The sequence below is a fragment of the Pongo pygmaeus genome, chromosome 6, assembly GCF_028885625.2.
Source record: "Pongo pygmaeus isolate AG05252 chromosome 6, NHGRI_mPonPyg2-v2.0_pri, whole genome shotgun sequence".
Classification (NCBI taxonomy): domain Eukaryota; kingdom Metazoa; phylum Chordata; class Mammalia; order Primates; family Hominidae; genus Pongo; species Pongo pygmaeus.
The window spans coordinates 129,047,629-129,108,504 of record NC_072379.2 but is presented as its reverse complement, the minus strand read 5'-3'; the positions used below and the strand labels follow the sequence as shown (position 1 = coordinate 129,108,504).

Sequence of the window (60,876 nt, the reverse complement as noted above, 5' to 3'; positions counted from 1 at the left end):
GGTTTTATTATGGGAGGACCCTGAATTCTGCTAAAATGTAGGCATAGTTTCTACAATCCTTTACTGCTCAGGAGTCATGTGACCAGAGGTCACAAGATCTGTGACTTCCCCAATGCTCCTATAGATAACATCACTATTGTAGAACTTAAGATTGGTCTTTTGAGGTGTTTTTCAGGCTTTTGCATTCTGGCAACCGACTGACCCCACAGACTCCTGACTCGTGACTCAGCGAGTCCTGTGGTCCCCCCACCCAGAGGCAGACTCAACACTCAAGGACCATTCTTCACACCCCTGTGATTTCATCCCCAGCCAATCAGTAGTACCTATTCCCTAAGCCCCTGTCCACCAAATTGTCCATAAAAACCCTGGCCTCTGAGTTCTTGGAGAGACTGATTTGAGTGATAACTCCAGTCCTGCCTCTTGGCTGCCTTGCATTAATTAAACTCTTTCTTTACTGCAATCCCACAGTCTCAGGGAATTGGTTTTGTCTGTACAGTGTGCAGGAAGAACCTGTCAGGCAATTACAAGGCCTCACCACCACACAGTGTGAAACCTCTCCAGGTTACTTCTGCTTCTAACTCTGCTCAGCCTCTGACTCTTGGCTCTGTTTTCCATTAATAGTCCTCTGCTCTCTCAGGACTTGGTTTGGTATTTGGTATGTGGTGTCCCAAGTTTTTATCAGTCGCTCTTCATTAAGAATTTGGACAATAGGCCAGGTGCAGTGGCTCACACCTGCAATCCCAGCACTTTGGGAGATCAAGGCAAGAGGGCTGCCTGAGGCCCAGAGTTTTTGTTTTGTTTTTTTGAGACAGAGTCTCACTCTGTCGCCCAGGCTGGAGTGCAGTAGTGCGATCTCAGCTCACTGAAACCTCTGCATCCCAGGTTTAAGTGATTCTCCTGCCTCAGCCTCCAGAGTAGCTGGGATCACAGGCATATGCTACCACAACTGGCTAATTTTTATGTTTTTAGTAGAGATGGGATTTCGCCACATTGGCCAGGCTGTTCTCAAACTCCTGGCCTCAAGTGATCCACCTGCCTCAGCCTCCCAAAATGTTAGGTTTACAGGCATGAGCCACCACACCTGGACTCCCTGAGGCCCAGAGTTTGACATTAGCCTGGGCGACAAAGCAAGACCCCATCTCTAAAAATAAAAAATAAATTTTTTAATGGATAATGTTCTGTCATGGTAAAACAAAACAAAAAAAATATTTGTGGTCAGACAAGACCAAGGCCCAGCTCCCCATTTACCAACTGTATGACCTGGGGTATGTTATTTAATTACCCCAAGCCTTACTTTTATCACCTGTAAAATTGAAATATCTATCTTGCAGGATTGTGAAGGATAAATAATCTTTATAAATTGCTCGCCTTGTGCCTGGCATATGACAAGCAATCTCTAAATCAGCAGTCCCCAACCTTTTTGGCACCAGGGACAGGTTTTATGGAAGACAATTTTTCCATGGATTTGAGGGGTGGGGGGCTGGGCGGGTGGTTTGGGGATGAAACCCCAGATCATCAGGCATTAGATCATCACGCATTAGATTCACCTCATATCATCAGGGATTAGATTCTCAGAAGGAGCACGCAGCTGAGATCCCTCGCACGTGCAGTCCATAACAGGGTTCGCGCTCCTATGAGAACCTAATGCCATTGCTGATCTGACGGGAGGTGGAGGCAGAGCTCAGGCAGTAATGCTGGCTTGCCTGCCACTCACCTCCTGCTGTGCAGCCTAGTTCCTAACAGGCCACGGACCAGTACCGTTCCATGGTCTGGGTGTTGGGTACCCCTGCTCTAAATGTTTCCAATATTGTTATTATTGTTGCTGCTGTTATTGGTAAGATTTAACCTACTGGCTCATCTCTCCTCCCACCAAAGCCACACCACCCCATCCTGGAGGGCAGATACTGGTTTGGACTGTGAACTTTCTCTACATCCCATAGTTCCCTGCATCCCAGTTCGTGATAAGAATTGTGATACCTGGCTGGGCACAGTGGCTCATGCCTATAATCCCAACACTTTGGGAGGCCAAGGCGGGAGGGATCACCTGAGGTCAGGAGTTCGAGACCAGCCTGACCAACATGGAGAAGCCCCATCTCTACTAAAAATACAAAATTAGCTAGGCATGGTGGTGCACGCCTGTGATCCCAGCTACTCGCAAGGCTGAGGCAGGAGAATCGCTTGAACCCAGGAGACGGAGGTTGCGGTAAGCCAAGATCATGCCATTGCATTCCAGCCTGGGCAACAAGAGGGAAACTCCGTCTAAAAAAAAAAAAAAAAAGAATCGTGATACTTAACATAGCTGGACATCGCCACAGAGGTCATTCTGATGCTCAGCTGCATGGATGGGCCACAGAGAGGAGGCCAGCCTGAGAATCTTATGCCTCCCTCAAGCAAGCCACCCAAACAGGTTACAGGCTTTGACCATGAAAGCCAGAGAAGGCCTAGTTTATCCCAACCAGCAAGGAAGGACTGAAGAGGGGACTGTTATGCAACCCAGGGACCCCATCCTAAGAACCCACACGAGACTGCACAAAAGCAACAACCAGCTGTGACTAGTGTTAGCAGCCCTAGTTTCTTTTTTTTTTTTTTTCTTTTTTTGAGACCGAGTCTCACTCTGTCCAGCCCAGGCTGGAGTGCAATGGTGTAATCTCAGCTCACTGCAACCTCCGCCTCCCAGGTTCAAGTGATTCTCCTGCCTCAGCCTCCCTAATAGCTGGGATTACAGGCATGTGCCACCACGCCCAGCTAATGTTGTATTTTTAGTAGAGATGGGGTTTCACCACGCTGGCCAGGCTGGTTTCAAACCCCTGACCTCAGGTGATCCACCCACCTTAGCCTCCCAAAGTGCTGGGATTACAGGCATGAGCCACCGTGCCCAGCCGGCAGCTCTAGTTTCATGAGCCAGCTCCCACCTGACCAGTTGTGCACCTTGTTCACTGATCCAGTCCCAAAGCACCTGGCTATGCTTTTGCTTTTCATCTTACCATGTTTCTGCCTTGTCCCTTTGATTTGGTGCAATTCTCTCCTTGGCTTTGGATATCCTCCCAGCTATGTTTAGCCTGTTTTTGGTTTCACGTACTCACAGATTATCCTGGCTAACCCCACACTATAGGATTTATAATACCCCCATACTTAACTCAATCCTGATTCCCTTTTCCTAAAGACAGCCATCTTCAGCCCCCCAACTCTTCCAGTCCTATGAATAAGACAAGGAAAAGTGACTTTTTGGGTAATAGTGTCATTGGTTTCTATTCTATCTACAGGCAAAACATTTGGGTGCATGGGCCCTTACTCTGTTATTTGGAAAATCGCCATTGTCCATATCTTCCAATAGATCCTGGTGAGGTTGTATCTGCTTAGACATCATTTATGACTGTGGGGGAAGTGGTGATTAACTTACCTTGAAATCATACCTTCTATCTTCAGATAATGATTAAGGTCATAGCAATTAAGAGCCCAAACTCTGAAGCAAGATGACTTGGGTCTAAATCCTTCCTCTGCAACTTACTGCTATATTTTAAACTTGGTTCTTTTGTTGTTGCTGTTTGGAGGGAGGGTACTACTTAGGATAATTTAAGCACCTTGATCATATCAAGCTGGAAATAGAATTATTCACTAAATTGTGGATACTGGCCTCTGCCCTGATTCCTCTACCTCTGATTCCCCAGCTCCCCAACCACCACTTTACATTCAGGAATCTCTTTGTATAATATATTGATTCAACTGCATTATTTATCTATCATGTTGTCTGGCACTGTGCTAGGCTACAGAGATACAAAGATGACAAATAATGGACTCTACCTTAAAGGGTGGATAAGCATATGTTGGGGACAGAGACTTGCAAACAAATGCATTCATCAAAATGTTAAAGATGGCCAGGCGCAGTGGATCATGCCTGTTAATCCCAGCACTTCGGGAGGCTGAGGTGGGTGGATCATGAGGTCAGGAATTCGAGACCAGCCTGGCCAACATTGTGAAACCCCGTCTCTACTAAAAATACAAAAATTAGCCAGGAATGGTGGCATGCACCTGTAATCCCACCTACTCAGGAGTCTGAGGCAGGAGAATCGCTTGAACCTGGGAGGCGAAGATTACGGTAAGCCAAGATCGCGCTACTGCACTCCAGCCTAGGTGACAGAGCAAGACTCCATCTCAAAAAAAAGATAAAGATGCTGAGAAAGAACTTTTCAGGGCACACTGGAGGATGAGGGAGGGCAAAGTGAGTTCTGCCTGAGAGAACAAAGTGGAGGAGGGTGTCAAGGAGCAAGGAAAGTTTTTGTGGAAAAGGTCGATGCTTGAACTACTGAATCTCAAAGTTGTTCTGCTGTAACCATAATAGGTCTGTTGCCTGATAAGCTTGCATTCACCCAACAGGTTCTTCCTGCTTGCTGCCTAGACAAAATCAATTCACTAAGACCACGGCATTGCAGTAAAGAGTTTGACATAAGGCTGGCCATGCAGAAGAACTGGAGTTATCACTCAAATCAGTCTCTGCAAAGGCTCGGGGGCTAGGGTTTTTATAGGTAAATTGGTGGGCAAGGGTCTAGGGAATGGGTACTGCCAAGTGAGTGGGGATGAAATCACAGGGGTGTGGAAAATGGTCCTCATGCACCCAGTCTGCTTCTTTATGGGGCCACAGGACCAACTGAGTCATGCGCCACAGGTCTGGGTGGGGTCAGTCTGAAAGACATCTCAAAAAACCAACTTTAGGTTCTACAATGGTGATGTTATCTATGGGAGCAACTGGGGATAACACAAACCTTGTCATCTCTGACCACATGACTCCTGAGCAGTAAGGGTTTACAGAAACTATGCTTACATCTTCTCAGAATTCAGGATCCTCTCATAATCCTAATTTTGTGGTCTTTCATTAGTTTTACAAAGGTGGTTTAGTTTGGAGAAAGGGGATTGTCATCCTTGCTTTAAGGTTAAACTGTAAATTCCTCCCAAAGTTAGCTTGGCCTATGCCCAGGAATGGCCAAGGACAGCTTAAAGGTCAGAAGCAAGATGGAGTCAACTATGTCAGATTTCTCTTACTGTCATGATTTTGCAAAGGCAGTTTCATGCACAACAAGTCAATACACTGAGACCCCAGGTTGCAGCAGAGAAAGGTTTAATCATAGGTCTGCCAAATGAGGACATGACAGGAAACCTCAAATCCATCTCCCTGAGGATTTGGGGGCTGGGTTTTTCAGGATTACGGAGTGGGCCAAAGTGTGGAGATCCCTGAGGGGTCAAAGAGTGCAGCGTGAAGTCATGGACAGGGAGATGGGTTCTTCAAACTGGTTAGCATTAGCTGTTTCCTTAGAATCTGGCATCTGAAAAACATCTTAAGCAGTTCTTAAACAAAAGACTTACAATTCTAATGTCAAAAATCCCATCTGTAGGAACAATGGGGATACAAATGGTCAGGATCTAGTGACTTTGGGTTACAAGGAAGTGGGTCAAAGTGCAGCCTGATTAGTGCTTATTTATAAATGTATTTCTGTCTAGAATTCTTGTTAACTCTGTGAGGACAGCTTCACTGCTTCTCACCTGTGCCTTCAGAACTGTTCTAATCCTTTTTTTTTTTTTTTGAGACGGAGTCTCACTCTGTCCCCCAGGCAGGAGTGCAGTGGTGCGATCTCGTCTCAATGCAAGGTCCGCCTCCTGGGTTCACGCCATTCTCCTGCCTCGGCCTTCCAAGTAGCTGGGATTACAGGCACCTGCCACCATGCCTAGCCCAGCTAATTTTCTGTATTTTTTTAGTAGAGAGGGGGTTTCACGATTTTAGCCAGAATGGTCTCGATCTCCTGACCTCGTGATCCACCCCCCTCGGCCTCCCAAAGCGCTGGGATTACAGGCGTGAGCCACTGCGCCCGGCCCAGACCTGTTCTAATCCTGAGGCAATCTGAATAAGACAAAGCCTCCACAAATAGGCTGAGAAATGTTACCCTGTTTCGTGGATTCTAGTGGCCTAGTCCCAGTGGTTGGGACTCCCTCATTGCCTCCCAAGGATCTTTGTTATATTCAGTTGAGGAATCTGCTCTTACCAGGAATGACTCATGGGCCCAAAGTCACAGCTCTCTGGTCTCTGTCCCCATCCCCTACCTGTCTCCCATGAAAGGCTCAGTCCTTAGTCTTAACCATACATAGTACCCAAGTCCTTACCCAAGACTTCTTTTTTTTTTTTCAATAGAGACAAGGTTTCACCATTTTGCCCAGGCTGGTCTCAAATTCCTGGGCTCAACTGATCCTCCTGCCAGCCTCGCAAGGTGCTGGGATTACAGGCGTGAACCACTGCACCCAGCTTCCCTCAAGACTTAGGCCCTGCTTTGAACTGCAGCCGCATGATAAGGGTTCCTGCTGCTTCATCTTGTCCTTGCCAGACCTCTCCTCTGGGATCTGGGCCTTGTTTTCTATCACAGCTGGGGTCCTGCTATCCATCCTATTTCCCATTTCTATTCTGGGAAGATGATCTCCAGATTGACCACCCATTTACTTCGGCCTGCTTACATTCCCCACACCTGGGGGCCCCACTTAACTAGAAAACCTAGCCCCAACTATGCCTGGATTGTGCCTAACTTGTGACAAAGATTCTCTCTTTGGCCAAACTTTAATCAGGCTCCTCTGAGCCCTCTTCTCAAATAGGCCTCAATCTTGACTCCATCCTGTCTTTGACCTGCCCAACCCAATTTTGGCAAGAATCCTACTGGATAAGTTTATCGAGGGTCTCCCCATCCTTAATAACTAATCAAATTCTTCATCCTCTACTTTTTTTTTTTTTTTAAACAGAGTCTCACTCTATTGCCCAGGCTGGAGTGCAGTGGCACAATCTCGGCTCACTGCAACCTCTGCCTCCTGGGTTCAAGCTTTTCTTGTGCCTCAGCCTCCCAAGTAGCTGGGACTCCAGGCATGTGCCACCACACCCGGCTAATTTTTGTATTTTTAGTAGAGGTGGGGTTTCACCACATTGGCCAGGCTGGTCTCAAATTCCTGACCTCAGGTGATCGCCCGCCTTGGCCTCCCAAAGTGCTGGGATTACAGGCGTGAGCCACCACGCCTGGCCTCATTCTCCACTTTTGATGTGTAAGTCCTTGGCCTGCCTTTAGCATGAATCCTGTTAGGTCACTTTAGCAGGAATCCCTCTATGTTTAATGTCTCTCTTTAGTAATTTCCCATCCTGTGACGTCCTCCTCCTGCTCCTGGCTATAAATCCCCACTTGTCCTTGTTGTATTCAGAGTGGAGCTCAAGTTCTACTCTCTACTGCAATAGTCTTGAATGAAGTCCTCCTGACCATTTTGACAAGTGTCAGAATAATTTTTCCTTTAACATTTGCCATGCACTTTGTGGACGACAACCATGGGTAGCCCACTGCCCAACTGCCTTCTGGGTCATGCTGCCTCTCCTCCCTACTCCAGGAATCAGATCTTATTCCAGCCTCTTGAGCTCCTCTTCCACACCAGTCCCTAGCTGACATGTGTGGCAATACAGTTCTTGTAGGGTCAAACCTAGGGAGGATGGGGCAATTCTATTCCAACCGACTTCACACAGTTCATTCAGTCAGTCAGATAAGCAAAACATCTGAATACATTTAAGTGGTTTCTCAACATAAATAATATATTTTCAAAGAGCTTTCTTATTCATATTACAGATATAAACAAAATACATACACTCAAGGCATAAAATATCTGTCTTGTGCTATTTCAAATAAAAAAATCATAGTGGATACAGATCTTCGGTGTTCCAATGGTGCCAAAAACACATTTGATGGCCTTTTTTCTGAACAAAGAATTGTGTGAGATTTTACCTCTTGGGTTCCAAGTATGTTTTTGTTTGTTGATAGAGAGACTTTGTTGTAAAAGTCTCCTCACCTAGAGCTCTGGTGATTTTTCATGTTTTATTCATCTCTTTCATTTGGCTTCAAGTGAGGAAAGAAAGTGATAAAATTCAAAATTTACTAAATTTCGTGTTAATGTCAGATATGGAACTTTCCTCTTGACTGTCTCCTTTCATTGGCGGTGTTACTGAAGGCTTCTGTCGGGAATGGTGCACCAACCATTCATTGGTTCTCAATGCTTTGCAGTGCAGGCAGTGCCTTTCGTTCATTTGGTAACTTCCCAGATTCCTTTGCCTCTGAGCCGTTTTTCTCCTCTTAATACTGTCTGGTGATGGGTGTTCACTTTCACTCTCCTTCCACGAGGAGGCTTCTGAGTTAGACTCTTCACTGCCACACTCTGTAGTATCACTGTCATGTTGGTTCTGGTTCACCTCATTGAACTGAGACTGGCACCTGGCTCGTCTTTGTTCAAGATAGGCATTGACCAAAGCCACTTCTGAGTTGGTTACAGGGGTAAGTTGGTTCTGCTTTGGTTTCTTCATTGTTTGTGAGGGATCCCAGGCACTGTCTTTGCTTTGCCGCTTACAGGAAGTCTCTTTGCTTGCTAACGACCAATGAAACATATCTAGTTAGTAATATTGTTGGTTACTATAAATTCCTATTACTTAAGAAGCCTGTGCATGTGTGAGCTCACTCTTAGTGGCCAGTTGTCAAGCCATTGCTTTTCTCCAGTCACCTGCAACTGTTGGCAGCTGACTACATTTTCCAGTACCATATCCCAATTCCTGCAGACCAGAGCGCTTAGATAGATGCTTGACATATCACTCTTGAAGTTTTGTGGATGCCAAACATAAGATCAAAGGAAAAGATCTCTGAACTTTTCCAGGGAAGAACCCTTTTTTTCCTTTGAAAATTGAAGTCTTAAAGATTCAAGCACGTATATGAATGTGATTTGGGGAGCAGGAACTAAGAAGCGTCTTTCCTTTATGTAGTGGTGTGCGGAAGTTGGCTTGTATCCGCTCAGAAGAGCTGATAAACTTTCAGGAATTTTGCGAGATGGTTAAACATAGCCATTATTAAAAATTAAATTATACCAACTTACAATAAATACAGTTACTGAAAATAGAGGTAATACTCAAAACCCATCACTTCCTAATTATCTTACTACATTTGTTTATGCTGTGGGCTCTTCTGGTTTTTTATGTCCGTTGTATTTGGATGTTGGAAACTCTATACTGTTTTTTTTGTTTGTTGTTGTTTTTTTTTTTTTTTTTGAGATGGAGTCTCACTCTGTTGCCCAGGCTGGAGTGCAGTGGCACAATCTCGGCTCACTGCAACCTCTGTCTCCCAGGTTCAAGCGATCCTCCTGCCTCAGCCCCCCTAGCAGCTGGGATTATAGGCACGTACCACCACGCACAGCTAATTTTTTTGTATTTTTAGTAGAGACAGGGTTTTGCCATGTTGGCCAGGCTGGTCTCGAACTCCTGACCTCAGGAGATCCACCCTCCTTGGCCACCCAAAGTGCTGAGATTACAGGCGTGAGCCGTCACGCCCGGCGGAAATTCTATGTTAAGGGTGCACTACTGCACATCTCCTCCCAACTCCATGTTCAATGACATGATGTGGGTAGCTTAAAATCAGCTTTGGTGGAAGTATTTATACCATGAAAATCAGCAAACACTAAACATCAGGGCTTGATGTATGGCTTTGTTGATTGTCTAGGCTTAACAAAATGATGGAGAATATGTTACTAATACAGATTACATATTACATTTCAGTATCATCCCTGTAGCCACTACATTGTGACTAACCCTGCAAAATGAGGAAATATTCTTCCAGTATTTTAGAACTATTATCCATTCCAGCAAAGAAGTCACTCACATCACTGACAACAAAGTTAAGTCCCAACATACATCTATCTTCTGCTTCACTTTCATCTCACTCCTTAACTTAGAGGAAAATAACATTCACGCTGGAACTATACTTGTTCATCAATTGCAGCCATGGTTGGCTAAGGTGCAAGGGTCTGGCAAAAATCAAGGAGAGCGTTTTGTGAGAATCAGTTGTCTATATGAAATTGGCCATAAGGAGTATTGTATATTTTATTATTTATAAATGGTGTGATATATATTTATTTTTATTTATTTATTTATTAAATTTTTAGAGTCAGGGACTCACTCTGCCGCCCAGGCTGGAGTGCAGTGGCACGATTATGGCTCACTGGCAGCCTCGAACTCCTGGGCTCAAGTGATTCTGTTGCCTCAGCCTCCTGAGTAGCTGAGACCGCAGGTGCGAACAATCATGCCAGCTAATTTTCTTTTTTTAAAAGACAGGGTTTTGCTATGTTCTCCAGGCTGATCTTGAACTCCTGGCCTCAAGCAGTTCTCCTGCTTCAGCCTCCGGAGGTACCGAGATGACATGCAACCTTTATATCAGTAAAATTTTTAGTAGGCATATGTACACACAGGAGTTTTGGAGAACCAGTTGTTAAACATTTACCAGTGCACCACTGCTTATAGGTTATTGAAAAAGATGTCATAGACAGTTCATAATCCTGTAATAGCACTAACCATGAGGATGTGGGAAGGGCAAGCAATGTGAAGGGAGAGAGCTAAGGAGTGAAAAAAGAACTTGAGTTCTACGTCCCAGTAATTCATAGCTTCTTGCTAAGCAGCTAAACTGTCCCTCTGCACTAGGGAGTCCAAAAGCAAAAACTCACCCAACCCCAATGGGCCTCCTCTAGTGTGCAAAGTCTTACAATGCTGTTGGCTGTTCATCTTTGTTGTTTGCTTTCCACACTCAGCACAAATTTCTTTTTTTGTCTTTCTTTCATTTTTCTTTTTTTCTTTTTCTTTTTTCTTTTTTTTTTTTTTTTGATACTGGGTCTCACTATGTTCTCAAGCTGTGGTCTTGAACTGCTTAGCTCAAGCAATCCTCCTGCCTCAGCCTCCTGAGTAGCTGGGACCACAGGCGTGCAACACCACACATATTCTTCCCCTCATAGTCCAACACAAAATATGCACTGGTTCTCACCTTTCCTTACTGAAGTACTTGTCCCACTGCCTTCATCCTTTTTATCCTCAGAGATCTGTTTCAGAAACATAGGTTAGTAAGAGTGATCTCAGTTGTTTTTTGATAATATGTACTTGTTATAAAACACTATTGCTGAGGCCCATTGACAATGTCTGGTTTTATTTTTTTATTATTTTATTTATTTATTTTTGGAGAGTCTCACTCTGTTGCCCAGGCTGGAGTGCAGTGGCATGATCTCAGCTCACTGCAACCTCTATCTTCCAGGTTCAAGTGATTCTCCTGCTTCGGTCTCCCAAGTAGCTGGGATTACAGGTGCCTGCTACCATGCCCGGCTAATTTTTGTATTTTTAGTAGAAATGGGGTTTCACCATGTTGGCCAGGCTGGTCTCGAACTCCTGACCTCAAGTGATCTACCCGCCTTGGCCTCCGAAAGTGCTGAGATTACAGGTATGAGCCACCGGGCCCGGCCTGACAATGTCTAATTTTAAACATTCAGTTTAAATAAGTACTTACTGAGTTAAATAATAAACTAATTCAGTACGTATTGAGTTCCTGTTATAGTGATCCTGCTTCCACTTCCCATTAAGACTATGCTTTGATAGCAGAATCTACCAAAATGTTTTGGACCACGCAAAATGGAACAGACTTGAGAGAAAATAACACTGACAAGAAGCTATAGCTTATAAAGCTTTCCTGTACCCATTTACATTACAGAGAAGTAGTGTTTTAAAAAATTTGATAGTACTCAGATTAGTTTAGTGTTTTTTTTTTTTTTTTTTTTGAGATGGAGTCTTGCTCTGTATGCCCAGGCTAGAGTGCAATGGCGCGATCTCGGCTCACTGAAATCTCTGCCTCCCAGGTTCAAGTGAGTCTCCTGCCTCAGCCTACCAAGCAGCTGGGATTACAGACATGCACCACCACGTCCGGCTAATTTTGTATTTTTAGTAGAGACAGGGTTTCTCCATGTTGAAAAGGCTGGTCTCGAACTCCTGATCTCAAGTGATCCACCTGCCTCGGCCCCCCAAAGTGCTAGGATTATGGGTGTAAACCACCGCACCCGGCCCAGATTAGTTTAGTTTTTAAAGGAAATTTATCAGGGTACATTATTGATAGTTCTTTAAGATAGAAGACATCTACCATACACAAAAATCTTTACCTGAATTCATGAACTTAATACCTCCTTAATCCCTCCGAAAGTTTCCTCCAAAATGTAATCATAATATATTATTTGTGAATACGGCAACCAAAAGAAATGGATTTCTTTGAATAGTTCCAATTTCAAATATTCTGCCCCCCCAATACTCCATAAATATATTTGTCCCATTTTTCAGATTAGTGTCCCACTTTCTAATGCTGAAAGTGATTTTGCCAAAAGACACAGATATAAACCAACTCTTTCAGAAAATAACAAAAACTAGAAATTTTCATTAACACCTTTGACATATAATTCTCTCTCCAGGAATCTATCAGCAAGAAATAATCCTCAGAAGAAAGAAAGCTTTGTGCATAGAAACATTCATCACAGTATAATTAGGATAATATAAAATTCAAAAGTAGACAATGGTTTAAGTAAATTATGGTACAATTATATAATAAACAGTTGTAAAATTATTATAATAAAAGTATGTCATAACACGAGGAAATAAGTGTGCTACCATACTGGGTTAAACATCAAGATGCAAATTTGTATATACAGCATGAGCACAAATTAGCTTAAAATATGAAAAAAAAGAGTTTAAGGAGCATATAAAAGTGATAGCTATGGTTGGCTTTAAGTGGTGAAATGGACTTTTTCTCTTTTAATTTTTTCAAATTGTCTACAATTAGGAAAAAAATGAATTTATGTGGAAGTCCAGTTTCTTTGGGATGAAAAGTGCCATAGTTCGGTATTTATAACTGCAATCTAAGATCCTTGGCTCATTCTTTTCTTAATATCTGATCTCTGCAATGGTAGGCAAGCATCTTTAATGAGGTGCCTTTTTGTTTTCTGGGTTACAGCAATCATTCTCCAAAAATCTTGAAAGCGGAGTTCTCTTTTAAGATACCACTTTCTGGCCAGACACGGTGGCTCACACCTGTAATCCCAGCACTTTGGGAGGCCGAGGCGGGTGGATCACAAGGTCAGGAGATCGAGACCATACTGGCTAACATGGTGAAACCCTGTCTCTACTTAAAATACAAAAAAATTAGCCGGGTGTGGTGGTGGGTGCCTGTAGTCCCAGCTACTCAGGAGGCTGAGGCAGGAGAATGGCGTGAACCCGGGAGGTGGAGCTTGCAGTGAGCAGAGATCACACCACTGCACTCTAGCCTGGGCGACAGAGCGAGACTCTGTCTCAAAAAAAAAAAAAAAAAAAAAAAAAAGATATTACTTTCTAAAAAATGCTTTTGGAAGGGGCTTAAATATTTTAAATTTAATATGTATCACTTAGATTAGGTTATAGAAAAGGAAAAAAAATAAATTTAATATATGTAAAGAAAAGCAAAATAATTGGAAGTTTATAAATCTAAAAGTTAACAGTAGTTGGTTATTTCTACATAATCTGGAGTGATTTTTATTTTATTTTGTCTTCTGCCCTATAATTTCCACATTTTCTATATAATGTGTACTCTTGTAATAGACGGGAGAAGGTGTTTAAAAACACTTATTAGGCTTATATCATTTCCACAGAAAGCTCTCACATTTGATGTCAAATCGAAACATAACCACAAAATCAAAAGAAAGATTTTGCATTAAACTAAGTGGGATCATATGAACTGTGGTTACGAAAAGCATTTTATTAACTGTCTTTGTGACTCAGTGAGTGAAAACAGCAGGAGTACCTGCCCCGAGGGGCAGAGTAGAAAATGTGGGCCGTGGCTCTCTTTCTGCCACTAACAACTCTTGATTTTTCCAAGCCACTTAACACCTCTTAAGCTCAGTTTCCACATAAGCAAAATAAGGAGTTTGGATTACTATTGTCCAGAAAAATACCAGCACTAGCAATCTGAATAAACACAAAATAAAAATATAAACTAAATATAGTATTTATAGTCTGAAAGCAAAAGTGTAAATGCCACTTTAAAAAGTGGCAAATTCAGAGGAAATCAGCGTGCTTCATGTTGGAGGATAATTACCACCACATTTCCATCACGCTTTTACCATTACTTCAAGGTTTGTAAATAAAGCCTCATAGTTTAGCAGAGAAAATGAAGAAGTTCAAAGTGAAGGAAAAATTCCATCCTCCTTTACTAGCTCTCATATGGTTCTCAGATTTCAAATCTGGGACCCTTCAGAAGAAGCAGTCCAGCCAATTGTAGCTGCCACAAGGGTACAAAGTGAAAGACGAAACCTCTAAAATAATTAAGGTTTTAACCAGGACTGAGTAGATCTAAGTGGACATTTCAAATTATGCTTTGAAGCAAACAAATAATTTGACAGGAAATCTGGGTATATTCCCCTTCTGTCACTAACACTTTTGTGACATTGGACAAGTCACTTAACTTCCTTGGGCCTTATCAATAAAAAAATGGGTGTGGGAGGGATAATGATAACTTACTTGCCTACAAACAGGAGGCTGGACCACATGCTCTCTTGAGGTCCTGGAAGCTCAAGGCTGTATGACTCCCAAGAGCTGATGCAAGCAAGGGAGCAGAAAAATAGCTTAGACTGGGCCGGGCGTGGTGGCTCATGCCTGTAATGCCAGCACTTTGGGAGGCCGAGGCGGGTGGATCACGAGGTCAGGAGTTCGAGACCAGCCTGGCCAACATGGTGAAACTCCATCTCTACTAAAAATACAAAAATCAGCTGGGCGTGGAGGTGCGCGCCTGTAATCCCAGCTACTCGGGAGGCTGAGGCAGGAGAATCACTGGAACCCAGGAGGCGGAGGTTGCAGTGAGCCAAGATCGTGCCATTGCAAGATCCAGCCTGGGTGAAAGGGCAAGACTCCGTCTCAAAAAATAAAAATAAAAAAAAATAGCTTAGACCTCTTAATTCATGATGAAATTTTTTTGGTAATTTTCTAAAGTAGCTTTGCTTGCCAGGCCAAATTCAATATACTTAGCTAGGGAGTCTAAGACACATATAAGCTATCACTATTCTAAATCTCCTTTTGGCAAAGTATTTACCTTAAGAAGCATTTAGACTTTAGATGAAAGTTCTTCACCAGGAGGTGGTGGTTATCAAAGAGTCTTTGATTAGAATGGAATCCAGCTGGCATGGACATAACAAACCTTCTCCACCCCATCCAGAGCTCATAGAGCATTAAGTCTTACTGACCACTGCCAGCCCAGGCCTCTGGCTATAATGCTAAATGATGGTGGTTTTCTTAATCATCAGCCTGGTATTAATGGCCAGCAAGGATATCATGTCAGCAAATTATAAGAGCTTGGTTACGGCTGGGCGCGGTGGCTCATGCCTGTAATCCCAGCACTTTGGGAGGCCAAAGCGGGCAGACTACTTGAAGTCAGGAGTTTGAGACCAGCCTGGCCAACATGGTGAAACCCCATCTGTACTAAAAATACAGAAGTTAGCAGAGCTTGGTGGCTTGCGCCTGTGGTCCCAGCTACAAGGGAGGCTGAGGCAGGAGAATCACTTGAATCCGGGAGGCGGAGGTTGTAGTGAGCCAAGATTGCACCACTTCACTCCAGCCTGGGTGACAGAGCAAGACTCCATCTCAAGAAAAAAAAAAAAAGAGCTTGGTTACTCATAATATGTTGGAAGCATCACAGTCCTGATAAAGTGGGATATCTCATTCTTAAGACGATGGTATTTTAGTGGTGACTTTAGTTCTGTTTAGTCTAGTTCTGCTTATTCTATGCAGAAAGCATATTGCTTCATTCTAAAAACCCCAAAATCCTACAGCATGTATCCTGTCAATATGACAACTTTCGTATCTTTGATTAGAATCACATGGCTAGAAAAGGGATTTGGAAGTCGTTAACCAGCAGGGAGGTTTATGCCAGCATTACATAGCAGATGGATAAATTGTAAACAATCTGAATGTTTCAAACTTGCAGAATTTTTTGGTGCAATCAAAAGATAGAAAATTATGCAGTCATTAAAAGTGCTGCCGAGTGAATATAATTTAAAGAAGTATTTCTGATATATTATTAAGCTTAAAAAGCAGGATATGAAAATATATGCAATATAATGCCAACCATGTAAGATCAAAGATAGATAAATGGAGAGAGATATATTGGGAAAGAGAGAGAAAAAAAACCAAACTGGAAGAACATACTCCAAAATGTTAACAGTGGTTATCTCTGGGAAAGAGGATAACTGTAGCTTTATATTTTCCTCTTCATCCTTTTCCATAATCCTGGATTCTCCAGAATAAGATTGCATTATTTTTAAAACTAAACAACTTTTAAAAGTAGTTTCATCAAAGTATAGTAAATGTATTTTATGGAAATTTTCCTAGTGTACAGTAAATATATTATTTAAAATGAAAAAAAGATATCCTACCCAGACAGAAGCCCTAGAGAAGAACATCAGGACAAATACGATAACAAAATACCAAAGCAGGAAGCTCCCTATGGTCCCACAAGAGTCATCCTTCCAGCATTCATAATCCTGATTTGGAATGGCACAATTTAAAGGTATGGGGGGAGGATCTACCTCCCAAAATAAGGAAAAAAGGTCTCCCATGATGACTCCTTGCTCAGAAAATAAACCATGCTTAAAGGGATAAAGATGACTGGGAACTACTTCACTCCCTCTATGATGTATGACAATTTCTTTGGCAACCTATTATGACATATACTTAAGCAACTGTTCTAGGAACTGACAAATGCTTCTTGGATTTCTAAGTTTGTGGAAGGTTATTCAAATTACTCCTCTGAATGTTTATGTTATTTTCCCCCATACCTCAATATGGTGCATTCTGCCTTAATTTTTTTTCCTAAAACTTGTATATACTATATTTTCCTATCTTTACGACTAAGTGTTTAATGTATCCACTCATTTTAATTCAGTCTCTTTTATATGTATCATGCGATTGCAAATTATCATAGACAGTTCTAATGTATTACCGATTGAACTGTGTTCCCTAAAATTCGTATGTTGAAGCCCTCACCTCCAGTGTGACTCTATTTGGAGACAGGGCCTTTAAGGAGGTAATTAAAGTTAAATGAGGTCATAAGGGTAGGGCCCTAATCCAATACAATTGGTATCCTTACAAGAAGACAGCAAGGATTCACGAGCACAGAAATCAAGGTCACAATACAAGGTGGCCGTCTGCAAGGAGACCCGCCTCAGGAGAAACCAACCCTGCTGACAATTTGATCTTAGACTTCCAGCCTCCAAAATTATGAAAAAAAATAATTTCTGTTGTTTAAGCCACCTGTCTGTGATATTGCGTTATGGCAGCCCTAATACATAATGCTCACTGTCATTTGGTCAGTAGTGTTCTATTTTAAGCCTTGAATAAATGCACAACAGCTTATAGATTACATTAAGAGGAAAAACACAGATGTGCCCGTTATGAAATACTATGAACTACATCAAATGCATACAATTTCTTCTTAGGAAAGAGTCACATATGGAGGGGGTGGAAACCGGTATTCTAATTTTTTTTTTTTTTTTTTAACAGGGTCTCACTGTGTCGCCCAGACTGGAATGCAGTGGCACCATCTCAGCTCACCACAACCTCGGCTTCCCAGGCTCAAGTGATTCTCCTGCCTCAGCCTCCAGAGTTGTTGGGATTACAGGCGTGTGCCACCACGCCCGATTAATTTTTTGTCTTTTTAGTAGAGACAGGGTTTCAGCGTCTTGGCCAGGCTGGTCTCCATCTCCTGACCTTGTGATCCGCCTGCCTTGGCCTCCCAAAGTGTTGGGATTACAGGCGTGAGCCACCGCGCCCGGCCGGTATTCTAATTTTGATTGCACCTTGAGCCCTTTCACTTTGAACAATTTTCAAGTTAGTTCATCTCTAAATCTAAAACTAGAGCAAAACAACATTGCTGCTAAAGCAATCTAAAAATGATAAAACTTACTTAAAAACAGCTCTTTAAGAGCGCAGCATACCTGCCGATTTTCATTAACATACAATACCACGTGGTATTAATCTTAAGATCATTTTAGGAAAACTTTGGCCATTGGACATACATGATGTAACAATCCACTAGCTTATTATGACATGGCTTAATGTTTTTATTAGGAGGCACACTTCAGAACAAGTCCCCAGGCCCTGGGCTTCTAGCTGTTGACTCTCTAACGTGTCATCTCCTCCACGAAGTTCGCGAGAGCTGGGGCTGGGCTGGACGCGGCTCCTTGGGGCGCACCGCAACGGTCGCACCGTATCCGGCGCACCTGCCGCCGAAATGCCTCTGTGGGCCTCCGCTGGGGTTGAGCTCCTCTGGGTAGTAACCAGACAGGTCTTATTTTCTATATCCGTGCGCCTGGCTCAGCGGCACACTTGTAGGTATTTGTGCTAAATAAAACAAAGCTCAAGCTTTTCCTCAAGATGAGCAGCTCTTCTAAAAAATACATAGGAAAATGTGTTGTTATTATTTTTAACCTCAAACACACTAGCAACTTCAATAAAACAAATTTTGGGTGTGCTTGTTATTGCTGCACCCTATTAGATTATTTAAGAATTTAGGCCGGGCGCCGTACGCCACGCCTGTAATCCCAAAAGGCGGTGGGAGGCCAGCAGGCGTTCGGGAGGCTGAGGCGGACGGATCCCTTGAGGTTAGGAAATCGAGACCCGACTGGCCAACATGGCGACACCCTGTCTCTACTAAAAAAAAAAAAAAATTGACATGGGGTCAGAACGCTTGACATAGATACTTTAACACAGGGGAAAGAAATGCTTTGTCACTGATGGTGTCTGGCCACTTTATCACGCCACTCTATCCTACGGTGAGCCGCCCTACTTAATCAGTTTACACATGTGAGTCCACAAATGCCCTAGGAAAGCTAAAATCATATTAATAGATACAAAATTCAGCTTGTTATAATTATTACTTTTTACTGCGGGTTCAGAGCCTGGTCTGAATTTTGCTGCTTAGCTTTCTCACGCAGCTGAGTGGGAGCCACAAAACCAAGACCTGTTTCCCTGGTAACGCTCCGAGAGGCTGGGCCTGCGACCCCTCCCTTTCTCGCGAGAAGAGACTGCCCAGTTCTTCCGGTAACTTTAGAGCCGCCTGCCGGTCGCCTCCCTCTTGAGCTTGGCTTCGCGCATGCCCAGAGAGAGTGGCGCGAGCCTGCGCTTTCCGGCCGGAGGACATGGTGCGTTTTCGGGGTCATGTTTGTACTTCCTGTCTTGGAATCCACGCGGGTTGTGGGAGTTCCGCGCCTGCTGATCTGTCCGGGGTTCAGCCAAGGGGGGATGTGGCTAGGCGTCCCGCCTCTCTAGGGGAAGGGAAGAAAGAAGCAATAGGGTTGCTGAAGTTCGTGCAGAGGAGCCGGGGAGGGAAGCTCTGGACTGGGAAATTGGGACACGGGGCCTGAGTGGCGCGAAAGCTATTACTCTGTTCTCTGTGGGATACGACTGCTTGTCGCTGGAACAAGTTTTGCACGGTCTGTAAGAGTTGAGCCTAGCTGAAGAAAGGAATTATAAATCCCAAATGTGGACCAAAACAATGCACGTTTTCCCCTCTCACCCTTTTGCTCCCCTCAGCACCCCATCATGATTACGTGCCCTTCTAAAACTTGAATCCTTATCCTTTATCCACACACAAAAGGGAGAGCCCTGGAGTATAGCTGTCCCAATGCAGAGTTGTTTAGATAGTAATGGCGTCTGCATGAGGATGTAGAAGAGTCTTTATGACTTACAGCAGATATGGAATATAGTCTCCCAGGACTTGATATTTTGAGTTTCTGAAATTAGCTTTTTGCCTAGTCCTTGTAACATACCCCAAAGACAAAATACAAAGTATTTCTAGACATAACCCTTAAATTACAAAATATGACATTTTTATGTATTGGAAGTATTAAGTTGTTCTTAAATAACCGGCCACGGCTGGGCAGGGTGGCTCACGCCTGTAATCCCAACACTTTGGGAGGCCGAAGCGGGTGGATCACAAGGTCAGGAGTTCGAGACCAGCCTGGCCAAGATGTTGAAGTCCCGTCTCTACTAAAAATACAAAAATCAGTCGGGCGCGGTGGCGGGCGTCTGTAATCCCAGCTACTTGGGAGTCTGAGGCAGGAGACTCGCTTGAACCCAGGAGGCGGAGGTTGCAGTGAGTCGAGATCGCGCCACTGCATTCTAGCCTGGGAGACAGCAAGACTCCGTCTCAAAATAAATAAATAAATAACCAGCCACTTCTCTGTTGATTACACTGTGATGCCAATTAAGTTACGTATAATTTTGGGTTCCCTTTCCATATACTGATACTAAAATGGAAAAAGTTTTGATAAAACATCTTAAAGATGAGAGAAGGTATATGCGGTTTCAGTTACCTTTATAAGGGATGCAAAATTTGGTTTTTAAATGGAGCAATAGTTTCTTTTGGTTAATTCCTGTGCTTTTTGTTTTTTCATAGATGCAGGGGGAGGCACACCCTAGTGCTTCCCTTATTGACAGAACCATCAAGATGAGAAAAGAAACAGAGGCTAGGAAAGTGGTCTTAGCCTGGGGACTCCTAAATGTATCTATGGCTGGAATGATATATACTGAAATGTAAGTGAATCAGTCCAAAAAAAGTGAAACTCTAAGAAGCCAGTGGCTGGTTCCACAGGTTTTTGTGTTTGTTTTTGATTTTTGGTGTTTTTAAGTTCACTGGAAAGCCTTTCTAATTTTTTTCAGGACTGGAAAATTGATTAGTTCATACTACAATGTGACATACTGGCCCCTCTGGTATATTGGTAAGTAATTAATTTTCACTGTAACTTACATTTACCAATAAAAAACTGCTTTCAGGTTTAATTCAGCTTATTACATTTCCTTATTCAACAAGTATTTGATTGCCTGCTGGGTTGTAAAAACTGGGAATACAGCAGAAAGGGAGCAAGGTGAAACCCTGCTATTATGAAAGGAACATTCTATTAGACAGTCAAATTAATAAACACTTCAGTTAATTATGAGTTCTGTGAAGAAAAATAAGTTTAGAGGTTAGTGAGATTTGTTTTTATTACTCTCCTGAAATGCCCTTTCTGTGTCTCTACCTTTTTACCTTTCAAGACCAGCCCAGATTTCTGCTCCATTGATGCCTTCCTCAGTTTTCACATTCTTTCCTCTCTTCTTGTCTGCTCTTCCATAGTCATTGGGTATAAAGAGTCTTTATGGATGTTAAAGTAAATTTCGTAGTCTATACACATTAATCCAAAGTCTTTCACAGGGAGATATTGTGCCAAGTGGGAAGAGCAAGGGATTTGCAATCAGCAGACCTCACTTAGAATCATGGCTTCACTAACTCACTCTCTACTCTTGTAAGAGTCACTTGGCTTCCGAATAGTGTTGGTTTATATATTTAAAATGAAGGTGAAAATATTTATTGTACAGGGTTGCTAGGATTAGTGCTGTTTTGAAACTCACTAGTAAATGACCTACACATAATTTTTTTTTTTTTTTTTGAGAAGGAGTCTCACTCCATCACCCAGGCTGGAATACAGTGGCACAATCTCAGCTCACTGCAACCTCCACCTCCCAGGTTCAAGCAATTCTCCTGCCTCAGCCTCCCAAGTAGCTGAGACTACAGGTGTGCACCACCACACCTGGCTAATTTTTATATTTTTAGTAGAGATGGGGTTTCACTATGTTGGCCAGGCCGGTCTCGAATTCCTGACCTCAGGTGATCCACTCGCCTCAGCCTCCCAAAGTGCTGGAATTATGGGTGTGAGCCACCATGCCCAGCTGCCCTACACATAACAATCATTAAAGTATAGTTTTTATGAGGAATAAGAAGGTAATTTTAGTTTGCTAAGTGTAGAGGGTTTTTGTGTTCTCCAATAGATGCCCTCCTCACCCCCCTTATTAAAAAAAAAAAATTGTTCTCTTCCAGAGCTTGCCCTTGCATCTCTCTTCAGCCTTAATGCCTTATTTGATTTTTGGAGATATTTCAAATATACTGTGGCACCAACAAGTCTGGTTGTTAGTCCTGGACAGCAAACACTTTTAGGGTTGAAAACAGCTGGTGAGTGTTTTATATCTCTTGCAAGGGTGGGGAAAAGGTTGGCAATAAATCTTTCTCAGTTTAATTTTCCCATTTCGTAGACTCAAAGCTGGAAGAGACATCAGCTATCTTAAGCAGGATACAATAAATTGTCTTATGACCAATGATTATCATTCCTACTTGTATACATTCAACTATTTCATGTAAGTTTGTTCCATTGTTCAGGTGCAATTAAGATTAAATGACTAACTTGCTGAGTTGAAACCAGTTTCTAATTTTGCACTCTGGAAATGGTAAACACCTAATTTGTGTCCTTTGGTAATAATACATTCTGTGATTTAACAACCAAGTAACTCTGTTAACTTTTTTCCCTGAAGAAAAAGACTTAGTTGCTTAAATATATTTTCATATAATTTTATTTGAATGTACATACACATATGTTGCTTTTTTTTTTCCTTCTAGTTGTACAGACTACGCCTCCACATGATCTGGCAGCAACCCAAATCCCTCCCGCTCCACCTTCCCCTTCAATTCAGGGTCAGAGTGTGTTGAGTTATAGCCCATCTCGTTCACCCAGTACCAGTCCCAAGTTCACCACCAGCTGTATGACTGGTTACAGCCCTCAGCTGCAAGGTCTGTCCTCAGGTGGCAGTGGTTCTTATAGCCCTGGAGTGACCTACTCGCCCGTCAGTGGTTATAATAAGGTAATGACTCTCTTCCCTTGTCTAGTCACATTATTTTAGAATTGGGAGGTATACTAAAAATCATCTAATGAGTCAAAACTTATCAGTGAGCAAACTGAGACTTGACTTGCCCAGAACACCCATTTAAAAACCAAGAATAGAACACAATATCTTAAACACAACATCTTAAAATGAAAGAGAAAAAATTACCATTTGCAGAGATAACAAACTTTACGTTCACCATCTACGATCTTTCAGCAGTCTTTAAAACAAGTTGAAACCAGGATAATTTTTTACTTTAGTTGCTTTTACTCCTGTTTTCCCTCTTTCTTTCCTTCTTCGTGTGAGGCCTTTGTATACCCTTTTAGAGTTTTAGTGTGTTTTATCATGTTGGAGTGTCTTCTAAGCTAAAAGCTGGGATTGTCACATAGTTTTTTTTTTCCAATGAGTACAAATGATTCTTGAATATGGACACTTTCCATGGAATAGTAGGAACCTTCATTTCCACTCCCACAGTAATGTGAAATGTTGTTCTAATTTTTAGGATTAATAGAAACAGGATTGACAAATTGAAATTTTGACTCCTTCTTGAAGCATGAAACTATTAATATAAGAGCGGCATTGAAAGAAGAGTGGTCATTTCAGATGCTGTCGCTACTGTGTTGGACTAACATCTCTAGCTGCTAGTTAAAAGAGGAGTCTCTGGAGATGAAACCGACACACTGTCTGCCCATATCCATTTACATATTTCTTTTTTTTTGAGACAGAGTCTCGCTCTGTCGCCCAGGCTGGAGTGCAGTGGCGTGATCTTGGCTCACTGCAAGCTCCGCCTCCCAGGCTCACACCATTCTCCTGCCTCAGCCTCCCGAGTAGCTGGGACTACAGGCGCCCGCCACCACACTCGGCTAATTTTTTGTATTTTCAGTAGAGACGGGGTTTCACCGTGTTAGCCAGGATGGTCTCGATCTCCTGACCTTGCAATTTGCCCTCCTTGACCTCCCAAAGATTTACATATTTCTTTGTAATGAAATTCCATACTACTGGTTATCCAATATTAAAATTAATTTTGGCAGGTAATAGAATTTTGAAAATTTTGTACAAGTAAAATTTTTATATAGGTAGTGAAAATTAATAACTCATAGGTAAATGCGACTTTTAAAAATAATTTTTCACAAGATGATACTATATGATCCTTATAGAAAATTGGAAAAGTAAAATAGAAGGAAAATTATTACAGTCCTGCCACACAAAAATAATCTGTTTAGTGGCTATTTAGTACTCATCTAATGGATATACCATAATTTACTCTTGAATGTTTAAGTCATTTTCATTTATAAAAAAACTTAATGTATACTAAATAGCCCTGTACATAGAATTATTGATAAATTTGGGATGGGAATGTCTATCCAAAAGAATTATACCAATTCACATTGTCACAGAAATGTAGAAGAGTGTTTTACCACACTCTTGACCATCAAGTTAATTTTTTTAAAAAATAAATCTCTGCTAATAAGAAACATGACAATAGTCTATTGTAACTTTTAACATTTATTTCAAAGCCGCATAGCTAAATCAGGAAGTTCTCGTTCTTTACTCACTTATCTTTTGGGTCTGTATCCTCTGATTTTTTTTCTTGGGTTGCTGTTTAATTATAGAGTTTAATATATAGAGAGAGAGAGAGAGAGAGAGAAACTTTAAATGTTTAATAGTCTTATCTGTTTATCTCCTTGTGGTTTGCTCTGTTTTTAAATTTAGAAATTTTCTCACTTTCAGAATTGACTCCCCCACCACCATAGTATAAGATGATAATTTTCTCATTTTCGTTTTTTGCTAAAATGGATAACTAGTTGTCCTAATATCATAAATTATTTTTACCTTGATTGACTTGGAGCCTCCTTTGAATTACATGTGATTTTGCATATTAGAGTCTTTTCCAGGGTGATTCTGTTCACTTGCTATGTTTTTAGTGCTGTGTGTAGCAGTTTCATTGTGGACTGACTGTTAGAAGAGTTAACAAAAAATGTTAAATACTATTGCATTTTTGCTTCAAAAACAGATAAATCATATGTTATGTTCTATTTGTACAAAAGAAGTGACACGACCAAAATATCAAGTATAATTTTTATTTTTAAAGAAATAATTTTTTTCTTATGTTAACTCTCCCTTTGTACCCACGCTTTTCCAGTCATTTCTTCTGCCTTGTACATCTTTATATTTATAAATTAGAGGGAAAAAATAATGAACTGAGATTTTTTTACCTTAGTAATCTTTCTTTTTTTAAATCTTAAAAGATGTGTCAGGAAATTATCAAAAGAAAGTAAAGGTGACGGCTGGGCGCGGTGGCTCACACCTGTAATCCCAGCACTTTGGGAGGCTGATGCAGGCGGATCATGAGGTCAGGAGATCGAGACCATCCTGGCTAACACAGTGAAACCCTGTCTCTACTAAACAAAATACAAAAAATTAGCCAGGCGTGGTGGCAGGCACCTGTAGTCCCAGTTACTCAGGAGTCTGAGGCAGGAGAATGGCGTGAAGCGGGGAGGCGGAGCTTTCAGTGAGCCGAGATGGCACCACTGCACTCCAGCCTGGGCGACAGAGCGAGACTCCGTCTCAAAAAAAAATAAAAAAATAAAAAAGTAAAGGTGACAAAGGCATATCAGGAAAACATAAAAATAAGGTGGTAGTATTAACAATGAATAACTTCAGAGGAGGAATAATTATGAGACAAAAGGTCATTTTAAGTTGATGGAAGAAATAATACGTAAGATGAAATAATAGTTACAATCACAATCCCTGTATATTGAATAATACAGCATCATAAAATGTAAAACAAAAACCTTTAGAAACATGAAATCAATAAACACAATTGTATTGGAAGACTTTAGCATTATCAATGTCTGATAAAGTAGGCAACAAATAAGGACACGAAAGATTGGAGCAGTAAAATTTAGTAAGACAACCTCCATAAGAATACTATTGAATATTGTACCTTTCCATTTGAGATATTCGTGAAATTGTACACGTTGTATTTTCTGACCAAAACAAAAATAAAACTAGAAATTAAAAATAAAGGTTTGAAAAACACCACTAAAATGTTTAAAAATACTCACCAAATTATTAGGTTAAATTAAAGTTAGGAAAACAAGAATGCTTCAATATCAGAATTTATGAATATAGTAAAAGCTATATGCAGTGGTAAATTCTTAGCCTTAAATGGTTTCATTTTTGTTTTCTGGGGGGGTTTTTTGAGACAGAGTTTCACTCTTATCACCCAGGCTGGAGTGCAGTGGGGTGATACCGGCTCACTGCAGCCTCCACCTCCCGGGTTGAAGGGATTCTCCTGCCTTAGCCTCCTGAGTAGCTGTGACTATAGGGGCCTGCCAGCATGCCCAACTAATTTTTTAATTTTTAGTAGACATGGGGTTTCACCATGTTGGCCAGGCTGGTCTCCAACTCTTGACCTCGAGTGATCCACCCACCTCGGCCTCCCAAAGTGCTGGGATTACAGGCGTGAGCCACCTCGCCCTACCCATTTTTGTTTTAAAAAATAAAAATAGATATACTCAGAATTCAGGTCAAAATTAAGAGATTACAACAAGGAAAATACAGAAAAAATGATAGATATATGGTACAACATGGATGAGTCCTGAAAACACTATGCTAATGAAAGAAGCCAGTCACAAAAGACCACATATAATTATATGATTCTAGTTACATGAAATGTTCAGAATGGGTAAATCTATAAAGACAGGAAGATTAGTGGTTATCTAAAGTTGGTGTGGGAAGGAAGGAGAAAGGGGGATTGATTTTAGTGGGAGGAAGAATAAGAATGTTCTGAAATTGATTGTGATGGCTGTATAATCCTGTGAATATACTAAAACACATTGAGTTGTGCACTTTACATGAGTGAATTGTGTGGTATGTGAATTTATATCTCAGTAAAGCTATTTTTAAAATGATAAAAGCAAATGTTAATGAACTGTTATCTAAGAGCTTTTTTCTGTGTGCATGGGAAATCCCATAAAATAGACAAATCTGTCAAATCAGCAGAGCAAATAAGACATAGACTTAAGGAGAAATTGAAATGGAAGATTTAGAAAACGATACAGAGAAATTTAAACCAAAATGAATATTTTTACATTTTATGGTAAGCAGAGAATAGCTATTACCATAACGTTTCATGTCTCTGTGTTGTTACTGATCTTTGTAAGTTATTCTCTCTGCTGAAAATACTCTTAATATCATCCTTTGTTTAATGGTGATAAAACATATTTTTAAGTGCATAGTTCAGTAGCATTAAATGCGTTCAAATTGCGCAGCTGTCACCATCATCCGTCTCTAGAACTTATCATCTCCCCACTGAAACAATGTGCCCATTGAACAATTAACTCTGTTTTTCCACCCCCTAAGTCTCTGGCAACCACTATTCTGTCTCTGAATTTGATACTCTAAGTACATCATGTAAGTGGAATCATACAGTATTTGTCCTTTAACTGGCTTATTTCACTAGCATAATGTCCTCAGGGTTCATCCATGTTGTAGCATGTGTTATAATTCCCTTCATTTTTAAGGCTGAATAATATTCCATTGTATGTATACACCACATTTTGTTTATCCACTCATATGTTGATGGCTTCCACCTTTTGGTGGAAGTGTACATGGCTGTACAGCTTATCTGTTTGAGTCCCTGCTTTCAGTTCTTCTGGGTATATATCAAGAAGTAGAGTTTATGTATCAATTTTTAATTTTTTGAGGAAACACTATGGAGTGTGTTTGTTTTGGTAGAGATGGGGTCTTGCTATGTTGCCTGGGTTGGTCTCAAACTTCTAGACTCAAGCAGTCTTCCTGCCTCAGCCTCCCAAAGTGCTGGGATTACAGGCATGAGCCACCACACCTGGCCCCATACCATGGTTTGTAGCCACTATGCCATCTTACATTCCCACCTTAGAATATTTGCATAATTATATACCAAACAAAGCATAGTATTTTTAAATAATTGCTTGTATTAGTCTGCTTGGGCTGCCATTAAAAAATGCCACAGGCTTTGTGGCCTGACAGAAATTATTTTCTCATAGTTCTGAATGCTAGAAGTCTAAGATCAAGGTCCCTGCTAGTTTGGTTTCTGGTGAGGGCTCTTTGTAGTTTATGGACAGCCACTTTGCCCTGCCATGGCCTTTCTGGTATCTTCATATAAGGACACTGAGCCTATCAGAACAAGGCCCCACTCCAATGACCTCACTTAGGTTAATTACCCCCTTACTTCAAAAACAGCCACACTGGGGGTTAGGGCTTCAACATATGAATTTGTGGAAGACACAGACATTCAGTCTATAATAATGTTCACTTTTTTTCCTCTAGACTGTAACCCTCTTGAGCACAGGGTTATGTATTTTTATTTGTCTTTGTTTCCTTAGCACAGTATATGGAATATAGATGCTACATCAGTGTCTGTTGAACCAAACTAATAACTTAGAAAAGTTAATGAAATACATTACTTTTCTTGGAAAAAAAAAAAAAAGCCAAAAATTGGCTAAGAAGTAGAAAACCAAAATGAGAGAGAAAGTTTAAAAACAATACATCAAATACATCCTCAGAAGGCTGTAGGGCCCTTAAGTTTTATTATTGAGTTCTTTCAAACTTTGAAGAAACAGTTACTTTATAGACTTTTTATTATGGAAAATCTCAAACTCACAAAAGTGAAGAGACCGGTTTTAATATAGTGAACTCCTGTGTATCTTTTACCCATCTTCTAAAAGTTATTAATATTTTGCTGGGGTATGAACAGCTAATTCTGATCCAGTAAAACAACATGTTAACATAAACTTGAGTTAGAAAACAGGATTGAAATCCTGGTATGATCTTCAGCAAGTTACCTAAACTCATAAGGCGAATATAGTAATCATGTGTACCTGTTATTGAAAAGAGAAAATAAGACAATGTATATATTAAGCATAATTAGCACATTGCCTGACATATATAATGACTGCCTAAATACTTGGTATTCAATATGAATTATTACCAATTACAGAAAAGATGAGAACACCACTACCTGTTTCACTTTATAGAATGTAATAAAACTTAAAGCACAAAATTGTTCTCCCTGGGATCTGTAAAAAAGAAACCAAAAAAACTTAAAAACAAATAGGACAATGTGAAAGTTGTAAATTAAATAATGGTTTGAATTCACAGAAATTAACACCTTTTTTTTTTTTTTTTTCCCAAAATAACTTTTAAGGAATAATTGATGACCAGGTAAAATTTATCCTAGCAATGCAAGAAATCTATTAATACATTATATTCAAGAGTTCATTTAAAACCTAAAGTTTAAAAAGCTGTTTCCTAAAAACATCCATTTTAATATTAAAAACTTTGGTTAAGTGGCTGGATACACGGTAAATATCCAAAATCAATAGCTTACAGTCATATATATGCCAGCATTATTCAATTAGATCCAATAGGGGTTTCAAAATTCCTTTCATAATTGATTAAAAAACATAAGATCCCAAGATTGAGCTTTAGAAGTAAAGTGGGGCCAAAACATTGCCAAGAGATGATAAGAGATACTAGATGAAGAGAGAGAAAATGTTCTTGGATAAAAAGATATTGTTATAAAGATTTTCTCCCAACATGCTAATGTATAAGGTGTATGCAATTCTAATCAGTCCCAGTCTACCATTTTTAAAAAATAGATTTATGCAAGTTACTCATTGTTAAAGTTAATGAAGAAAAACAAATGAGCCAAGAAAATTTTGAGTAACAGGATACTTCCCCATAGACATTAAAACTTAATAAGTAAAATATTATGGCCCGTAAGCAAAAATAGGCCAATTAATGCAATAATAGCCCAGATATAGTATATAAATGATGTAATATGTTAATTTTAAAAATAAAAGAGAAATCTGTGTGGAAAAGGATTAACATTTTTATTTTCAAACAGCTTTTAACAATTACAAGACTGGTTAATCTTTAACTTATTGCAAACTAATATGAAGTGATAATAACACCCCAATAGAAAAATATTATAAATGTACTTGAGTAAACATTTAAATAAAATAAGTAATCCAAGTGACCAGTAATTGTATTTTTTAAGTGTTTAATGTCATAAATATAGGGAAATGCAAATTAAATGCCCAGTTTTTAAAATTCTTGTATATCAAGTAAATGTTAATATGCTTTCACCAAATAATTTCAGTTTTAAGAATCTGTTAAAGAAGCCATCAGAAATTCAGTCAAAGATTTATGTACAGCTGTCTTCATCGTAACATTGACAAAGCTATGTATATTTTAGAGATTTTAAAATACATAAAATATGAAAAAGGATTATATTATCGCTGGGTGGCAAAGTTACAGATGTTTATACTTTCTATTTTTAAAAATATGCATGTGTTACTTGTTTTTTTTAAGAGATAGGGTCTTGCTCTATCATCCAGGCTGGAATGCAGTGGCATGGTCATGGCTCACTGTAGCCTCTAACTCCTGGGCTCCATGAGTTACTTTTTTTTTTTTTTTTTTTTTGATGGACTTTATTTTTTAGAGCAGTTTTGGGTTCACAGCAAAATCAAGAGATCTCATGTACATCCCCTGTCCTAACATGCATAGCCTCCCCCACGATCAGTATACCCCCTCACAGTGGTTTGTTTTGTTTTTTTTTTTTTTTTTTTTGGGAGACAGAGTCATCCTCTGTCACCCAGGCTGGAGTGTGGTGGCGCGATCTCGGCTGACTGCAAGCTCCGCCTCCTGGATTCACGCCATTCTCCTGCCTCAACCTCCCGAGTAGCTGGGACTACAGGCGTCCGCCACCACACCCGGCTAATTTTTTTGTATTTTTAGTAGAGATGGGGTTTCACCATGTTAACCAGGATGGTCTCGATCTCCTGACTTCGTGATTCGCCCACCTCGACCTCCCAAAGTGCTGGGACTACAGGCGTGAGCCACCGCGCCTGGCCTCACAGTGGTACATTTCTTAAGCTGATGAACCTGCATTGACACGCCATTGTCACCCAAAGTGCATAGTTTACATTAGGGTTCACTCTTTGTGTTGTACGTTCTATGGGTTTGGACAAATGTGTAATGACATGTTCACAATAATAGTATCATACAGAATAAAAAATCTGCACCATTTATTCATTCTTCTTTTCCTCCAGATTCCTGTTAACCGCTTTTTTTTTTTTTAATTGCCGCCATAGTTTTGCCTTTTCTAGAATGTCATGTACTTAGAATCATAACTGTGTAGCTTTTCGGATTGGCTTCTTTCACTTAACAATATGCATTTAAGATTGCTTTGTGTCTTTTCGTAGCTTGATAGCTCACTTCTTTTTTTTTTTTTTTTTTTTTTTGAGACGGAGTTTCGCTTTTGTTGTCCAGGCTGGAGTGCAATCGCGCGATCTTGGCTCACCACAACCTCCGCCTCCCGGGTTTAAGCGATTCTCCTGCCTCAGCCTCCCGAGTAGCTGCGATTATAGGCATGCACCACCACGCCCAGCTAATTTTGTATTTTCAGTAGACACGGGTTTCTCTATGTTGGTCAGGCTGGTCACTGACCTCAAGTGATCCGCCCACCTCAGCCTCCAAAAGTGCTGGGATTACAGGTGTGAGCCACCATGCCCAGCGATAGCTCACTTCTTTTTAGTGCTAATACTCCATTACCTAATTTTGCCAGTTTATTTACTCACTCACCTACTGAAGGGCATCTTGGTTGCTTCCAAGTTTTGGCCATTAGGAATAAAGCTGCCATAAACATACAGGTTTATGTGTGGACGTAAGTTTTCAACTCCTTGGGTAATACTAAGGAGCACAATTACTAGTTCGTATGATACGATGATATTTACTTTTGTAAGAAACTGCCAGACTGTGTTTCAAAGTGGCTGTATCATTTTGCATTCCCATCAGCAAAGAATGAGAGATTCTGTTGTTTCACAACCTCATCAGCATTTGATGTTGTCAGTATTGTGGATTTTTGCCATTCTACTAGGTGTTTTACTTAAAAACCAAAACAAAATGAATTTCAATTAAAGAAAAATAAAGTAAAAATCTTTTATTTTGTATAGTTGGCGAGCTTTAGCCCCTCTCCTCCTTCTTCATACCCTACCACTGTTGGACCAGTGGAGAGCAGTGGATTGAGATCTCGCTACCGTTCTTCACCTACCGTCTACAACTCACCTACTGACAAAGAAGACTACATGACCGACCTACGAACTTTGGATACTTTTCTTAGAAGTGAAGAGGAGAAACAGCATAGGGTTAAGCTGGGTACATATATATTTTCTTTATATCTACTATACATATTTTTGGTGTCAATCTTTAACCTATTACTTTCATTATTTTGATATCCATACTAACATACTTTGTTAGCTTAGCACGTTTTGTTTTAGTTTATATGTAACATTATTTTATGCAGTTAGAATTAAGTTCACTAAATTTAAGAAGTGAAATATAGCTAAACTAAGAAATCTCGAACCTACAATAAGATTGAAAGCTTTTTTGTATAATGTAAGTTAAAATTTCTATTTTAAGTTGATGCTACAAAATAGTGTTTTGAAGCAGTGCGTAGTGAACTTACTCAAATTATAGCTGTCTCTTTTCAGGTAGTCTTTTTGGAAGGTTGGTGTGGCAGAGCAGGCTGAAAGAGAGAGCATGTATTTACTCGAGAAGCGCTGCTGTTTTTCAGAACATTTTAAAACTTGCGTTTTAGTATTTCCTGAAAGCCTATAGTTTACCTTGGGAAAGAGTGTTAGCAAATCTTAATCTGTTTGGGGTGGATTTGATTATTACAGAGTCAATTATTTGAAACCAAATTGGGTTATTGAATTGAGTAATGATTTTTCCCCATCAGGAACTTTCATGGAAAGCATATTAGGCGCTAATACTCAGCTGTGGCGAGGAAGCCGGTTATTGGACCATGGCTCTTTGTGTCGCTTGAAGTCTCACCAGTGATTTTTAATTTCATTTTGCCTGAAAGTGCCACAGATGTTACAGAAACCAGTCAATATTATCTTCTTCTTTTTGATACATGCTTTTAAAAAAAAATTTGAAATATTTTGAGTCTACCAAAACTTTAATACAGAGTATAATACAAAGAACCTATGTATCCTTGGCACATCTTTGTAATACCCAGATATTTTCTGACTTCACTTGTATTCTTTATCCCAGTAGGAGCTATTTAGAAGTAATATTATTATTGTTTGGAAGTGTTATTGGTGTTGCTTTTAATTTTCAAGCCTGAGAAGGCTTGGTTACCTTTTTTTCTCCTAAGTTAATTTTACTGTGGTTAGATAATCTGATCTGTACCTATCAATTTTGTGTTTGTTTGTTTGAGACTTGTTTTTAGGTCTACTATGTGATCACTTTTCTGTAAATGGCTTTGGTATATTGAACAGAATCCAGAGTCTCTAAATTTGGGGCTCTATATTTGTTCACTGTCACACTGCTTGATGGTATTCTTAAATACTTTATCTTACTAATTTTTATCTGCTTTATCTATTGGTTATTAAGAAAGTGTGCCAAAAGCTCCCGTTGATTGTCTTCCGTTAAATGTTTTCTCGCAATTCTGTCAGATTTGCTAAATATACATACGAGATTATGTTAAATGCATGTAAATTCAGAATTGTGAATATCATTCTGGTGAATTATGCCACTTTATCTCTTAGGCTTTTTGCCTTAAAGTCTATTTTGTCTGACATTGACACATCTATATTAATTTCCTTTTGGTTAGTATCTGGCTGGTATATCTATCTCTATCCCTATACTTTTAGCCCTTCTGTACCCATGGGTTTTCGAAAATTAAGTATTTTGTGCAAATTAATAAATGATTAATAAGTATTTTCTGGGAAGCTACTTATCTAATACTATGTAGATATTTGGTCCCCATCAAACTTTTTTTTTTTTTTTTTTTTTTGAGAGTAGGTCTCACTCTGTTGCAGTGGTGCAATCTTGGCTCACTCTGCAGCCTTGAATTCAGAGCTCAGGTGCGTCTCCCACCTCAGCCTCCTGAGTAGCTGGGACTACAGATGCATGCCACCATGCTGTGCTAATTTTTGTGTTTTTAGTAGAGACAGGGTTTTGCCGTGTTGCCCAGGCTGGTCTCAAACTCCTGAGCTCACACAATCCACCCACTTTGGCCTCCAAAAGTGCTGGGATTATAGGCGTAAGCCACTGTGCCTGACCCCATCAAACTTTGACTTACTAGTTCTAACATCCTTTTATGATTATTTTCAAAATTATTACTATGTTGGTTGTCATGGAGCTTTCCAATTTCATCATTTCTTCTATGTTTATTCCTTTAACATTTTTCCTTTTTTTTAACTGTAATATAGTATACATACAATTTACAATATTAGCCTTTTTTTTTTCTTTTTTTGAGATGGAGTCTTGCTCTGTCACCCAGGCTAGAGTGCAGTGGTGCGATCTCGGCTCACTGCAACCTCTGCCTCCCAGGTTCAAGCGATTCTCCTGCCTCAGCTTCCCAAGTAGCTGGGATTACAGACGTCTGCCACCATGCCTGGCTAATTTTTGTATTTTTAGTAGAGACAGGGTTTCACCATATTGGCCAGGCTGGTCTCAAACTCCTGACCTCAGGTGATCTGCCTGCCTCAGCCTCCAAAGTGCTGGGAATTACAGCCATGCCACTGCGCCTGGCCCAATATTAGCCATTTTAAGTGTTTAATTGAGTGGTGGTAAGTACATTTACATTATTGTGCAGCTACCTTTTACATTTATTTGTTGGTATTCTGTAAGATAAAGGTTTCTTCTCCCTAATCATGTCACTTATGTTGACGATTTGGTTGTCTCAGATTGGGCTAGTGGGATCCTCTGTAAGCTGACTTCTCTGTTCTTTTGACATGATACTATCATTCTTTGAGCTAATCCCCCTGCCCCCACCACCTTTCTAGCACCACAAAATATGTCAGGCTCATTTTGTGTTTTCCCTGGCTAGCTCCAGAGTCAGTCTGTTTCTCTAAGAGCCCTGATTCCTTTTAATGGAGAATGATACTTAGAAATTAATATCTGGGCACTGGGCATACTGTTATTATTGAAGTATCATTACTTCAGGTCCTCTAGGAAGTATTTATATAGACACATACACAGATATATGTACACACACACGTATATGTGTTATTCTATGTTTTTAAAAAACCAGGAGTTTATAATGTTACTTCCAATTCAAGTCCAGCTATACAGTTTATTCTGTCCTCCCCACTTTTCATATTTGTAACTTTCTCCAGTAGTGAAAAACCAGGCCCTCATATTCTCTCTCTCATGCACACTTTTTTGCTGAATCATTTGAAAGGAAGTTGCAGGCATCATGCCACTTCATTCCTGAATATTTCACATGCATCTCCTAAGAACGAGACATTTTCCTTTATAACTACAATATGGGCTGGGCACAGTGGCTCATGCTTGTAATCCCAGCACTTTGGGAGGCTGAGGTGGGTGGATCACGAGGTCAGGATTTCGAGACCAGCCTGACCAACATGGTGAAACCCCGCCTCTACTAAAAAATTAGCCGGGCTTGGTGACGCGAGCCTGTAATCCCAGCCACTCTGGAGGCTGGGGCAGGAGAATGGCTTGAACCCGGGAGGCAGAGGTTGCAGTGAACCAAAATCAGACCACTGCACTCCAGCCTGGGTGACAGAGCAAGACTCCGTCTCAAAGAAAAAATAAATAAATAAATAACTACAATATGATTGTCATGCTTAAGATACCACGGGTGTTCATATTCACATTTCCCCAGTTGACCCAATACTGACCCTTGTAGTGCTTTTTTTTCTTTTCTTGATGTAGGATCCAATCAGGTGTCACATATTGCATTTACTTGTGCTTCTGTAGTCTCCTTAAATCTAAACCATTTGGATAGTTTGGGTTTTGTGGGGTTTTTTGTTTTGTTTTGTTTTATGACATTTACATTTTGAAGAGATGAGGCTGAATTTGAATCTGAATTTGAAAATTCAGATTTGTTTGATCATTTTGTTACTATTAGATTCCGTTTAAATATTATTTTCTGGCAAGAATACAACATAGGTGGTGGCATGTCCTTTTCAGTGTATCACATCAGGAGATGCATGATGCTGCTTTGTCTCTTTGTCGGTAATGTATAATAAAATTGGATCACTTGGTTAAGGTGATAGCAACCGGATTTCTTCATGATTTTCCCTTTATGTCGTCTTTCCCTAACAGCCTTTTACCCAGTGATTTTAGCATCTATTGATGATCCTTGCCCTTGATAAAGTGGAGATTTTCTTTCTTTTTTTTTGAGACAGAGTCTCACTCTGTCACCGCAGCTGGAGTGCAGTGGCGCTATCTTGGCTCACTGCCAGCTCCACCTCCCGGGTTCACGCCATTCTCCTGCCTCAGCCTCCTAAGCAGCTGGGCCTACAGATGCCTGCCACCACACCTGGCTAATTTTTTGTATTTTTAGTAGAGACGGGGTTTCACCATGTTAGCCAGGGTGGTCTTGATCTCCTGACCTCGTGATCCGCCCGCCTTGGCCTCCCAAAGTGCTGGGATTACAAATGTGAGTCACTGCCCCCGGCCAAAGTGAAGATTTTCTAATTATTTATTCCTACATTTCATAGTTTGGCATTCTTCTCTAAAGAAGAGCGTTCTGTTTTACCCCCACGCCAGCTTTTTTGGTTTAGTCACTGTGGACTCATCAGCTGTTTATTTAGTAATGTCTAAACTGTTATTTAACTAATCCATTGAGTTTTTTAATTTCAGCCATTTGTTCTCATTTTATAGTTTTATTTGGTCCTTTCAAATATGCCAGGTTTTTGTAGAATATTTTTTATTCTTACGTCTTCAGTTCCTTTTTCTATCTCAGTTCCTTAAACACACTTTTTTAATGTTATTTGTCCAACAGTTCAATTATCTAAAGTTCTTGGAGGTTAAATACTGACCATTTTTGTCTTGTTGGTTGTTATGACTGGAGTCTTGTTTCCTTGTGATTGATGTAATTTCTGTTTGTTTCTGGTAAGCTTATCTTGGCTGGATGGAAGCTTTGTCTCTTCCTAGCTGTTTTGTATTTGCCTCTGTCAGGTGCCTTAGGAGTATTATTGACTTTGAGCTAACTTAAGTAATTTCTAAGCTTGGAGATTCCTGGACCTCACAGGTACTATAAATGGGCACTTTAAACCCATGTGAAGATGTATCTATAATTTTTAAATCTCAGGGTGTTGTTTTTCTTTTTTTTTTTTTTTAAGTCTCCCAACAACCTATGACAGACAAGCTTTCATTATCTCCTGGTCCCATTGAACAGATTTTTTTCTTATCTACTCAGAATGTGGCCCTTTGAGATTCCTGGTCCTCTACCAGGAGCAGGGACTAAGGGTAGGAGAAAGGTGTCAGCCCAACTCTCTACCTCTTAAGGGCCCAAATCCTTATCTCTGTTTCCCACTTGGGCAATGAATCCAAGCTGATAGATTTCTCAAGGCCTACAAAATTCTCTAGAGCAGCCACAGCAGCCTCTTACAGGCTATTTTGATTTTTAATTCTCTTTTCATTTTTAAGCACTGGCTATTCATAGCCTTACTTTTTTGCAAGCTCCATTATTCATCTTAATAATTTTTTTGTTTTGTTTTTGAGATCGAGTTTTTTTTTGTTTTTGAGATAGAGTCTAGCTCTGTTGCTCAGGCTAGAGTGCAGTGGGGTGATCTCGCCTCACTCACTGAACCCTCCGCCTCCCGGGTTCAAGCAATTCTCCTGCCTTAGCCTCCTGAGTAGCTGGGATTACAGGCATGTGCCACCACACCTGGCTAATTTTTGTATTTTTAGTAGAGACGAGGTTTCACCATGTTGGCCAGACTTGTCTCTAGCTCCTGACCTCAAATGATCTGCCCACCTCGGCCTCCCAAAGTGCTGGGATTACAGGCGTGAGCCACCGTGCACTGGCCTAAAGAATGTATTTTATTTAATAAATGTTTTTAGATATTTGTGGTGGGAGATGTTTCAGGTTGTCCGCTTTGCTGTGTTGCCAGATTTCCAGATCTCCATGTGCTTTGACTCTTAGGTCTTTGAGGTTCTCCAGCTATAGATTGTGTGCTGTTGTGGTGGTGGTGGTCATCATGGAAGGGCCCTATTTTGTCATTACTTGCTGTGTACATTTTTTCTTTGCTTTGACTAATGCCCAGAGGTACTAGAACTTCCTATTTCTGTTCATTGTCTAAAGCCAGTCCTCAGTGAAATTTTTCTCAAATACAAGTTTTTTCATAGAAAACTTATGTTTCTTAAAGTTAATAATCGCAATGATTAATCAAAATAGGATAACTTTATGCTCTGTTATGACCATGTTTTTACTTTCTATTTCTGTTCTCTATTTATTAAATCATTTGTGTTGGTTGACAACTGCTTTTCTTGTCATTTATTCATTCCTAAAGTCAGTTTTGCCAGAATTTCATACAAAGTGTGATGTTTCTTTACTGTATATAACTTTTCATGCCAGCATGAAACATACTACATTCACCAACGCTCCTAACAAGACTAGCTAACCTTCAAAATTTTGATGAATTGAAATATTGCTACATATCCCTTTGATGATTTCTAATTCTTTGTGCCCATAAACATAAGGAAAATGAGTTTTATTATTTTCTAGTCATTCCTTTTACAATTCTGCTAAGATTAAAAAAAAAAACTTGTTTCTATTTATGAGTTTCGTTGGAGGGTATAAAGTACCAATTGATATTTTTTATATCAGTTAAACTCTGAAAATATAAGCCCTTCATAAATACCATATAATTGTTGTCGAAAACATGCTTATTTATTTGGGCGCTATGCTAGATGCTAGGAAAAAAAAAAATGCTCCCTGCTTTCAAGGAGCTCAAATTCTGTTTGGGAAAACAAACAAAAACTATAACCCTGAAGTGTGATGAGTGTCCTGGTTCAGAGGCCTCTGTAGGAGTACATTCCTAAATAGAACTTTTTTTTTACATTTCTTAAAAGTAAATTTATAAATTTAGAAGGATAACCATCAGATAGTCTTTTAGTACAACTCAGGAATTACCACAGGCTGTTAAATAAAACACAGTAAAGTACAGGGACAAATAAGTTTAGCCTGTTACCAGGAGAGTAATCTTTTAGTAGGAGGCTATAGTTATCCCATTTAGAAAGAGCTTCTAGAAACTTCAAATAAAGAACTTGCTTAGCCTATTTATTTCCTAAAGAAATAGCTTTTGTTTCTTACTAAATGATTTAAAAGTCTTAGAGAATGAAACGAGCTTAACTTTTCAACAAAACTAGACAGATGCCTTTGACTGCTTATTGTTCTTGTGACTCTTAAATTGATATGGCTCAGAAAATACTATTTTAAATTTTTAATCACAAGAAGACTGTGTTCTCTAAAGAGAAAATTATGCTGGGGAGAAGAGAATCTCCTTGAGGGTTGGTCTTCTGATTCCTGGATTGCCATTGCCTAGATACAAGTGTTAACTTTAGATGTCAGAATTGCTACAACACACTGATACTGTTTATCTTAACAATTAATTGTAGGGAGCCCAGATTCTACCTCTCCTTCCAGCAGTCCTACTTTCTGGAACTACAGTCGTTCTATGGGGGATTATGCACAAACTTTAAAGAAGTTTCAGTATCAGCTTGCCTGTAGGTCTCAGGCCCCATGTGCTAACAAAGATGAAGCCGATCTCAGCTCTAAACAAGCCGCAGAAGAGGTAAGTGGAAAATAAAAGTGACTTAATATTTATGATTTATGCATTGCTAGAAAGTCTTCTACTTCTGGAACATTTTTTCTGCAATCTTCCATTCTGTTGGACAGAAATATAAATCTGGCACACATTAGGCAGTGGGAAAGCTCCTGTCTTACTTTGTGTACCTAAAACTAAAAGCTAAATTATATCATACATTTTACTCTGTGACACACAGTTCACCTTAGTGGCCTGCCTGAAACATATTTTTACATTGATTATAAAAAGGCTGTCATATATAATTGTACTTAACACATTCAGAAGTCTTGCTTTTAAAATATATTTGGATTAGAATATTTGTCAGTAATTTCGTTACTTTAATACCAAATATGGAATTTTTATTTTGTTCCTAAAAGCAAGAAAAATGGGCTGGGCACAGTGGCTCACGCCTGTAATCGCAGCACTTGGGGAGGCAGAGGCAGGTGGATCACGAGGTCAGGAGATTGAGACCATCTGGCCAACATGGTGAAACCCTGTCTCTACTAAAAATACAAAAATTAGCCCGGCATGGTGGCATGCACCTGTGGTTCCAGCTACTCAGGAGTCTGAGGCAGGAGGATTGCTTGAACCTGGGAGGCAGAGATTGCAGTGAGCTGAGACTGCGTCACTGCGTTCCAGCCTGAACAACAGATTGAGACTCCATCTCAAAAAAAAAAAAAAAGCAAGAAAAATGTTCTTTACACATACCAATGTAAGGAACTTTTAAAGATAAATCTGTGTGTGAACAGCATTTATAAGTGAGTAATAAGAAAATTACTGAATATTAATTAGATGAATATTGATGTTTGGGAAATTTTTTTTCAAAGTTCATTAAATATTTTTTAGGATGGCAGAAAGAATGATGATTTCTAGCAAGATTTTTCCTCACTGATTGTTCATTTTAAACATGAATTTTTATAGGTTTGGGCAAGAGTGGCTATGAATAGACAACTTCTTGATCATATGGATTCATGGACAGCTAAATTTAGAAATGTAAGTTCTGACATTACTCTTTGGACAATATTAGTGCCTCTTAATATGCAAAGCATGTTATTAGAATATCATTTAGAGTTCATTATAAATTAGAATATTAGTTATAAAGGTACATTATAAATGGTACATATATAAGGATAAACATGACTGTTACTATATGGTATTTATTTTCATGAGATTTTTTCTTCCTCTATATTTAGTGAATCGATATGTTTTGAGAAGATAAAGGAATAATATGTTTAGTTGTTGAGATCCTCCCTTTTCAATAAAATTGAGATCCTCAATTTTATTTTCCAAAGAGCTTTTCTGTTGGGGCCTTTTATGTACCTAGAATTGTGAAGAGAAACAAAAACGAGGTCCTTGCCCTCAGAAAACTTAAAGAATTAGAGAGATAAGACAACATATGCTTGAAGCTATTTCAAAGTAGATTATGATTTCTGTTTTTCCAGAGAAGAACCCTCTAATCTTGGGCCAGCTTTTCCATATACAGAGTGAGTGAGTTCCCTATTTCCAACTCCACGTCTTCCTCCCACCTTCTTTAGTACCTGTGTGTTCTGGGTTCTGTTAGGCATATGGACTTCCCCTTCCACTATACGGAGCTCCACTTAGCTCTGAAGGGGCTACTACTTCTTTTGTTTCATCCTTCAACACTCATCCATCCAACTCTGCATCTTCTAGAACTATTTTGAAATCACTTGTGCTCATTTTTTATCCTTTTACTGTTATTTAAATACGGCATCAAAATAGAGGGGCAAAAAATGGTAGCCTACTTTCTTGAACCAGAAACCTGGATGGCATTTTACAGATAATTCCTGAACCCAATCCTAGACTTACTCAATTAGAATTTATAAGGGTGGGGCCTAGACCTCTCTCTGGGACACGTTAGATAATTTTGTTACAGCCAAAGAGTACAGCTGTACTCTTTTGTACCATTTGTCACAGCTGGCAAATTAAGATGCATGTAGTAAATGTTGGAAGGATGAATGAGTCAAATCATCTCCTGAAACTGGAGTTTGTTGTAGTTTCTGTTATAGGCTAGTCTAAAAATGCTAACATGTTTAAAATATGAAGTCTTAGTCAGACGGAGTATTAGCTGCTTAGAAGAAATACAAATACATTTCCTCATCTGAAGTCCCTAGGTGACCATGTGCTATAAAATTTAGAGTTTTGGGGGGTTTTTTTAAGCAATACATGTATACCTGTACCATATAATTTATAACACCAGAGTCTAGTTAACACCCAGTAATCAACCACATTAATGCTTCTGCAGAAAAACATACGAATAGTCACACTCAGTGGGATAAAGCCTATAAATAGCTTCATGTGAATTCAGTTCAAGTCTTGCCAGTATATCAAAATTTGCTTCCTTACATGGATTACAAGAAATCTTTTAAGTTCCCAGAAGGTTTTTGTTTCAGTTGTTTATAATATTGTATTTCATTGGAAACATTTTTTCATCCTTTTATTTTATGGATAAACAAAAGTATGGAAACAGAAATGGTAATTGAAGTTGCTACAAACACATACACAAAATAATAACACGCAAACCAGATGGGATGTATCCTTAGACAGTCTTTTCACATCCCAGCATTAGTTTTATATTAGCCATGGAAAAGGCATTTGAAAGTCCCAGTCCTAAAGTAATATTATAATATTCAAAAGCCAGTTTCAAATGTAATAAGTCTCTGTTTTTCCACATGGTTAGGGAATTGGGTGAGCCTGCTGAGAGTTAAGTAGTTATGTTAGTTTGAAAAACTATCTTACTGATTGCAAACCAATATAAACACTACATTAATAAATGTGTGAATAGTTACCCTACAAATGTAAACTGAAGATTATCCTTTTAGCTAAACATAATAATCAGAAAATTTTAAGAAAAATTTAACATATAGCTAAAAGTTTTATATTTTTTTCAGGGAAAAAAACATGTTATTTAAGAATGTAATTTAGTTGCCAGGCGCAGTGGCTCACGCCTGTAATCTCAACACTTTGGGAGGCTGAGGCAGGCGGATCACCTGAGGTCAGGAGTTCAAGACCAGCCTGGCCAACATGGTGAAACCCCGTCTCTACTAAAAATACAAAAAATTAACTGGGCGTGGTGGCAGGTGCCTGTAATCCCAGCTATTCAGGAGGCTGAGGCAGGAGAATCCCTTGAACCCGGGAAGTGGAGGTTGCAGTGAGCTGAGATAGCGCCATTGCACTCCAGCCTGGGCAACAACAGCGAAACTCCGTCTCGAAAAAAAAAAGGAATGTAAGTTAGTTAATTTACACTCCAGTGGCATATTTGTTTAACCATCTCTTGATTTCGGGTAGTTATTACTTTCATTTTCTTTCACTATACTTTATGATTCTTTTAATATTCAACTATAAGATAGTATAAAAAATTCTTAGAGTTGCTTGTAAAAAAGAAAGTAATTATTTGACAGCTACTTGGGAATTATGTATCCAAAATCTGTGCCTTATTTCTTCTAGTGGATCAATGAGACAATATTAGTGCCACTTGTTCAAGAGATTGAGTCTGTCAGCACACAGATGAGACGAATGGGTTGTCCAGAGCTACAGATAGGAGGTATGTGGGAACAGACCCCAGTGTTGGATTTCTATTAGTAAATCTACCAAGTGGAAAACTTCTCCTTGTAATGGACGGCATAACTTATTTTGTTACCTTGGGGTGAAAAACCCCAAGTGTCTGTAATCTAGTTTGTTTTTTTTTAACGTGACAGCTTTATCAAGATGTAATTTAGCTACCATATAATTTACCCATTTAAAATGTACAGTCCAAAGTCTTGGGTTATGCAACCATCACCATAGTCAGTTTTAAAACATTTCATCACCTGAAAAAGAAACCCTCCACCTTTTACCAGTCACCCCCCATTCTATACATTTCTCCCAGCCCTTTGCAAGTGCCAGTCTATTTTCTGTCTCTATAGATAGGCCTGTTGTGGATATTTCATGTGAATGGAATCACAGAATATGAACATGACTTTGTGACTGGCTTCTTTCACTGAGCATAATGCTTTCAAGGTTTGTCCATGTTGTAGAATTTATCATTACATCGTTTTCTTTATTGCTGAATAATATTCAAAATAGATCTACTACATTTTGCTTACTCATTCATCAGTTGATTGACATTTAGGTGGTTTTCACTTTTTGGCTACTATGAATAATGCTGCTGTGAACAGTCACATACAAGTGTTTATATTGGACCTATGTTTTCATTTCTCCCGGGTGTATACCTACGGGTGGAATTGCTGAGCTGTACGGTAACTCTGACTAACCTTTTGAGGCACTGCCAGACTCTTCTAAAACAGCTAGCTGCACCATTTTACATTCCCACCAGCGTGTATGGGGTTCTGCTTTCTCCATATCTTTGCAACACTTGTCATATGTTTTATAGTCATCCTGTAGTAGGCGTGAAATGGTGTCTCATTTTGGTTTTGATTTGCATTTCCATGATGACTACCGATGTTGAACATCTCATGTGTTTATCAGTCATTTGTATATCTTTTTAGAAATGTCTTTTTTGGCCAGGCACGGTGGCTCACGCCTATAATCCCAGCACTTTGGGAGGCGGAGGCGGGTGGATCACCTGAGGTCAGGAGTTCAAGACCAGCCTGGCCAACATGGTGAAACCCCATCTCTACTAAAAATACAAAATTAACCGGGCATGGTGGCAGGCACCTGTAATCCCAGCTACTCGGGAGGCTGAGGCAGGAGAATCGCTTGAAACCTGGAGGCAGAGGTTGCAGTAAGGCGAGATCGCCTGGGGGACAAGAGCGAGACTTTGAGACTTTGTCTCAAAAAAAAAAAAAAAAAGACATGTCTTTTTGGTTCCTTTACCCATTTTTAAATTTGGTTATTTGTCTTTTTGTTGAGTGGTAGATGTTTTCTTTATATATTCTAGATATAAGACCAAGACTCTTAGCAGACATTAATCACAAAGTTGTATAAAGCATAAAGACTGTAATAATAGTAATTTTCCATCACCTATTTTCAACTCTCTTAATCTGCTAAAGGTAAAATTTTAGGGTGCCATATAAATTGCCTAAAATATATATACAATAACTTAGTTATTAAGTAATTACCTTTACCAATAATGCTACGGTGCATATCCTCTTACCTAAATCTTTGTATACATTTGTAATTATGTGTCAATAGGCATGAATATTTTAAGATTTTTGTTGTTGTTGTTGTTGTCTAGACAAGAGTCTCGCTCTTTTGCCCAAGAGGGAATGCAGTGGTGCTATTATGGCTCACTACAGCCTCAGCCTCCTGGGCTCGAGAGATCCTCCCACCTCAGCCCCATCCAAGTAGCTGGGACTACAGGCACACACCACCACACCTGGCTGATTTTTGTATTTTTGTAGATATGGGGTGTCCAGGCTGGTCTTGTACTCCTGAGCTCAAGCAGTCCTTCCACTTTGGCCTCTCAAAGTGCTAGGATTACAGACATGAGCCAATGCATCTGGATATATTTTAAGGCTTAGAAGATACACATCTCTCCAAAAAGTTTTTACCAGTTTGTACTCTAGCAACCATGACACATATAAGAATGCTTTTCCTAACATTGGATATTGCTAGAAAGGTTGGATATTTTGAAATTTTTAATTGCTTTTTACATTTCTATGCATAGTTGTCTTGCAGGATATGATAAGAGAAATCACTACCATAAAAAGCTTCTGCTTGTCCTGGCATAATGGGCAACTTCTAATTCAACTTATTTTGAAAACAATTGTGTGTCTTTTTATACATGTCTTATACAAATTTTCTGTATATTAGTTGTTTATAGATTTGCCAAAATCAATTTGGCTGCTTCTCTGGGGAAGAGGAGGAGGGGGTGTTGCATGTGTAAATCTGGCTATCTTGCTGGGAATGGTTCTAGGTAATGTAGATCATGCAAATTAGATGCTTTCTTTCATTTATTCCTTCGACATTGAATGCCTAGTCTGTTCCAGGTGTTAATACTATTCTAGGCATTGGGGGATACAGCAGTGAGCAAAATGGCCAAAGTCCCTGCCTTCATTAAGCTTTCATTCTAGTAGATGAGATAGACAATAAAAAAGATAAAGTACTTTGGGCCAGGCACGATGGCTCACACCTGTGATCTTAACACTTGGGGAGTCCAGTGTTGGTAGATCGCTTGAGCCCAGGAGTTTGAGACCAGCCTAGGCAATATAGTGAGACCTTGTCTCTACTAAATAGAAAAAAAGTCAACCAGGTGTGGTGGCATGTGCCTGTAGTCCCAGCTGCTTAGGAGGCTGAGGTGGGAGGAGGATTGCTTGAGCCCAGTAGATTGAGGCTGCAGTGAGTGGTGATTGTGCCACTATACTCCAGCCTGGGTGACAGAGCAAGACACTGTCTCAAAAAACAAGAAGAGAAAAAGAAAAAAAGTACATTGGACAGTGGTTAGTGCTAAGGAGGAAAAAAGCACAGGAGGGTAGCGTTACTAATGTTTAGAGAGGAGGGGTGAAATTTCAGGTAGGGTGGTCAGGGGAGACGTCATTGAAGTTCTTTTGGAAACTCACTTTTAGAATAATCAGTGTTCTCTGTGTTTTATGTTAACAGAGGCTAGTATTACTAGCTTGAAACAAGCCGCCCTGGTTAAAGCACCTCTCATTCCGACTTTGAACACAATTGTTCAGTATCTAGACCTTACTCCAAATCAGGAATACTTGTTTGAAAGGATCAAAGGTAATTATTGATTTGAAGAGGAAAAAATGAGAGCTTTTTTACTATGCTGGAATTTTATCAGTAAAGATTAACAAGGAAAAACTGTTTTAATTAAAAATATAACTTATGTCTTATAAATACGTATTAATTATAGCTTAATAATTTTATTTTGTGTAGTAAACTTAAATATGAGCTAAATGGGCTCCAGTGACTCTTTCACTCATTTCCTACTTTTAGACTCATAAGAATGGGTGCCACTATGACATTCTTTATAGTTCCAGTGTGCTGAGCCTTATTTCTCTTAATTTTTATAATTCCTATTTAATAAGTTGCTTCCTTATATTTCTGTTATATTCTTATTATTTGGTGGAAGATGTGCTCTTCTGAGGAGAGACTTGAGAATCAGGAAGTGTAGGCTCCCTGACACCCCCATACACCCTCTATGCCTCTCTACTTACAGAGCAGTTCATAAAGTTAGAATTTTTTTAAATTTGGATAAACTTTTTAAAAGGTTCTCATCACTAAGACAAGTTTTAGAAATAGTATTCAAATTTATCATAAATCTTAATTTGAAAATATTATGGTGTTCTCCCTTTCCCCTAAGGTTAGAGCAGGGTTCAGGAATAAACATTTTCATGACTTTTCAAAACATTTTATATAAGGAGAATTTCAAACATACACAAAACTAGACAAAATAGTATACACACTCCTCTTGTACACATCACCCAGCCTCAACAATCACTAGTCCCTGGCCAGCCCCTTGCCCTATCCATACCCCATCCACTTTTTTCCTGTATTATTTGAAGCAAGCCCTCATGTCATTATCAGTTTATCTGTAAATATTTCTTTGTATATCACTAAAAGATAAGCCTCCCACGACCCCTTGCTTTTGAGACAGGGTCTTGCTATGTTGCCTAGGCCCAAGCAGTCCTCCCACCTCAGCCTCCCCAAGTGCCGGGATTATAGACATGAGCCACCGTGCCCAGCTGAGCCTTTAGAAAACTAATACAAACATACATAACCAGAATACAGAATACAATTATCATTCTTTTTTTTTTTTGAGACAGTCTCTCTCTGTCGCCAGGCTAGAGTGCAGTGGCGCAATCTTGGCTCACTGCAACCTCCATCTCCCGGGTTCAAGCAATTCTTCTGCCTCAGCCTCCTGAGTAGCTGGGATTACAACAGGCACACACCACCATGCCCAGCTAATTTTTGTATTTTTAGTAGAGATGGGTTTCACCACGTTGGTCAGGCTGGTCTCGAATTCCTGACCTCATGATCCACCCACCTTGGCCTCCTAAAGTGCTGAGATTACAGGCGTGAGTCACCGCACCTGGCCACAATTATCATTCTTAATTTTTTTTTTTTTTTTTGAGACCCGGCTCTCTCTGTCACCCGGGCTGGAGTGCAGTAATGGCACTAGTGCAGGAGTGTATAGCTCCTTGCAGCCTTGAACTCCTGGCTATGGCAATCCTCTCTCCTCAGCCTCTCAAAGTGCTGGGATTATAGGAGTGAGCCACCATGCTGCCTGGCCCTAATATTTCCTGTGTTATGAGATATTAAGTCTGTGTTCAGGTTTCCAGCTATCTTATAAAAAATGCATAATTTTTTGGCAATGTTTGTTTGAATTGGGATTCAAATATTGTAATACATTGCAATTGGTTATTTCAGTTTATTTTAAGCTATATGCTTCCCATCCACCTTTTTTTTTTCCGTTGCCATTTATTTGTCAGAAGAACTGGATTGTTTGTCTTTAGTGGTTCCCATAGTGTGGGTTTTGCTGAATGCATCCCTATGGTGTAGTTTTACATAACCCCTTCTCTTTCCCATAAATTCATGTTTGAGTTTTTTGGCAAGATTGCCTTGTAGTTAGCAGGGTATTTGTACATCCAAAAAGAGAAAGTGTCTGTGTATGTACACATATATACAAAGTATATAAAGGTTTTATATCAAATATACAAAAAAGCTTAAAAGAATACAGTGGGCCGGGCGCAGTGGTTCACGCCTGTAATCCCAGCACTTTGGGAGGCCGAGACAGATGGATCACAAGGTCAGGAGATTGAGACCATCCTGGCTAACACGGTGAAACCCCATCTCTACTAAAAATACAAAAAAAAAAAAAAATTAGCCGGGCGTGGTGGCGGGCGCCTGTCGTCCCAGCTACTCAGGAGGCTGAGGCAGGAGAATGGCGGGAACCTGGGAGGCGGAGCTTGTAGTGAGCCGAGATCACAGTACTGCGCTCCAGCCTGGGTGACAGAGCGAGGCTCTGTCTCAAAAAAAAAGAAAAAAAGAATACAGTGAACACTGTCCTGTTCTAGACTGGATAGTTAGAAACCTTTTGACATTTGATTCTTTCTTTCTACATATATATACACACACACGTTTTTTCTCTTGCTGTGCCATTGCAGACATTACTTTTTAGCATGCATTCTCCTAAAAGTAAGAACATTCTCCTACCTAACCATAATACAATTATACCTTTAAAAAATAATAATTTTCTGATATTTAATATATTGTCCATATTCAAGTTTTCCCTACCCATTGACTTTTTTTTTAAGAAGCCAGAATAGTAGTCAGATAAATCTAAAATCCCACATTTTGGATTTATCTGATGTCTTCAGGGATATGTTTAACTTTTGTCTTTTTATATCTTGTATTTCTTTAGGTTTGGGTGTTTTGACCAAGTTTTTAAAATGATTTGCTTCCCTTATTATATTCCCTTAGTTTTTTGTTTTTTTTCTTTTTTGCATACTCTTAGCTTTTAAAAATTTCACCTTGTTGCCACAGAACTCTCTCAGGGAGGTTGTATGAGCTCATTTCGATGGAACAGAGGTGGCGACTTCAAAGGACGAAAGTGGGATACAGACCTGCCCACCGATTCTGCTGTAAGCCCCTAGATTCATTCATTCATTTATTTATTTACTGTTGATTGACTGACTGACACAGGGTCTTACTCTGTCACCCAGGCTGTAGTGCAGTGGCACAGTCACATCTCACTGCAGCTTTGATCTCCCAGGGCTCAAGTGCTCCTCCCAGCTCAGTCTCCCAAGTAGCTGGGACTAGGCCTGAACCACCACACCCAGCTAATTTTTTAAATTTTTTGTAGAGATGGTGTCTCACTTTTTTGCCCAGGCTGGTCTCGAAGTCCTGGGTTCGAGTGATCCCCCTGCCTCAGCTTCCCAAAGTGCTGGGTTTACAGACACGAGCTACTGTGCCTCACCCTTAGATTTATTTTGTTTTTTCAGTTTAATGTTTCCGTTACTAGATTTACTTGTTTTTGTTTGCCTATCATTAAGTGTTAAAAATAGTTTAGAAAATAAGGTATTTATAATAGTATCAGCATGTTCACCCAACCACTGTTAATATTTTTGTGTATTTTTTTCCCTTTACTTGGTTGCTACTATTTTTTAATGTTTTTATCATATTTGTAATTCTCCTGTATGTAAAATTATGTATTCTGCTTTTTTTCCACTTCTGTAATATTTAGGGTTTTTTTTACTTCAGCCTCCTCCTACCTAGATATTTTTTCATTATTACACACTGTCATTTAACTAACTATTCTCCTATAGTGGACCTAAAAGTTTGAGACACTTGTGGTGGAGAAGGAATTTTTACTTGTTTTTTGATCTTGAGTAATGCAGCATGCAAATAGTGTGATGCGCATTGCTTTCTTTCTTGGGATTGTCACTTTAAGAGAGAATCCTAGAATTATATTTAGGAGATCAAAGAACATAAATGTTTTTGTGTGCTTACGAGTTTTTCAAAATTATGTTCGTTTTTTTTTTATAGTGACTGTTACGGGTGAAAATTAGGTTTTATGCTGAGATTCAGATTGAGAATTGAATGTATTTTATCTTGGTTTTGCTATTAACTGTGTTGGTATGAATGATCCACTTAGCAAAAAACTAAGAATGCCCTGCTTTTCTAGGGTTGCTATGGAAAACTAAAAATGAAGATCAAATATGTAGGGAATGGGAGTCTGGTGTTTAAGCCCCACCCTCCACCCCTACCCTCAACAGATTATGGTAACTTTGTAGGCTGGAGTATTTAAACTTTTTCAATTTGAAAAGGAAACCTTCCCATCAAAATATAGACTGATTTGATGGCAAATATCTTTTTCTGTTTTAAATTTTGAGTAGATTATTTGAATTAAGCCTAGCTTCCTGTCTTAAACACACTGAATTCCTTTATGATTTAAGAGAGGAATTAGTGAATTCCTTATCTTTGTAGGAAATAATACTTTCAATTAAAAGAATAGGTGTACTACCTGAACTATGTGTTTTTATCTTTTTATTCTACAGATTTTATCTTGTAAATCTAACCATTTGACAGCATTTTTCTAATACACTCTTTAGAGAAAAAATTTTTTAATTGGAATCGTTATAAACACAGATGTTTCTAAAGGGTTCTACCTCCATGCTAGATTTTCATGCTGACTTAAAAAAAATTATTTCTTCATCCTCAGATCATCATGCATGTATTTTGCACCTACCTTGATTCCAGATTACCTCCACATCCGAAGTATCCCGACGGAAAAACTTTTACTTCTCAGCACTTTGTTCAGACACCAAATAAACCAGGTATAAACCTCTCCTAAAAGAATGTGTTGAGATTTTCACACAAAATATCTCTGGGGGTTTGGTTTTTTAATGCAGCATATTGCCTTCCTTTACAGATGTTACAAATGAGAATGTTTTTTGCATTTATCAGAGTGCCATCAACCCTCCCCATTATGAGCTCATCTACCAGCGTCATGTGTACAACCTGCCAAAGGTATTTCTATATAGAGAAGATGCTGTTACAGAATGTCTTGGGTGATTTGCTTGGATGATGTTTTTAAATTTATAATCTCATGTTAATAGAAGAAGTAAATTTTTTAAATTAGGGGAAATGTGTTTCATACATATATATTTCTTACTATAAAAGTAATATGTGCTTAATTTGGGGAAAGTATAAAGAAAAAGAAGGAAAGTCACTCATGCCATTACCTGAGTTAGTCATTGTTGATTTTTTGATTGGTATATTGCCTTTTGGTAAATTTCATTTTGGTCTTATGTCACTTTTTAGAGGCAGAGTCTAGCTCTGTCACCCAGGCTGGAGTGCAGTGGCATGATCATAGCTCATTGTAGCCTCGAACACATGGGCTCAAGAAGTCCTTACACCTCAGCCTCCCAAGTAGCTAGGACTACAAGCACATACTAGTATACCTGGCCAATTTATTTTTTGTAGAGACAGAGTCTCTCCATGTTACTCAAGCTGGTCCTGTATCCCTGGCCTTAAGCAGTCCTCCCACCTCGGCCTCCCAAAGTGCTGGAATTACAGGCATGAGCCACTGCACCTGGCCCTTTCTTTATATTTTTTATAGGCTAAAATTATTTATGTAGTTTTATATCTGCTTTTAAATATTAGCTTTATAACATAATTTTCCATACTATTAAAAATCTTCATAAAAAATCTTTTTTTTTTTTTTTTTTTGAGATAGAGTCTCACTCTGTTACCCAGGCTGGAGTGCAGTGGCACAATCTCGGCTCACTGCAACCTCTGCCTCCCGGGTTCCAGCAATTCTCCTGCCTCAGCCTCCCAAGTAGCTGGGATTACAGGCACCCGCCACCATGCCCGGCTATTTTTTTGTATTTTAGTAGAGATGGGGTTTCACCATGTTGGCCAGGCTGGTCTCAAACTCCTGAGCTCAGGCAGTCTGCCCACCTCGGCCTCCCAAAGTGCTGGGATTACAGGCATAAGCCACCATGCCCGGCCTAAAAATACTTCTTAATGGCTATAAAAAAAAAACTTCACTAGTATAATTTATTCAACCATTTCTCTACTGTTGTACATTTTGTGTATTTCTTATTTTTTATTATAAATACTGCTGAAAAGGTGGAGGCGGGTGGATCATGAAGTCAGGAGATCGAGACCATCCTGGCTAACACGGTGAAACCCTGTCTCTACTAAAAATACAAAAAAAATTATCCGGGCGTGGCAGCATGCACCTGTAGTCCCAGCTGCTGAGGAGGCTGAGGCAGGGGAATGGCGTGAACCTGGGAGGCGGAGCTTGCAGTGAGCCGAGATCACGCCACTGCACTCCAGCCTTGGTGGCAGAACAAGACTCTGTCTCAAAAAAACAAATAAAATAAAATAAAAATACTGCTGAAAATGTATCTTCATGCATACAGCTATCTGCATTTCTTTAGTCCAGAGTTCTAAAAGTGGAATTCTAGGTCAAAATATTTTTAAGACTTTAAAAATAACATGTTACCAAGTTACTTTATAATAAAGGTTATTGTATCAATTTATACTTCCATTAATGTGTTTTACTTTTTTTTGAGGTAGTCTTGCTGTATTGCTTAGGCTGGTATCACATTCCTGGGTTCAAGCAATCCTCCTGACTCAGCCTCTTGAGTAGCTAAGATTACAAGCACATACATGTTTTTTATTCTTTTTTTGAGACAGAGTCTTCTTGCTCTGTCACCCAGGCTGGAGTGCAGTGGCGTGATCTCGGCTCACTGCAACCTCCGCCTCCCAGGTTCAAGAGATTTTCCTGCCTCAGCCTCCTGAGTAGCTGGGACTACAGGCACGTGCCACCACGCTTGGCTAATTTTTTTTGTATTTTTAGTAAGAGATGGGGGTTTTACCATGTTAGCCAGGATGGTCTTGATCTCCTGACCTCATGATCCGCCTGCCTTGCCCTCCCAAAGTGCTGGGATGATAACAGGCATGAGCCACCACACTGGTTTTTTACTCTTAATTGCAAGCATCAGTTCTGTTGATAACCTTTGCAATTATTTTTGTTACCAGCATCTTTACTAAGAAATGTTACATTGGCTATAATAATAAATTGTGCTATCAGATTCTCAGGAAGAGATGTTAATTTCATTTCTTCAAGTTTAATATTTTAGCTTTGTATGTAAATACTTTGGGCCATTGAAGTTCTTGTGAATATCCATGCCAATCTTTGTTTTTTAACCACTATCTGTTTTTTTTTTTCCTTTTTCTTACAGTGTAAACATTATCTTTTAAAAATCATACATTCTCTCAGATTCTTGAGTTAAAAACACATTAAATTAGAGTAAGTGGGGAAAAGTTAATCTGTAAATTGAAAATCTAAATTAGGAGCTGTTTTTACAGACCAAAAATTACATATAATAGTTTGATTTTAGAGTATTCCCTTGCAGATAAAATAAATTTATATTTAATATGTTATTTATATGTTATATTCTGATATATTTTAAAGTATGATTAAAAGCTTTTTTTATCCCAACACTTGTTTATGCCATTATAGAGCATTTTTGTGTGTGTAGTGTACAGGGTCACCAACCTCAGAATAGCTCTCCAGGCTCTTCCAGACCTTAGTGTTTCTCCCCATGTGTGAAACACAGTCCCCCAGCTCCCCACCCCCCAGTATGTTACCTTTCTGCTCATCTTTCAGGTTGCAGCTTAAAAAAAAAAAAAAAAAAATTAGCCGGGCGTGGTGGTGGGCGCCTGTGGTCCCAGCTACTTGGGAGGCTGAGGCAGGAGAATGACGTGAACCCGGGAAATGGAGGTTGCAGTGAGCTGAGATCACACCACTGCACTCCAGCCTGCACTCGCGACAGAGTGAGACTCCATCTCAAAAAAAAAAAAAAAAAATCTTTCCCTCAGGGAGGCATTCTGTCGCTAACCAGTCTAAATCAGACACTCCATCTTCATATGTTCCTATGGCACCTCCTCTCATAGCATTCCTCATGCTTTGTTGTGATTCTTAGTTTACTGTGTGCCTTTCCTACTGGCCCTTATGTCCTTGACATGTATCCTTTCTGTCTTACTCACTGCAGTATTCCCACTTCTAGCACAAAGCATAGGTACTTTGTTTAATGAATAAATGAAAGTCTGAATTATATGGAATTCTGAGTTAGTAGGATATGAATTGATAAGATATATATTTACCTACCAGATTGAATCTTTTTTGTTTGGTTTAAATCTTGTCTTTTTTGTCTTTGTTCCAGGGCAGAAATAATATGTTTCATACATTGTTGATGTTTCTTTACATCATAAAGACCAAAGAGTCAGGAATGCTTGGGTAGGTACTTATGCTTTAAAAACATAAGTAGTTATTTACTGATTTTCTTCTATGTTAAGATTCTGCAGAAGGCAGCAGCATGTAACTGAAGGTTTATGGATTGAACAATAGATAATGGCTTCAGCCCTGTCACAAACTACCTCTGCTATTTTGGGCAATCCATTAGCTAACTCCTCAGAACCCATTGGTAAAAGGCAAGTGGACTACATCATTAGCATTATAGTTGTGTTCCCTGGAGGAATAATTCAGAGATAGATAAAAATTAGACTCTTGCCGTTTAAAAACTTTTTTTTTTTAAATCTGGAGTCTGTTTTTTTCCTAGCCATTTCATTTCAGACAAAAGCATTCTGCAAAGTGTTTACACTTCCAGAGAGACTGAGTCGGTACCTATTCCATAATATCATTAACTGGAATGGAAAAGTGGAAAAGTAGTCAGTTGAAATCGTTTACATACTTGGTAACAAAGCTCACATACTGCAAGAAATTCAAAATTTTAGTATTGTCATTTTGATGATTAGAAATTTTAGTGTATCAAATGACACATGAAATAAGTAGACCCCAGCTAAAGCTAGGGATATTTGTAGTGCCTGATCTGGGAGTTGGAAAACCTGGGTTCTGGGTCCAGCTCTGCAATACTAAGTAACCTAAGGCTAGCAAAAAAAAAAAAAAAAAAAAAAAAGGGATGGGCTTGGAGCAGAAGGGATTGTGGTCATTTCCACTTCGGATATGCATACATCTTTAAGTTTTAGATAGCATCCTGTTTGTAATTTAGAGTTTATATGTGTCCTAGAACTGTGCCGTCCAGCACAGTAGCCACCAGCCCCATGTGGCACTGAACACTTGAAGCAGGACTAGACCAAATTGAGGTGCGCTAAAGGGTAAAATGTGTAACAGATTTCAAAGACATAGCCCCCAAAAAGTAAGATAACTCCTTAAAAATTGTATATATTTGTTACATATTGAAATGCTAGTTTGGATAGATTTAGTTAAGTGGAATATGTTCTTAAAATTAATTTCACCTGTTTATTAGGTATCTACTAGAAAATTTAAAATTATGTGGCTTGCATTTGCAGTTCATATCGTATTGTATTTTTATTGGACAGCACTGCTCTAGAGAAAGCAAAGCTCCTGTCTTTAAATATATTAGATGTAAAGATTAAAACAGACATGAACAAAAATTTGTAAACAAATATGAACATTTATTAGCTTTTTTTTTTTTTTTTTTTTGAGGTGGAGTCTCACTCTGTCACCCAGGCCAGAGTACGGTGGCACCATCTCAGCTCACTGCAACCTCTGCCTCCCAAGTAGCTGGAACTACAGATGCCTGCCACCATGCCGGCTATTTTTTGTATTTTTGGTAGAGACAGGGTTTCTCCATGTTGGCCAGGCTGGTCTCAAACTCCTAACCTCAGGTGATCTGCCTGCCTGGCCTCCCAAAGTGCTGTAATTACAGGTGTGAGCCACCACGCCCAGCTATTAGCTTCTTTTATCATATATTTTTTAATGTAAGAAAGATTAGGAAACTCACTTTTGTGAGGCATCTAAACAGGGTTTTTTATTTTTAAATTATGAAAATAATGCATGCTCAGTAGACAAGTATTTAAATAACACAGCAGTGTATAAACTAGAACTAATTTCTAATTATGTGTAGAGACAGTATCTCACTATATTGCCCAGGCTGTGATCTACCTGCTTTGGCCTTCTAACATGCTGGGATTACAGGCATAAGCCACTCCACCTGGCTTTATTTTTGTTTCTTTTGCTTAAAAATGTCTAGGAATGTTTGGTTATAAATATACTTACACATATATATTAGATGGAATATGGAATTTGATATAAATATGTTGTTAATACAGGTCAAGTATTCTTTATCTGAAATGCTTGGAACCAGGAGTGTTTCGGATTTGATTTTCTCCGATTTTGGAACATTTGCAATAATTACTGAGCATCCCTAATCTAAAAATCCCCAAAATGCTACAGTGAGCATTTCCTTTGAGCATCATGATGTCACTCAAAAAGTTTTGGGTTTTGGAGCATTTCGGATTTTCAGATTATAGGTGCTTAACCTGTATAATATAAATAAGCAATTAATTTTTGGTTTTAATTGAAAATGTCTATTTTCCTCTGTGGATCCAAATTGATATTTTGATGCATAAATGGTTTGTCATGATAGCATGAGGTTTGAGTGCCATATATGGTCTGTCATATGCATTAAAGTGAAAAAGTGCTTAGTGGAGCAGCACTTTTTCATTTACTGAAATGTAATGAAATTTACTGAAAGGCCAAAAGAAATTGATACAATTTTTAAAGTGCTATCTTCTCTTAATGAGCAACTTATATATGGAAAATTAAGCATTTTAGACTAAAACTAGTGTTTTTAAACTCGGGGAAAAGCTTGGAAATTATTAACTTTTCGAACATGAATAATTTTTTAAATACATCCTAAAACAAATAGTTAAAAACTTTCCTATAACTTAAGAGAAATAAGTGAGTGGCTCAAATATAGTCCATTTGGATTTATGACCATAAACCCACAGATTGATCCAAATACATTATCAATCTAATGCCAGGTATTTGTGCAGTAACAGGAATCAGATGAATGTTCTACTTGCAAAAGGAAAAAAATCTAGACAGAATTGACTGCACAGTGACTTAAATGTTCTGTTCAGGAAAAGACACTATAAAGTTTAAAGTTAAATGACAAACTGAAACAAAGCATTATTCTGCTATAATATGAGCAGTAGTAATTGGGTTTGCAAATATAGCAAATCCAAGCTAATATTTGTTATATATAAAGAATATATATGATTTTATTAGAAAAATGGACAAAGATATGAAAGATTTCTTCGTAAAGTGTGCAAACAGCTCCTAAACACAAAAAGATGCTTAGACTCATGCACAAACAAGTCAAAATTAACTTTTTTTTCTGGCAAATTTGATATTTATCGTTTGTAGTGTTGGTGAGGGTATGAAGAAATGGAAAATACAGTTGATAAAAATTACCTGTTTCGAAAGGCATTTTGGGCAGCTTTTTACCAAAGTTAATACATTCTTATAATTTTAAAAGTCATAGAGGGCTAAAAGTTCATGACAGAAATGAGCAATTCCCTGTATTCCCGAAGTCTGCTTCCCAAAGTAGACTGTATTCCCCAAGTGGCTTTTTCTTCTGTTATTACTCTCATAGTTCCAAATAATAGAGGTATACAGCTCTCTTGATTCTTCAGTTTCAGATATTATCTGTTGATTTTTTTATTTTGTTAGGTGAGTAATTTCTTTCTCTTATAGCCCTCTTATTCCCTCAGACTTTGAATACAGTCATATTACTCTCTGGAAGGAAGTATATGTATTTTGTTGTTGTTGTTGTTGTTATATGCAGTAGAATTTAAGGTATTAATAATACACATATGCAAACTCACTAAAGTATCCCCAGTAGTTAGTAAATTCCTAATTCAAATCAAGTAATACAGTTCTCTGAGAGGTTAGCATCTCCATATCTTCCATCTTTTAAATGTAATTGATGCTTTCACTTTAATCTTGCTTGTTAAAATTATTCTGTTAGCTATTACCTGGTGTAATAGTTCTTGTTTACCAAAAAACTAACTTTCAACACTCCATATATCTATTTATTCTAAATTTGGGTTTTAAGCATAGTTAAGAAAGTAATTACTGTTACTGGAATTCACCTGATAAACCTTGTATAACATAATTCATTGCAGAATCACATTAAATATCAATTAAACATGTATTAATCATAAAGATTTTTGTTATTAGAAAAAGACCTTAAATGCTTGGCAACCAATTCTAATAAAAAATGTTTTGCTCTTTATAGGAGAGTTAATCTTGGCCTATCTGGTGTGAATATATTGTGGATCTTTGGCGAGTAGCAAGTCATGTATTTAATTCCGACATTTGGACTATTTCACTGAACCAGAAGTCGAAACTAAACATCTCTGAGCCACTGACTCTTCTGAAATAAAATACACATGGGTGTATGTTACAGACTCTTTAGATTTAACAAAAAATGTAGCTGTTATGAAATGTAATTGTAAAAATATGTCCTGTATCTTCTATATCGAGACATTGCCTTTAATTTTATATCACTTTTCAGAAATTTCAGTTGACTACAAAACTGCAACCCTTCAGATTTTTATTGACTCAAAATAGTGCCATTCCCCTTAATGAAATAGATTTTGAGTCTTTTTTTCATTATAACCCCCAAATAAGAATCATCTACCTGATTCTTGTATCGCAAAAAAATTTTTTTAAGTCTTTTTTTTTTTTTTTTTTTTTTTTTGAGAGAGGGTCTCTGTCACGCAGACTGGAGTGCGGTGGCACGATCTTGGCTCACTGCAACTTCTGCCTCCCAGGCTCAAGCGATTCTCCTGCCTCAGCCTCCTGAGTAGCTGGGATTACAGGCACGCACCACCACGCCCAGCTAATTTTTGTATTTTTAGTAGAGACGGGGTTTCACCATGTTGGCCAGGCTGGTCCCGAACTCCTGACCTCAGGTGATCCACCCACCTCAGCCTCCCAAAGTGCTGGGATTACAGGCGCGAGCCACTGCGCCCAGCCTCAGTTATTTTATTTAATGGTGTAAGTACTTAGAAAGTAAGAAAATTGCTGATTTAGTTTTTTTTTTTTTGTTTTTGGTTTTTTTTTATGTTTCCTCAGCATTCTGCAAGTTAGGCCAAAGCCCACATTCAAAGAAATGAGATTAGCTCTTAAGTAATGTATTAAGTTTATGTATATTTTAAAATATTATTAAAGGAGGTTTGAAAGTATTGACATTTAAAAAGTCAACACTTGGATTAAATTTAGCTGGTAGTTTTAATTTGGGTTTTAGTTAAGAGTGTGAGGACATCAAGAAAACTGTTTACCACTTTGGTTTTAGCAGCTCAGTTTTACTATTCCATAATGTGTTATTTTTAAAGTTCTCTTTTTAAGATCACAGTGATTATTCTATCTGTTTAAATTTTTTAAATATGTTCAAAATATCTGGAGGGTGAGAAGTTACCAAGTTTGTATGTTTTGTTTGACTCACCATCTTTATTTTCTGTATATATATGTAGTAGCTGGCAATTGCATATATTTTCTTGATTAACATATTAGAGACTGCTTCCATCATCTTATGTAAACCTGGAAACAGCTGAAACTAGTCTTTTCTGAAAAACTGTGTATCAGTATTAGATTTGCATCCAATTTTGTCATTCCCTCAGACTTCGAATACAGTCATTACTCTCTGGAAGAGAAGTATAAGTATTTTTTTTGGTTATATGCAGTATGGTTTAAGATGTATTAATAATACACATATGCAGACTCACTAAAGTATCCCCAGTAATTAGTAAATTCCAAATTTAAGTCAGTACAGTTCTGTCTTTGTAAATTCTGTCTTTCAAAAAGTTGTTCGTGTTTTTAAAAGTTGATGTCCAAAGGAAAGGAGCTTCTTATCTTTTAAGTACTTTTGGTGTATGTTAAATATTTATTTGCTATGATATTCTAGAAGAAAATATCAAACATGTTAAATATAAGAACATGTTAAAATTTAAATTTGCTATTTCAAAAGTTACTGAAGATGTCTTGGAATAACACTTGTTATGCTGTTAAACTATAGTTGCATATACTTTATTAAAAGCACTATGGAGAAAAATTTTAACAATGCATATGATGAAATGTCTTTTTTTCTTTATAGGACTTAGATAGCTTTTAGTCTAAAAATTCAAAGCTTTAATATTATATTTTTAAAGTGACTATCAAAAAATACATTCTACAGTAAATATATACATAGGGATACACACTTAAAAAGATGTTTTGTTTGCATACTATTAATAAGTCTAGTGTGGATTACTGTACTCTGGGTAGCTTTCCTATATTAGCTTTTCTTCCCAAATATTTGAGCCAGTTTGTACTTAAATATAGCTTTTATTAAAAATACTTTGGTAGATTCATTTGAATTCACCCCTCAGGAAGACAGTGCACTGCAAATAAGGCAATTTTTTTAGTCCTTGTGTTAAAATGAATAAATGTCTACTAATATCTCTGATCAAATGTTATTTACAGGATATATGTCACAAGTTTTTCTTTGATTGCTTGACTTCTTGTGGGATCAGATCTACTAATCTTCTAGATTACATTCACTTCATCATTTATCCTTTTCTTTGTCTATAAATATCATCCTTAAGCCAGATTTCTTTTAGCGGCATATTAGGTGTTTATAATTTAGATTCTACTGAGACATACAAATGTTACGTTGTGTGGCTTTCTCAAACTAAAATATCCTTGGCACTGATATTTTATATTTTAACAGTAAAGACATGCAGCATGTGGGGTGGCACTTTCTTGTTTTTTGTTTTTTGTTTTTTTTGTTTTTTTTTTTTTTGAGATGGAGTTTCACTCTTATTTCCCAGGCTGGAGCGCAGTGGTGCGATCGATCTCAGCTCACTACACTCAGCTCACTGCAACCTCTGCCTTCCGGTTTCAAGCGATTCTCCTGCTTCAGCCTCCCAAGTAGCTGGGATTCAGGCACCCGCCACCACGCCCGGCAAATTTTTGTATTTTTAGTAGAGACGGGGTTTCACCATGTTGGCCAGGCTGGTCTTGAACTCCTGACCTCGTGATCCGCCCATCTCGGCCTCCCGAAGTGCTGGGATTACAGGCATGAGCCACCGCGCCCAGCCCTTTCTAGACAGCTTTGTAATAGAAATGCGCACATTGAAATGCACGCCTTCCTCAAAGGTCAGTCTTCGGTCCTCTGATTCACTGTATATGCTTTTCCTTAGACATCTCATTCATTCCACTTCATTTATCACCTCTCTGCCTTTGACTTCCAAATTCATCATCAAGCATAATATCTCTCCTGAGCTGTAGTATTGATTTCCATCTACCTGTCAGACATTTCCGCTTGGCTATTCTGTGAACTCCGTGTC

At 39.0% G+C, this 60,876-nt stretch overlaps 2 protein-coding genes across 5 annotated transcripts; one reads left to right on the top strand and one right to left on the bottom strand.

The window, feature by feature from the left end:
* Window positions 1–7,579: 7,579 nt before the first annotated feature.
* SSMEM1 (serine rich single-pass membrane protein 1) lies at window positions 7,580–16,557 on the bottom strand. The gene is made up of 3 exons (XM_054497272.1): window positions 16,297–16,557; window positions 10,854–10,908; window positions 7,580–8,424 (listed from the first exon to the last, which is right to left on the bottom strand). The coding sequence occupies exons 1-3, from the start codon at window positions 16,477–16,479 to the stop codon at window positions 7,931–7,933; spliced, it is 732 nt and encodes a 243-aa protein (XP_054353247.1). The 5' UTR covers window positions 16,480–16,557; the 3' UTR covers window positions 7,580–7,930.
* A 2,382-nt stretch (window positions 16,558–18,939) lies between these two features.
* Window positions 18,940–59,613, top strand: TMEM209 (transmembrane protein 209). Of its 4 annotated transcripts, none has more exons than XM_054497268.2 (15): window positions 18,940–19,062; window positions 20,319–20,455; window positions 20,582–20,640; window positions 21,777–21,908; window positions 22,350–22,591; window positions 31,618–31,819; window positions 39,047–39,222; window positions 40,156–40,227; window positions 42,700–42,796; window positions 45,793–45,918; window positions 48,685–48,782; window positions 50,363–50,477; window positions 50,573–50,670; window positions 53,880–53,953; window positions 57,783–59,613. In XM_054497268.2, the coding sequence occupies exons 1-15, from the start codon at window positions 19,060–19,062 to the stop codon at window positions 57,835–57,837; spliced, it is 1,686 nt and encodes a 561-aa protein (XP_054353243.1). In that variant the 5' UTR covers window positions 18,940–19,059; the 3' UTR covers window positions 57,838–59,613. The 4 variants fall into 4 exon arrangements, with proteins under 4 accessions (XP_054353243.1, XP_054353245.1, XP_054353244.1 ...); XM_054497269.2 differs by having other exon boundaries at window positions 19,028–19,353; XM_054497270.2 differs by lacking the exon at window positions 45,793–45,918.
* Window positions 59,614–60,876: the final 1,263 nt, after the last annotated feature.

Excerpts from the sequence above, each read along its gene's own strand:
- SSMEM1 (XM_054497272.1), bottom strand. The coding sequence starts at position 16,479 with ATGGGAGACCTTTTTTCCTTATTTTGGGAGGTAGATCCTCCCCCCATA. Across the intron at positions 10,909-16,296 it reads TCTCTAGGGCTTCTGTCTGG|ATCTCTGAGGATAAAAAGGA; the intron begins GTAGGATATCTT and ends TTTCTGAAACAG. Across the intron at positions 8,425-10,853 it reads AAGTACTTCAGTAAGGAAAG|CAAGCAAAGAGACTTCCTGT; the intron begins GTGAGAACCAGT and ends ATTGGTCGTTAG.
- TMEM209 (XM_054497268.2), top strand. Across the intron at positions 22,592-31,617 it reads CCGTCAGTGGTTATAATAAG|TTGGCGAGCTTTAGCCCCTC; the intron begins GTAATGACTCTC and ends TATTTTGTATAG. Across the intron at positions 50,671-53,879 it reads ATGTGTACAACCTGCCAAAG|GGCAGAAATAATATGTTTCA; the intron begins GTATTTCTATAT and ends TCTTTGTTCCAG.